This window comes from Euphorbia lathyris, chromosome 3 (genome assembly GCF_963576675.1).
Source record: "Euphorbia lathyris chromosome 3, ddEupLath1.1, whole genome shotgun sequence".
NCBI classification, from domain to species: Eukaryota; Viridiplantae; Streptophyta; class Magnoliopsida; order Malpighiales; family Euphorbiaceae; genus Euphorbia; species Euphorbia lathyris.
Window position 1 is genome coordinate 79,262,480 of NC_088912.1, and position 72,089 is coordinate 79,334,568.

The 72,089-nt window shown below is 36.0% G+C and overlaps 1 protein-coding gene across 3 annotated transcripts; it reads left to right on the top strand.

The window, feature by feature from the left end:
* Window positions 1-18,302: 18,302 nt before the first annotated feature.
* On the top strand, window positions 18,303-21,892 carry LOC136223475 (auxin-responsive protein IAA26-like). Of its 3 annotated transcripts, XM_066011500.1 has the most exons (7): window positions 18,304-18,808; window positions 18,892-19,156; window positions 19,235-19,346; window positions 20,124-20,404; window positions 21,034-21,187; window positions 21,395-21,459; window positions 21,556-21,892. In XM_066011500.1, the coding sequence occupies exons 2-7, from the start codon at window positions 18,925-18,927 to the stop codon at window positions 21,588-21,590; spliced, it is 879 nt and encodes a 292-aa protein (XP_065867572.1). In that variant the 5' UTR covers window positions 18,304-18,808; window positions 18,892-18,924; the 3' UTR covers window positions 21,591-21,892. The 3 variants fall into 3 exon arrangements, with proteins under 3 accessions (XP_065867570.1, XP_065867572.1, XP_065867571.1); XM_066011498.1 differs by having other exon boundaries at window positions 18,303-18,808; window positions 18,892-19,346; XM_066011499.1 differs by having other exon boundaries at window positions 18,892-19,346; window positions 21,037-21,187.
* Window positions 21,893-72,089: the final 50,197 nt, after the last annotated feature.

A 72,089-nucleotide genomic window follows, 5' to 3' on the forward strand; every position in this document is an offset into this window, starting at 1 on the left:
GACGAACCATGCGGAAGCTGGTGGGCCTGTAACGACCCGATCCGGAGAGGGTAGGGCTAAGGTAGAAGGCCTGAGCAAGGAGCTGTCCTAAGGGATGGCGATGAGGGGCAGGAATGAACTGAATCCCACATCGGAAATGGAGAGGGAGTGATCGAGATTTATTAGTAAGATGATAATCCAATACATAAAGACGCGTTTTAAAGCCATGAGGCCCAAGGTGTTGGATTTAGGCCAGAGCAGACAATATCTACGTAGTATTGAGCAGGGTGTTACATGGTTACCCTTAAATGTAGCAATCTTATTTCCCACTTTGTATTTTGTTTTATTTTATTTCTTTTTTATTCTTTTTCTGTTTTTATATTTTGATTTCATTTTATTTTTTCAACTATGTGGTATAAATATAACGTATGCTATTTAATTGAATAAAATGAAAAATAAAAATCAATCCCAACAGTAACAATTTTGGTCAAATTGTGTGGAGTACTTTTTTTCTTTTCTTATTGATAACTTATTACGTGAACTTGATCACGTGTCCTAACCGATGGTTCAATCCGACATCGTTGAAGACCTGCAAAACAAGATAGAGGTCAAATGGGACTGGAATTTGGCAAACCAGCTCTGATGTCTAAGTTAGTTTTGTGATTGGATCAGATTGAAGATTGAAAATTATTTTTTAGGGTAAAAAAGTAAAAATAAATAAGTATAAGGATCAAAAGTAAAATTAATCTAGGGATAACAAAGTATAAATAGATTAGTACAGGGATCAAAACAAAAATAAAAAATATTTTTTGCGAAATTTGTTTGAAAAATATATAAGTACAAGGATTAAAAGTGAGATTAATCTAATGATAAAAAAAGTAAAATAAAAAAATATATGGACCAAAATAAAAGGTAAAACAGAGAGTAAAGTAGAATTTTATAAGGATAGTAGAAGTTCAACTTAGGAAGAGAGGGGAAAGAGAATAGAAACCCTTAGGGGGGTTTGAATAATAAGATTAGAAGAGTTAGACGTAACCCCAAAACTAAAAATGGGTAAAGGAAATTATTGAATTAATAAAACAAACACCAACAAAGAGAATGAAACTTTTTATTTCCCTTATCATTTCCTGAAAGTCCCAAAACAAACGGCCCTTATAGCGTCCGCTTATGGCTAATGGGATGAAAGTATCTTTTAAGCCCACCAACATGATTAAATAGACATATAGGATCACACACATGTAAAGTTTGATTAGAATGCACATTCATGGTTGCTTGAAATATATATAATAGTTATATATATTCAAGCATAAATATATCAACGATGAATCAGGCTTGAGTGAATTGAAATTTAATTAGATTAAAATCCAATGATCGGCCCAAGTCTCGTGATTTATGCCTATAAGGGTATAATACGATAAGAAATTATGTCTCAATTGATTGAGATATAAATCAGATAATAAGTATTTATGAAATCAGATATTATAAATAAATGAAATTATATTTCAATTAGTTGAAATATAAATTAGATTATGATATTTATAATAGTAGATATTATAAATGTGTAAAACATTTTAAGGTTAACAATATAGTTTGATTTAATCTAATCTATCACAATTAAAATCTATACAGGTATGTAATTATAATATTAGATACTATAATATAATATATAAATTTAATTAATTATTATTAGATATTATCTTATCAAGAAATATTGATAATAACCTAATTAATTAAGGAGGTTTTGAATTAATTAGGATCAATTAGATTAAATTCCTAATTGGTTAAAAACAATTAATAAGAAATTAAAATAGTTAATATGAACTTCTCTGTTTTTCCCCCTTTGGAGGGGTTTTCCTCCTTTTGAGAGGTTCGATCTAGGGTTTGGTTCTTGCTCGATGGATGATCAACTTCGTAATATGTCGATTGTTGAAGATGGATTCGAGTCCTCCTCTCTTGACTCGGAGGCTCATCAGACGAATTTCTGTTTGTGCCTGGTAGGTACGCTGGTGTCTAATAAGCCGTTCAATTTTCTTGTTTTTAAGCATCGCATTGCCAGTCTTTGGCAACCTGGGCAAGGATTAACGGTTACGGAATTGGGCATAAATTGATTTTGTTCCGGTTCTTCCATGAATACGATTTGCGCTGGGATGAACGGTGGCCCTTGGTCATTCGACAATCAGCTTCTGATTCTTCACGAATTGAAACCCGAAGAAAACACCTCCGATGTTCTTTTAGCTTTTGTTGATTTTTGGGTTCAAGTACATGGATTGCCGTTGGGTTTCTTCTCGAAAACTGTTGGGATTGCACTAGGTAATTTCATTGGGGTCTTTATTAGTTATGATCCAAAGAATGTATGGACTGCTGATAGATCTTTTCTGAGAATTCGTGTGAAGGTCGATATTCATGAGTCATTACGTAAGGAGAAGAAAATTCGACGGCCTGGGGTGAGTGGATTGTCTGCAAATTCAAGTATGAAAGACTTCCCTCCTTTTGCTTCATTTGTGGTTTGATAGGCCATATTGACAGGAAGTGTCAGTTATTCTATCAGTTAAAGGAAGAGGATATTGTGAGAAATTCAGATGCTTCTCTTAGGGCAGTTCCTAGACGTTTCACGAATTTGGGAGGGGACCGTTGGTTGAAGGAAGAGGCTGGGGGGTCAAGTGCTTCAGAGGGTGGTAGAAAGGGTGATATTGGAATCTTGAATGCTGAGTTTATCCCCTCTAATTTGCAGGTTTTATCTAATAATCTGGGGGCTAGTATTTTTTCTTCAGAAAGGCAGGCGATCATTGTTCAGACTGAGGGGGTTGAGGAGGGAATTGAGATTTCTGATGAAAGGAAGCGTAGGCGGAGTGATTCGAACTCAGTGATTCTGGGGTACGAGAGGGGTTCGGGCCCTTCTAGGCAAATGGATATTGATGGTAAGAAGGAAACTTCTGCGGGTTTTAAACAATTTGTTAGTAAATCAATGGGTACCGATCCAAAAAACGGAAAAGATGCAGACCTGGGTTCTCGGGTCTGCGAAGACCTATGAGAATTATGAGTTGGAACTACCGTGGGCTAGGGAATGCCAGGGTAGTTCCTGTTCTTTGTGAGTTGGTTAAGGCTCACAGACCGGACGTAATCTTCTTATGTGAGACGTTAGTCTGTCAAGTTTGTATTGAACATATAAGGGTTAGGCTGAGTTTTGAAGGTTGTTTTTCTGTAAATTGTACTGGGCGTAGTGGGGGTCTCTGTGTGTTTTGGAAGAAGAAAGATTTATGTTCCTTATTAAGTTTTTCGAATAATTTCATTGATTTGGTGGTAAACGATACTGAGATGGGAAGTTGGAGGCTTACCGGTTTTTATGGTTATCCGGAAAGAGGTCGCAGAAGGGATTCTTGGGCATTACTGACAGGGTTAATGTCTGCTTCCTCTCTTCCGTGGGCCATCATTGGAGACTTTAATGATCTCTTTTCTAATGACGAGAAACGGGGTCTTTTGGACCATCCTGCTTGGTGTTTGCAAGGTTTTCGTTCTACTGTTTCTGCTTCTGGTCTTTTGGACCTCCCCTTAGCTGGCTATCCTTTTACCTGGATCCGTAATAGAGGAAAACCAAATGAAATTCAAGAAAAACTTGATAAGGCTCTTGTTTCATCAGATTGGATGGCTAAATTCCCATCGGGTTCATCTTTTAATACTTTTGCTCCCATTTCTGATCATTCCCCTATTGTTTTATAGACTGTTAACGAGGAAATGAGAGCGTGGTCTCGGAAATTTATGTTTGAAAACAAGTGGCTCCGGGAGCCGGACCTTCTGGCTTTAATGACATCTGAGTGGAGCTTGTCTTCTCATCTTAGTCTGGTGGATCGTTTAAAACACCTTGCTTCTGTATTGTCTAAGTGGGGGAGGTTGTTGAATGTGGATTATCGAAGGGTTGTCGCTGCATGCAAACATCGGCTTGAGCAATTAAGGGAGAGCTCTTCGGCTGATGATTCTTTAGAATTCAACTTGTTAAAAGACAATCTAATTGGGCTGTTAGTTAGGGAGGAGGATCATTGGAAACAAAGGTCCAAAACCTTTTGGTTGCAAGAGGGGGACTCAAATTCCAAGTTCTTCCACAATTTTGCAAATGGTCGTCGAAAACAGAATTTTATTTCAAAATTGCAAGACTCTTCTGGGGTTTGGGTGTCTTCTACTGCTGATATTTGTTCTGTGGCTGGGGATTATTTTTCAGATATTTTTTCAAGCGGGCAGACCACTTTCCAGCCGGTTGTGGATCTTCTGCAGCCTAAAGTGTCGGATGCGGATAATGCTTTGCTCACTGCGGGTTTTACTAAGGAAGAATTCAAAAGGGCGCTATTCCAGATGCATCCGGATAAGTCCCCTAGTCCGGACGGTTTTAATCCAGGTTTTTACCAACGGCTTTGGAACATTTTGGGGGACTCCATTTTTATTGCTGGACAGGAGTGGCTCAGACAGGGTGCTTTCCCGAGTGGTCTCAATGATTCTATTATTACTTTGATCCCGAAGTGTCTAAACCCTTCTACTATGAAAGATTTAAGGCCCATAGCATTGTGCAATGTTCTCTATAAAATCATCAGTAAAGTTTTGGCAAATAGACTCAAGTCCGTTCTTCCTTTGGTTATTTCAGATACGCAATCCGCTTTCTTACAAGGTCGAGCTATTACTGATAACGTCCTTGTCGCTTTTGAGATCATTCATAGCATGAAAAGGAATGTGAATAAGAAATTTGGAGATGTGGCTCTCAAAGTGGATATCAGCAAGGCGTATGATCGTGTGGATTGGTGTTATCTCAAAGCTATCATGTTACAGTTGGGTTTCTCGTCTGTCTGGGTGGAGATGATGATGCTCTGTGTCACTACTATTAAATATTCTGTGAAGGTTAATAATTGTTTAACTGATACAGTGATTCCTCATAGGGGTTTACGACAAGGGGACCCTCTTTCTCCTTACCTTTTCCTGCTGTGTGTAGAAGGTCTTTCCGCTTTGATCTATGATGCCGAAGCTAAGGGGTTTGCTTCATGGGAATAGGGTGTGTCGTGGTGCACCATCTATCTCTCATTTACTCTTTGCCGACGACGCATTTCTATTTTTCCGTGCTAATTTAGGGGAGAGTCGGATGTTGGGGAATATTTTGAAAACTTATGAGCTCGCCTCGGGGCAGGCCATCAATCTTGATAAATTCGGGGTAATGTTTAGCCGGAATGTGGATTCCATGTTGGCGGACGGTATCTCGGCCATTTTGGGAGTGTTTTCTCCATTGTCTTCTAGTAGGTATTTGGGGCTTCCTTCCTTGGTGGGGCGCAATATAAGGTCAATATTTGCTCACTTGAAGGACCGGGTTTGGCAAAAAATTCAACTTTGGCGGGGTAAGGCCATATCTAAAGCAGGTAAGGCCACTTTAATTCGGTCGGTGGGACAGACAATCCCGGTTTATTTTATGGGAGTCTTCTAATTACCTTCTTCTACCGCCGAGGAAATTCAAAGGATGTTGAACTCCTTCTGGTGGGGTAATAAACGGAATGGTGAGCGTTCTATCAATTGGACGTCTTGGGAAAGGTTGTGTTTTCCAAAATTATTCGGAGGTCTAAATTTTCGTGATTTTACCGCTTTCAATCTTGCAATGTTGGGGAAACAAGGTTGGCGTTTTATGACTAATGCCAATTCTCTTGCTAGTAGAGTTTTCAAAGCTAAATACTACCCTCGGGGGGATTTTATTACTGCTCGTCTTGGGCACTCACCTAGTTTCATTTGGCGGAGCATTTGGCATTCCCAATTATTGCTTAAAGATGGTTATCGGTGGAAAATTGGTGATGGTACATCTATTAACGTGTGGACGGAACCGTGGCTTCGAGAGATTGGAAACCATTGGGTAAAAACTCCAATTAATTCTGCTTTAGCTGATTTGAAAGTGTCTGATCTTATTCTCCCTGGGAGGTCAGGTTGGAATTATGATAAAGTGGAAAGTATTTTTAATCATAGGGATGTTCGAGAAATTTGTCGTCTACCTGTTAACTTGTGGGGTGGAGCTGATTCGATTATTTGGAATGGAAGCAAATCCGGACGTTACACGGTCAAAAGTGCTTACAGATTTGTGTCCGAGGTTATGGCTCCTAATGGCGACAATTTTATTCTGGGTAATTGGAGATGAATTTGGAATGCTGGGATCCCGTTTAAAGTGCGGTACTTTATTTGGCAGGCGGTTCGTAATGTTTTGCCTGTACGTACGAATTTAATCCTCAAGGGGGTTCCGATGCCTGACCGTTGTTTATTTTGTGGGGGGGACATCGAAGATAGTTGGCATATTTTTGTTGAATGCCCCTATACGCGTCTGATCTGGGGGGCTGTTGGTTTTAACAGTTTAGTGATTCGTTTAGCAGGCGAGGCGGAAAGTCTAGGTGAGTTGATTTTTTCTGTGCTTGCAGGTGTCGAGGCGGATCAGGGTGATATGTTCTTGATGTTGGTTTGGTCTGTTTGGAGACCGAGGAACGGTATGGTATGGAGAAGCGAAGTGTTCTCGGTTGAACGGATCTTCCTTCTAGCTAGAGAAACCTTGTCTGATTGGAAGAAGGCTAGACTTCTCAAATCCCAGAATTTTTCCTATTCGTCTGCAGGTCAGTCCTCTTCTACTTGTTCCTTGTGGCGTGTTCCACCGTCCGGGGAGCTCAAATGTAATGTTGATGCGGCTCTTTTCCATGATACGGGTCAGTTTGGTATTAGTGCTGTTATCCGTGACGATTGTGGGAATTTGGTGGCTGTTAGAACTAACCATTTTGCAGGTGTTCCGTCTATCCCGGAGTGTGAAGCTTTTGCTGTCCTTGACACTTTGGGTTGGTTGTAGTCTGCTGGTTACACAAAGGTTACTATTGAATCTAATGCTAAGACTGTTATCGATGCTATTCTTTCGTCCGACGGTGATGTGAATGAGTTCGGGGACCTGGTGGGGTCAATGTCAGTCGATCCTTTCATCTAATGATTCTTACAAAGTCTCATTTGTTAAAAGGCAAGCTAACGAGATTGCTCATGCGATGGCTCGGGAGTCTCGTTTTTTCACTTGTTCTTATGTTTCTTATTCTTTGCCTAGTTCTTTGATTGATGTATTGAATCATTTTTGCCCTTTGGTGGCTCATTAATAATATTGTTGTTCAAAAAAAAAATTAAAATAGTTTTAATTTCGTAACCTAAATATAAATAGAAAATAATAAGATTATCTCCTAACTTTTATTTAGGAGAAAATGACAACTCTAGCCACCATCTTCAAAAACGAAGAATTGAGAATAAAAGTGGTTCAATTCAAGTGAGAATTGAAAGTGCTAGAACATGTGCTTTTCTAACAAGAGACTTTTGGGTGCCGTTTGGTTCACATAATGGAATAGAATAGGTTTTTCCAATGAATAAAATAGGAAAGAATAGAATAGATATTCTTTAGAAATAAATATCTAGTGTTGTTGTTCAAATGACAACTTTACCCTTCAAGTGTAATTTTCTATTTATTTTCAAATTTTAATTATTATGATAAATTATTCAAATATTTGATATATATTATTGAAGGAAAACGATAAAATGCGAAAAAACGTGAAAAACGGTTAAAACGTGAAAAATACAAAAAACGGTTAAAACGTGAAAAACGAAAAAAAAAACAGTTATCATAATTTTTACCGTAGCTATTCACATTTTTCATGTTTCACTTTTCTAATTGTCTACCTTTTCCATGTTTCACATTTTTATCGTTTATATGTTTTAACTGTTTGCACTTCTTCTTTTTTTTTTTTTTTTGCGTTTTTCCTGTTTTCTAATTTTTCACATTTTCTCATTTTTACCATTCTTCAAGTTTTCCAAATTTTTATGTTTTTTCCATTTTTTTACCGTTTTTTGGTGTGAAATGTGGAATAAATTATCAATAGATATGATACGGTTAATTTGGGAATCAAAGAAAATATGAATGATAGAATAGATATTCCTAGGTTTAATTTAGGAATCCTTATTCCACCAATTGTGGAATACAAATTCAATAGAATAGTTATTCCATGGAAAAAATTGAACCAAATAGTGGAATAGGAATTCTATAGGAATAGATATTCTATTCCTCCTTAATTCCGTGAACCAAACGGCACCTTGGTGTTTGTGATGATAGAGATGGTTCACCTTATAGTTCCTAATCTCAGATCAGATTGTATTCTTTTTCTATTTTCAATCTAAATGAGAAAGGTAAACAAGTTCTTTCTATTCTTTATTACATGCTTGGATCTTTAGGATGTTTATGTGTTGTTTTGAAAGAAAAAAAAATATATCATGTTTTTCATCATATTAAAACTCATCATCTTAGATCACTGTCTCTGCACCTCCTTAAACAGGCCGAGTCCTAACTCTGCAAGCATCAACGAGGCAGTTTCTCGGGTAAATTTCATGAATGGTGTACAACCTTTGCCTCATTTCACACTTTGGTGTACAACTTTCATTTTGTCACACTAATATATACGACCTTACAGGTGACCTCACACTATGGTGTACAGCAGGTAAAAATGATTGGTCAACGCAAAGTCAATGTGCCACATCAGCGGTTTGACCGGTCAAAAAGTCAAAAATTGACCCACCATATATGCAATTACTTTTATACCCTTTTCTTTTCCACTAATTAAAAACTCCTACTTTCTTCTTCCTCCAACTTCTCTCTAACTCCTCTCTCTCTCTCCTTTTAATTTTCTACTGCTCCTTTTATTGGCCCATGGTGGATGATGGTTCATAGACAGATTCTTCATGCGTCCTCCTCATAACAAAGGTGCCTAAAAATGCAACAGAATACGTCCTCCTCACAGCAGCTATGAAAATTATCAATGGCACAACTTCAAACGCAAAATTATAACAAGATCTGGAACTAAAACAAAATGGATAATTTAATAATGATTACCAATTTTCATAATGCAAGTTGAACATGTGTTAAATGATGGGTTATCTAATGATTACATGATTCAATTTGGGGGTTTTTGGATGTGGGTTTAGTTTAGAGTGAGAAAGGGAGTGAAGAATTTGAGGAAGAGAAACTGATAACAACCCAAATTATTCTTGAATAAGGAATAAGGGAAAATTAATAGAAATAATGGCAAACCATTATTCCTTCTAAAAGAGATATTTATGCATGATTAATATGGAATTAATAACAATTATTGCAGGATTAATGCATGGGTGAATATGCAAATAATGGAGAAAATGAAGGAGTTTTTAGCATTATGCCATACCATGTGGACCATGGCGAGATACGCTCGATGAGAGCGAGTAGTGGAGACCCGCCATAGCTCTCAAGGAAAGCGTACATACGCCTTGACGGATCTAAGAATACCAAAAGGCACCTCTATTACCATCCATGAATGGGAATAAATACAATTAAATGGCAATTAATAGCCATTAAAGGGGAATAAAGGCTTGACTGTTCGAATACCTCAACTCTGAGGGTTTGAATGATAAATGCTGGGATTAATAGAGAATTGATAGCAATCAAAGATGAGTAATGACACGACTCCTCACATGCTTCCCCATTAATGCTGAAGGTTACAGAAACCTATATAAATACCCCAACTTCCTAGTATCAAAGGTACACTTATTGATTCTCTAATTTTGTGCTTAAAGTTTATTCTGAGAAATATTACTGACTTTGGCATCGGAGTGTTCCCGGCCGATCCCAATGGCGCCTCATAGGGAAGTGCTCCGATCAAGGATTTTTCCCAAGTTATCAATTGGTGCGGTGAGCGTGGATCTCTAACAAACAGAAGATCACGAAATTAGGTGGATCTTAGCATTGAAACTGAGGATTGAATACAAATTGAATTTGAGATTTTTCTGAAATTGGGAAGATGGTTAGTAAATCACCTTGTGCCTGCTTGTAACACCTGGGTACTAATTAGCAAATTAATAAATTAAGCTAGGGTAAGTAAATCACCTATTAAAACATGATGACAATGCTAAGATAATATGCGATAGGATTGGTGAATAATGGTTTCCGACAACCATGGAATCTTATGGTGGTATTTGAAGAAAGAGCTGTAAAGCTCAACAATTAAGCTTGGCTGTTGGGTTTTTTTTTCTTGGTTGCAGTTTTTTTCCAGAGGTTTTCTTTTGTAATCCTGATTAATTGAAAATTGATCTTGCTGTTTGGTTTTTTTCTTGGTTGCAGCTTTTGAGGCATTCAATAAAAAAACAACCTAAAGAAAAAACATAGTTTAGAGCAGTAGGAAACTATGGAGAAAGGTTCTTTGGCTGGATTGGTACAAAGAAACAGCTTTCATACCTGTTGATTAGAATTTATTAAAAAAAAAAATTGTTACAGCAACCATAGAAGAGAAGAAAATTTGAGGAGAGAGTGTGTATTTTAATGGAGGAAAAAATAGTTTGGGATTAGATATGAAGGAAGGAGAGAGGAGAGAGGAGAGAGAATGCACTTTAATGGTTATAGGAGGGAAATCATTTAAGGATATTTTAGTAATTTTATAAATAGTGACCCCACTTTTTTAAATTAGCTGGATAAAAAAAGCTGACATGGCAGGTTGGCCCAACATTGACCGGTCATTTTTACCTGTTGTACACCATAGTGAGAGGTCACATGTAAGTTCGTATATATTAGTGTGACAAAATGAAGGTTGTACACCAAAGTGTGAAATGAGGCAAAAGTTGTACACCATTGATGAAATTTACCCGCAGTTTCTCCTATTGTCCAACCTTTGGCGCATGTTGTTGAAGCTACATGTATCAATCTATGAATTCGTGAAACTATATGGACTTTAAAAGAAATTAACCCTAATTTATAAACCACAAAAATAATGAAGCATTAATTTTTATTTTCTCCATATCTTCATCTTATATTATGCATTAAGTCAAAAGATAATTATTGATTATCAAAGGAACAATAAAAAAAAATATCTGTACATTGTAGTTGGTCTACAAATATACACAAGCATGCCTACATAGTGAATTTTATTTTCTTGAGGATTATGACATTTTCATGATTTTGATATCACAAACTCATATAAATAACACGTGTGGCAAAAATGATCCTAACGTGTGGCAAAGACATGTTTTTGTTTGACCATGGTTTGGTTTCAATTTGTTTCTTTAATTATGAAAGTCATTGTCCTTGTTGTTGTGAAATTAAACTCTTTTTAATTTTAATTACATTAACCACATATCCATCCACACGTGAGAAGTGGTAGTTAGTCCCACTTTTCAAAATACAAGAAAAATAAATACCAACTACCCTAATAATATGGTCTGCAAATATCCAATTCTAAAGTATCTTATTATTTAAAAATAAACCCTTATTTCTTCAAAAAAAAAAAAAAACTTATAAGCCCTGCTTTTTTATATATTACCTCCGGTTTCACATATATATTTTGTTGAAGATTTTCATCAAACACATTGATTAGACTATTTAAAATAATTCTCTCTTAAATTTTTACTTTTTTTTTTTATCTTTTTAATTTGAGGGAGGTAAAAAGCCAAACAACTAAACTCGAGTTATTCTAGGAAGACACGAGCCATAAGTGTCAGAAAATAAAATATCCTGAATGTCTGCAGGAGGTTCATCACACTCGTGAAGACCCAAGGACAATCATTCTGCGTAGTTTGCCATACAATCAGCTGTCTTGTTCCCCTTGCGAAAAACATAGACCAACCTAACCTTCCAAGCTTGTCTAAGTAACACGCGATACTTTTCAATGAGCCAGTAAAATCTATGACGACTAACATCCTCTTCCTGTAACATCTGTATGACGCTTAAGGAGTCCAGCTCAAAAATAATCCGTCGATAGTCACTCCTCCACGTAATCATCAATCTGAAGTACACGCTGCCAACTTAACTTCTAGCAAACAATTGTTTAATCTCCCCCATAACTCTGCCAAGAAAGCAATGCAACAGTCGATATTAATTGCATAACCACCAACCCATCCGCCAGATTCATTCCGAATAACATCACCAACAGCCGCAGGGTCAGGATTACCCTTGCTCGCCCCATCGCTATTTACCTTTATCCATCCTATCTCGGGGGTTGCTAACTTTGTGACACCAAAATTCTCTTTCATGTCTTGATTTAAATTATTTACATTAATTACTAACTTTCTCTTTTATCATAAATAAAAGCAAATTGAATTTTTTTTATTAAAAATGTATTGATAATATAAAATGTTATATAAACAAATATCAAATTAATAATATTAAAACGATATAATTTAGGAGGAATGGGTTTTAAGAACCTGCATGTTTTTAATTTAGCACTGTTAGGGAAGCAAGGGTGGAAATTGATTAGCAACCCAAATACTTTAGTAAGTCGAATGTTCAAAGCAAAATATTTTCCAAATGAGGACTTGCTATTCTCCAAATTAGGCAATAATCCTAGTATGGTTTGGATAAGTATTTGGAGTGGCCTGAGTATCCTTAAGCAAGGGTTGAGATGGAGAGTGGGAAATGGTGAAAGTATTAGAGTTTGGGAAGACCCATGGGTACAACAATTAGATGAATTTCGTATCAATTCCTATGTTATTCCAGGGTTGAATGACTTGAGAGTAGCGGATTTGCTGGAAGAGGGTGGGAGGGACTGGGACATGAATAAGTTGCAAGGATATTTTAGTGAATCTGAAGTTGCTGCTATCTGTGATATCATTCTGCCAATCAGCCCCAGAGATGATGTGAGGGTGTGGCAATGGTCCCAGAATGGACTTTATAATGTTAGATCTTGGTACCTATCAGGAATGAATAGGGAGTCTAATGGAGTGGAACATGGGGGATGGAAGAAACCATGGAATCTGAGAATTCTGCCAAAATTGAAGTTGTTTATATGGCATGTGTGTTCAAATTGTTTGCCCACTCGGGTCAGACTGATCCAACGAAGAGTACCATTATCACTTGAGTGCCTAGTTTGTGTGGAGGAGGATGAATCTGAGCGGCATTTATTCACAGTTTGTTTTTTGGCAGGTGAGTTTTGGCGAATTGCTGGTCTATCGGTGCCACAAGTTGGCAATATGTCTTTCTCACAATGGTTGTTGCAGGAGCTAAATACTGCATCACTAGAGAGATTAGTAAGACTTTGCTACGGATTAAAAGCGATTTGGGACCATCGGAACAGAGTGCTATGGCGAGAAGAATGGTGGTCGACGGATATCAGTTGGCGGGTTGTCCTGGATGAAACCAGAGATTGGAATGCTTATGTAGCCTTGTCGTCTGTGGGATCATTCAAATGCAATATAGATGGAATTTCCGGATGAAAGATGTAGCGGGCTAGTAGCAGTCATAAGGGACGAGTTAGGCCGGTTTCTATTCGGGAGCAGTTGTTTAATTAAGGCAGTCAAGGAACCAAAGGTTATAGAAGCACTTGCGGTACGTACATGTTTAAGTTGGCTCACCGGCCAAAATTTTACACAAGTTGTTTTTGAATCGGACTCCAAATTAGTTGTTGAAGAAATTAATTCATACCAACAAGATAATACAGAGTTTGGTTCGATTATTCTAGACTACAGGACCATCATCAACTCGCACCCTGGTTTTAAAGTTTGTTTTATTCCTCGTTTAGCGAATAGGGCCGCACATTTAGTGGCAAGGCGAGCCTATTCCGATGCTAGCGATTGTTTTTTCAGTGTAATGCCTCCATGGCTTGAGAACATTATTCGTGAGGACGCTAATCCTATTATTTAATGAAGTTACAGTTTTGGTCCAAAAAAACGATATAATATTTAACACATAAAGGAATATTACTTTTTTTTTTGTTAAGTTTATAGTTTTCCAAAACCGTAAGTTACTGAAAAAAGTAATTTATATATATATATATATATATATATATAAAAGAATAATTCTTATAGAAAACGATAAACATTAAGAGTATATTTGGTTCAATTGTTAGCTAATTAGCTCATTTTGTTAGCCGTTCGTTGTTATAATTAATTATTTTGTTAACTGTTTATTATTAGCTGATTAATTTCTAGTATTTGGTAAAATTATTAATATGGAATTTTTAAATTAATCCACGAATAAATTATAAAAATGAAAACTGCAATACACAAATTAATAAAAACAACCTAAATAACTACATAAAAATTAAAATTAACAAAGCAAAACTTTGTCCTTTCGAAATAAAATTAAAAAAGAAATTTGTTTTGTTGACATAAGAAGAATAATTTTATTAAAATTAAATAAAAATGAACAACTATTCATAAAAAATTTCAAAAATGAGTTTTTCAGAAAAAGTTTCAAAATGTTACTGTTTTTACTAAAAAAAACTTTTTTTTTGTTTTATACAACTAATCAAAAACTATATTTCATGCGGTTTATAGTGAAATGTCCAAAGCTTATCTGAATAACTCAAACAAATACCCTCTTAAATATAACAATACCACGTGGTGCTGTAGAGGCCCAAACCAACTCTTAGAGATGGAGGTTATGTGGTATGTCCCTAGCAAAATAAAGCAATACGACTATGTATCACGAAGCTTGATTTGAGAAGTCTCACTAGACTTAGTCAGGGATCCAGTCATAGTCATGTCCAATCTTAAGAATCGCGGGCCTAGTAGGCTTACGGGATATCATGCACTGATCTCTGGACATAATTCTTCCTATAAACAAGAGACACATGGCCCACCCCACCCCACTCGATGATCTATAATCATCTTCTACAACTCAATATCAGTATAAATGGAGTAAGCTCGACTCAAGATAGGCGTGTTCATTCATTCTATTAACCTTGCATTACAACTGTAATTTACTGATTGTGATCATCATCTAGTCCTTTCGTAAACTATCTTAGGCATCGAAGCAGGTTCGTCGTAAAACGATCCCCTTTTGACATTGCTTCTATGTAGTTTCAAGTTGACGTGTGGGCTCTCAGGATTCTACCACATCAAATTGGTACGGCGAGCATTGACTAACACAATGATAACTCATTTGAATAGTTCCATTGAAATTCCTTCCACCATTATACTCTTTACGATTGAGATCCAGAAAAAAAACTAAAGAGGAGGCGTGCAAAATTCATCGGGTCAATGACGACCCAATTCTAAAAATGGTGGAAGAAGATGAAGTCCTGGAGCCCCAACAACAAAGGCTCTTGGGCATAATCTCTCAATGTTTGGTAGAAAACTTTGATACTGTCAATGAGGTCATCAGCATCATGATGCAAAAGCACGCCATTCAAAAGGCTGAAGTGAAAGAAAAACTTGTGATAACGAAAGAAACCTTCAAGTATATGAGCAAACCTGAGATTACCAATTGCTTGACTAGACACCACACTATCCAAAGCTACTATCATTGACAAGACGGATCTCCGAAAAGCCAAATAAAAGATATGGGCACGCAATCTAGGGGAAAGGATTATCCCTGGTACGACACCACTAGTGCCGAATTCCCCCTCCGTGCAAAATAAGGGATGTTGATTAATCCCCTATAAGATCAATCTGGGCGAGAGAAGGAAGACGACCCTCCCCGAATAGGAGGACACCAGACTCCATTCATGGAAGGATCTGTCATCAGCTAGTTAAATCCCGATCGGTCAGCCAAGAGAGAGTAGCCAAAACCTGAACTCGGAAATGATGGGTGCTAAAAAAAAGGGACCTCCCAATTAAAGATGAGGCCACAGAGGCTAGACTCGAGGGAATGCAAAAAGAGCTCAACAAGCTCAAAAGCATCATTATCGAGGTGGGGATTGATGTCCAACATCTCAACGTCACAAAGGTAGAAATATCTATGTGTAAAAAGATCATGAACGAGGGGTTTAAATACCCACTGCTGAAAGAGTATAATGGGACAACAGACCCTACTACTTACATCAAGAATTTCAGGGGAGCCATGGATACTACCACACAACTGACATTGTGATGTGCTGCCTTTTCATCAACTACCCTAAAGCGTGATGCCTCCTATTGGTATGAGTCCCTAAGCATCGAGATAATCATCAACTTTAAGTAGATGTCTAAACTCTTCGCTGACCACTTTGTAACATCCATCCCTGAAAGCAAGACCATACAAGATCTCAACTACCTTGTAACGACCCAGTCCAGAGTGGGTGATGCTGTGGTAGAAGGCCTGAGCAAGGAGCGACCCTAAGGGATGACGATAGGGGCAGGAATGAACTGAATCCATCATCGGAAATAGAGAGTGAGTGATTGGGGCTTATTAGTAAGATATGAATCCAATACATGCAGACGCGTTTTTTAAACCGTGAGGCCCAAGGTGTTGGATTTGGGCCAGAGCGGGCAATATCTACATGGTATTGGATCAGGGTGTTACAATTGGTATCAGAGCCGACTCTCCATGTACGATGTGTGGTTCGGGGACGAACCGGGTGAAAGCTGGTGGGCCTCGACCCGATCTAGAGTGGGTGACGCCGTGGTAGAAGGCATGAGCAATGAGTGACCCTAAGGGATGGCGATGGGGGCAGGAGTGAATTGAATCCCACATCGGAAATGGAGAGAGAGTGATTGGACCTTATTAGTAAAATGTGAATCAAATACATGTAGACGCGTTTTAAAGCCGTGAGGCCCAATGTGTTGGATTTAGGCCAGAGCGGACAATATCTACATGGTATTGGACCAGGGTGTTACAGTAAATTGGGATCCTCCTATCAACACGAAACACGTGGACCACTCCGCTTCACAATTCATAATCGTCTTCTATAGCTCAATATCAATATAAATAGAGTAAGCTCAGTTCAAGATATATACATTTTTCGTTCTATTAAGTTTGTATTATAGTTTTAATTTACTAATTGTGATCTTCCATAAATTAATTTAGGTATCGGAGCAAGTTCTCCGTATAATAACTCTTTTAACCTTATTTATGTGGAGTTACACTAAATAATCCAAAGAAGGAAAATGAAGAGACAAATTAAGATGAAAATACATGATGTAGAAATGAGAAGCAGGAGTTGTTTAGGCAAAACACGCAAGGGGTAGTATGGCCATAGAAAGGAAAGTTCGGTTGGGTTGGTGAGCCACTTGTTGTATTAATGTAATAATAGAATTTCTTGTAAGAAATAAATACATTAAACAGACCAAAACAAAAAAGAAATAAAAAGGAACAAAAGAGGGCCTCCTTTTTCTATATCTACTGGTCTGGTGGTAGGATCAGAGTTTAAGTTGAAGAGAGTTGTGTCAGGTTAATCCAAATCCCTATCTTAACAATCCAACGGCTATAAATGCGTTTCCAAATCTATCATTTGATAGGAACAAGCTCCTAATTTTGTTTCCAAGGCTCAAAAAAATATTACAGCAGACAAGATCATGGGATCTGCATGTTTTTATTGCACAACACCCCCTGCTAATCTGGATCATGCAATATCCCCTCTCTCTCTCTCTCTCTCTCTAAAATAATAATAATAATTTAACCCCACAAAGACATATCATTTTCTTGACCTTGCAAAAAAGGTAAATACATTATACATTGCCTCTTAAAGTCTTAATTCACCATAAAGTTTCCATCTTTTCTCCTTTTCTAATCTAGATTAAACTACTTAATTAATTACTTAATTAACTAACCCTTCCTTTTTCAAGTCTACGTTTGATTAAAAAAATTAAGTCTTAGATAAATTATCGATTTTTTTTCCAATATCGAACTGAATTATATTGTAGACATATCTAAAAAGTTTCAAATTTTCATTTGAATACCGTTAAACCCGGTTGAATATTCAAATAAAAAGATTTAAAACCACTTTTTCTTTACTATGAAACCAAATTATATGGTTGACTTTTATTAAATAAAATTATGAAATTTTTTAAATCTCCAAATTAAATCCAGCCCATCTCGCCAGTATTGGTAGAAGTCATGACTATATGCAAAGTAGGACGTGTAAAAATAACGAGCAACTGATAATCAAACCGATAATTGAACCGAACTTTTAATTTGATTCAATTATGCTTAATTTGATATTCGGTTATCAGTTCAATTATTCTATAAGAAGTATTGATTTAACTGAAACTGAACCGAACCAAAGTTTTTCAGTTTTATAATCTTTAATATATTTCTATCATTTGGTTGGTAACCGAACTAAACCGGAATTGATTGGTTTCACAATATTCAATTATTAATTCTTTTTGGTTCGATTCATTTAGTAACCGAATTATACTAAGCAAAAGTGTAACTAAATCAACTCAAAACAAGGAGATTTTAATTAATTTGCTTGGGGTTTGGTGGGATTGTCATTTGTTTGCTAATAAAGGTTAAAACTTTGCTAATTACTAGTACTAGGAGTAATAGTGACACTTTCTCTCACTAGTCTTTTTCTGTTTGAATTTATCTCTCTAGGGAGGCTCTAATAAAGGGGGATGTTCCCTCTTGTAATACATTTGGCAGTAGTTTTAGGGAGAGAGAGAAGAAAAAGAAAGTATCTTGGTTTAAGGAGGTCAGCAAACAGCACGCTTTTGCTTCCACAGCTAAACAACCCAACGTTTATTTAGAGGTCTCCCTTCTCTTTCTCTTGCGTGCACTTTCATCTTTTATATCTCTCTGTTATTTCACTTCTCCATTTATTTGCTTTTCTTTTCTCTCTCAAAGTGTCTCCTCCTAATCCCTATTGCCAAAAGCAAAGTGAACCCACTTAAGCGTGCTAAGAAAACAATATAAAACTACTTATCTTTTGCCCTTCTCAGTGCCTACAACACCTTCTTCCTTATCTTTCTCCTTGTGGGGTTGGTGTAATTATTTTCTCCCCTCACTCTCTGCTGGGTTTAAGGAATTTTTAGTCTCTCTCTGTCCCCTTTATAAAATTACTCCTCCTCCCTCTTTCTATGTTCAACATCTTAAGCTTTTTAAACTCTACTTGAGGATGCCAGCAGTGAATTAAAGGATTCCCATCTCATAAAGGTATGTCTATGATCATTTCCCCCAATTTTTGACGTGAGAAACCCTGTAAAGTTCTGACCTTTGGTTGTTTTTTCAATACCCAGATAAAATTTGGTTGTTCTGGTTTGGTTTCTTGCATGGAGGGAAGTTCAAAATCTCCGGAGGTGTGTCCTCAGTTGTTGGATTTGATACCGAGGGAAAGAGAGTTTGTAGCTAAAAGAGGCGAGGAAAGTGAAAAAACGACGTCGGATGAGAAGAAGCTAGAACTAAGGCTTGGACTGCCAGGGCATGAATCAAATAATGGAGATGAGTCTCATCTAATTACTACTCTACAGTACTTCCATTGGTATAATCAACAACAAGGAAAAGGTACAGTTAGTAGTCCATTTCTTAAGTTTAAAACAAACAATATAGCAACAACATCACAACAGACCCTACCTGTTATAGCAAAGGAATCATCCTCCCCCTGTTGCACTAAAGTGGTAGTAGACCTGCACCAGCCTGCAGAAAAGAAGGTGTTTTCACCGCCTACAGCTGTGCCCAACACCTCTCAGAAAAGGTACTTTTTTTTTTAATTTTAATTTTTCTATCTTTTTGACAGAGGATATTCACTCACATGTTCACCTTGTTAGATGGTGTCTGTGCTTGTGTTGTGTGGTCCATCATTATAATGTTGTTTGTTTCTCTGTTGTAATGTGTTTTCCCCTTTGGTGTTAATTCTTATTTTTGTGCTTTTGGTCCCTCTTCTCTCTTTTCTATGTCATCTTAATCCTTGGGGAGGGAGAGAATATTGGAGGGAAAGTGTTAATTTCATTCACACACCCTTGAAATTCTCACTCCCCCATTCTTATTTACTATCATCAAATACACCCTTTTCTTGTTTTGATTTTTTGTGTGTGACTTTTAGCTAGAATTTGTCCCTTGTCTCCTTCACCCCTCTTGCATTGTACTTGGCATATTTTAAGATATATTTATTCCTTTTCTTGACTTGTGAGCCCTTGTATTTTTCCTTCCTGATTCTTGCTACATGAAACTTATTTTGTCAAAAATATGTTATCGTGCTGGCTTATCATGTTATAATCGTGTTATGTATTATAATTTATTCTCGGACTTTAATATTACCTTAATTTCGGTCTTAACTATGAATTTGAGCTTTTAATTCAATTGATTTCTTGACAGATTCACAGTAATTTCATGTGATTATATATAATAAATTTGTGTCAAATAGATCGTGTTAAATGGATTGTTTTCGTGTTATCGTGTTAAATGAATTTCTAGCTTCTATTAAAGGCAAGTTCAAGCATAATTTAGTGTGATTTGATTTGTTTGGAAGCAGGACAGCGCCTGGTCCAGTAGTGGGATGGCCTCCAATTAGATCGTTCAGGAAAAATCTAGCAAGCAGCAGCTCATCAAAGTCAGCTATTGACTCACAAAATGAAAGTCCAAAGAAGAAAGTTGCTAGTGAAACAGCGGTTGAAACCACATGCAAGAGAGGGATGTTTGTGAAGATTAATATGGATGGTGTTCCTATTGGAAGGAAAGTGGATCTTAAAGCTTATGATAGCTATGAGAAACTTTCTTCTGCTGTTGATGAACTCTTTAGAGACCTCCTTGCAGGTTTTTACCTTTCCTTTTTACCCTCTATATGTTTTTTTTTTTTAATCTTAATGCATCATTATTTTAGTGGCTTCCTGATAAATAGTGTTGATTTGATATTCTTGTCATTTAGTAACTTTGTTTGGATTCACAAAGGTAATTCCCACTTTATGTTATCCATATAACCAAGGATATGTTCTCAATCTATTCAAATTGATGCCTATACTATTCTTTTTTCTAATATCCCCTTGTAGTTAGTTTATATCATGTAAATAACTTCCTTTCCCATTATTCGATGTGAGATTTAATTCATTTCTGTCTCATCCTTATCCTTTAAGAACGCCACTCTCTTAGGATCAACCGTCTTTTTTCCATACCAATTAAAATTGATTTGAGAGAGAGCGGTCACATAAAGGGTACCCGATGAGTCTAAACGTTAACATATTCAACATACCATGAAAGAGGGGGAAACAAATTATGTTATCCCAATTTTTATCCCCTTACCCTTCTTTTATTCAATTTATAACATGTGACATAGTTATTTTTCTATGTTGCACGGAAACTCTTCTTCAGTAGCGTTTATATGATCATAATATTATGTGTTGATTTGAGTGGTTGTTGGTAATAAAATTTGGGTGTATTATGTGTAGTAGCTCAAAGAGATATGACAAGTGGAGGAATAATGAGGAAGGAAGAGGAAGAAGGGAAAGCAATAACAGGAGTACTAGATGGAAGTGGAGAATATACTCTTGTTTATGAAGATAATGAAGGAGACAGGATGCTTGTTGGGGATGTCCCTTGGCAGTAACTATCTTTATCACTCTCATTATTATTATTCTATCCCCATTTTTATATTCCATTCCATTAGTAATGCTTCCTCATTATTAATTAATCAGATGCTTATGTGTGTCGTTTTGTACTGTATTAGAATCTTAATCACGTCATTCAAACTTTGATTAGAGTACAAAACAATACTATTAATTAACAAGTTTTCTTAATTGCTACTTGTAGCATGTTCGTGTCAACTGTGAAGAGGCTTCGTGTGTTGAAGAGTTCTGAAGTTTCTGCATTGACCTGTGAGTTTTTGTTTTTGTTTAATGAATTCATTAATTAATGTTTAACTAACTAAGTGTCAATTTGCTAATTGTATTATAATTGTTAAATTGTTTCAGTTGGAAATAATAACAAGAATGACAAGTGTTGCTGATGAAGATGAATTTTGCTGTGAAGATTGATGATGCTGATTTGAAGATTGATTGAAAGAGAGGAATTTATGATTATGTTGGTATTATTTTCTAGTTTGGTTTTGTATGAAAACTGAATAGTAGTATAGTATATATGGTTTTCACCCCTCAATTAACCATTATCCTTTAATGCAATGTGCAACAGTGATTAATAACTGTGTTTTTGAGATTATTATTGTAAAGGTGTTTAATTTTGGAATGTTGACAACCAAACCTGCAATGTGCTGTTGGATGACATTATTAATCGAGTTCAATTTTGGTGGAAGACGGTTTTGATCATTGAGTTAAATTTTCCAGTTTTACCTCACTGTGAAATTTAAAATCGTATTTTATTTTATGTCTCTGAATCTGCGATGTAAGCTTGGTAGATTGAATAGATAAAATCAACAAACTGTTGGAGAATGGTCAATGTATGCTGTCTTTTTCCGATACTTAAGTCAGTGAAGTAAGAACGATTGTGTTCTTTGTGCTTCTTTTATATTGACTATTTACAAGGATGAGTAAATGGTACCTTATAGCTTGGGTAGGTCTGCATGTGTCGGTGCTTGATTAACCCACATATTCATACACTTTTATGTTTGTCTCTGCTTTTTATAAGTTACGACGTATTGTAGGGATTTGAAGCGTATGTTTTAAATCAGCTCATGCGGTTAAAACATGTGTCTCTTACTGTTATGCTTTTCTCCCCAGGCTTTTTAGTGGTCCACGTGCCTGGCTGCTTTAGCTCCTTTAGCTGGTGTGATATCACATGTATTCTCTTTTAGAGTTCTTTATGTGAAGCTCTTCAGGGTTTCGTTTTTTGGACGTCCACTTTCTGCCACCTGAAACTGCTTTCTTTTTTCCAAGGAGCTTTCCACCTCTTGTCATTTCGGTAGAAGTAATTATTACATATTTACCATCTTTCGAGAATACCGCAGGGATATGTTATAATTATTAACCTGTGGTCTCTTAACTTTCCCTCAGTTTGCGCCTATAAACTGTTGAAGATCTCCTCTACTTTTTCTTAAGTTGTCTCCTGTTGTCTGCCGCTCTAAATTCTTGCAGTTCTTTCTCTCCATTTTTTTTTGGTAGGAAAGGAAAGGAAAAAAAAACAAAAAACAAAACAACTCAACCCGGGATCAGCCTAGGAAAACTGACCCCCACCACATCCTCCAAGATCAAAGAAGAAATGAAGCCCGGTGGAGAAGAAAAGGTAGAAAGACCCAACAAACCAGAGTGCCCTTCCATTGCAAGACGGTCCACGACGCGGTTCTGCTCCCTATAAATATGAACAAACTTAATAGACTCAAAGGAGGACCCAATCTTTTTAATGCCTTTAATAATATTCAAGCTATTCCGGCAAACCAACTTGCCCTCAGAAATCATTTTAACCGCTTCTTGGTTATCTGACTCAACCAGAAGCTTCTTCACCCCTAGATCCTTAGCCAGCTTCAGGCCAGAGAGAATCCCCCAAAGCTATGCAGAAAAGGAAGAACCAATACCTAAATTCTGAGAGAAGCCAGAAACCCACCTTCCTCCATCGTCTCTAAGGACCCCTCCTGCAGCAATTCTCCCGTCTCTCAGACAAGAACCATTAGTGTTGAGCTTAACCACACCTTCACTCGGCCTACACCAGCCTAAAAGATTGATCTCCTTCCTCTGAACCACCCTAGCTAAGGGGTCCTCACCAAAACTCTCAACCCAGGTACTAATCTTCTTAGAAAAGAAATCAAGGACATTTGGCATAGAAACCACTCCTCCTCCAAAGATCTCCTCGTTCCGCCACCTCCAAATCTGATGGCACACCGCCACAAAAAGAAGAACACCTTGATTCCCAAGCAGAAGAATCCCATTAATACCATCAAAAAACCAATTATTTTCAGAATGAGCTAAAAAGGAAGGAAGCACATCCCTAGGAAGAATTCTTCTCCAAACCTCTAAACTTTTCTCACAATCCTTGAGAGCATGACACAGCGTCTCCTCAAACCCTCTGCATCTGCCACAGGCTCCAGAATCCACCAGGTGCCTCCTTTTTCTATCCGAGTTAGTAAGCAACCTATTCCTAGCCCCAAGCCACAGGAAGCTCCTAATGCGGTATGGTACTTTCAAGCCCCAAATCGTCTTCCACACCCCTGGGGAAGAAGAATCCAAACCCTGATAGAATGCCTGAAAAGCAGATTTACACGAATAGACCCCATTGTTTGTCAGCGCCCAACAGTAACTATCATGATCCTCAATTTGATTACTAATGTGAACCCCTCTAATAGAAAGGAGCGATTCCAGACTGAGGTATGAATCAAATTTATCCCAAATCCACTCACCCTCAGAATCCACAACATCAGCAATCCTCCAGTCCTGAACGTCCAACGGAGGCAAGGAAGTACAAACCTCCAATAAAGGCTTCTTACCTACCCAAATATCCTATAGGAATTACAGGTTTTGCTGGTAAATTTAGCCTATAGGAATTCTCAATAAGTTTATCCTCTTTGTTTTTAACTTTCGAATCTTTATCTTCCTTTGTATTATGACTCCTAAATCTTCTAACTTCCGAAAGCGTCATCTTCGAAAGTGTCTCAAAACCCTAATGAGGAAGGGAAGGGAACAAATGAAAAAGTTAAACAGGTGAATATAAATGTTTATTCCCAAACTCTCTACTCTAACTGTTTATTCTCAAACTCTCTACTCCAACGGCTAAGAATCCGATGAAAATAGTAGCTAGTAGTTGCTTATCTAGAACTAGAAAAGTCTTTGGTTAAGGGAGGAGGAGCATTTACCATTTTTTAATTAACCTTACTTTAAATTTATGGACCAAATTAATATTTTAATATACAATATTTATTATTTTATATTAATAAGTATAATATATTTATTTTTATTCAATTTTCTATTTCCTATTGCAAATTAAAAACTAGCAATTGTCTTTCTCACTAAGCTTTCAAAATAAATTTATTTTATAACATATAAAAATTAAAAAATTAGCTTGCTATTTGTTTTATTTTTATTGGCAACAACTACAACTGAATAATGGAAGTCAAAAATTCCAATTCATACATAATTTAAAAATAATCAGGCTGTGTAGAACTCAATTTTGTCTTCTAAAATTCAAATTTTAGGTCGGTTATAATTCAGAAAAATTTATTAAAATTCAAGAAATTCAACAATTTCAAAAAAGAAGAAAAATGAGAAAAACATTAATGAAAATGGGAAGAATAATTGGTTGTAAAGCTATTGGGCTTTTATTCTGTAGGATTTGTATTGGAACAAGTGTTACTATTCAAACTTCAAAAACTACTTTTTTTTCTGACTTTGGTTAGGGAGAAAGTGAATCATTTTTACAACTTTTGCTTCAAAATTGGTAATCAATGCCTTAAAAATGCCTTTGTGATGTTGATTTGTTCATAGCTCTCTTAATCACAACATGCCTTTACTTAGACACAATCTGTCATTGATTTTTTCACCCTTGATCTTGGGATTGTGGGGTGGAGATTAATTTGTCTGGACTTGATGTGTAAGATGTTCAATTCAATGTACCCATTGGAACTTTAAAGAAAAGGGAAGATTGGCTAAGATGTTGAAATGGGATAAATCTATATTTGGGCATGTTTTGAAGGGTCATTTTCATTGAGAGCTGCCTAACTTCTTACCCAAATTAACTAAGCATGGTCTTCCATATTCTATGAGATTTTTTTTTTGGGGGGAAAGGTAATCAAATCGTCCTAATTCTTAACGTTAACGTTTGTGAAACGCACTCTTAAAAAAAACAGGGCCTTTTGGACCGCCTAGGCTCGAAATCGAGAATCCGTCCCAATTTTTTGCTATTAGTCCCTATGGACGACTTTTTAGCCTATAGATGATTTTTAGCCGCATGGGCTCCTCCAAAGACGCCTAGACCGTCTAAGCGACGATGAAAAAAGCGTTTTATTATTATTAATTTTATATATATATATATATATATAGTTCACTTTTGAACATTGTTCCATGATTATTCATGAATTGTGCTTATTATTTTTCAATATTTTAGTGTAATTGTGTTCTCTAATCGTTTACTTGTTTTCCTGATATGGTTTAAGACTTTAATGACATTGTTTCATAGCTTTTGGTGAATTATATTATTTGTAAAAAGGCAAAAAGCATTATTACGCCCTTGATTTTTCATTTTTTGGTTCGTTAAGCCATTGATCTTTTATTTCGATACATTAAGCCCCTGATCTTTTATTTTTGGTCTCATTAAGCCATTGATGACAAAATTAGTAAGGTGTGAACATAAAATTCAGTTAACAGACTGTTATTCATTATATCTCCATTCGAAATTTGTATTTTTTAACTGTTTAGAAGCAGTTTTAGATGTGTAATGTGTCTATAGAAAAACTGTACAAACCTTAATTGAAACTGTAAAAAATATTTTTTTTAATAATTTCAAATATAGATGAAGTTAATAACGTATTTTTAACAGAATTTTATGTTCATAACTTACTAATTTGGTCATCAAGGGCTTAATGAGACAAAAAAATAAATGATCAGGGGCTTAATGTATCCAAATAAAAGATCAAAGGCTTAATGAACCAAAAAATGAAAGATCAGGGGTCTAATAGTGCTTTTTGCCTTGTAAAAATTATATTTTGTTTATTTGAGTTGTTTCAGTGATATTGTTATTGAAATTTTAATGTTTGCACATTTTTTATAACATATATTACAAATTTATGTGTTTTTCTAGATTAAATAATTTCATATTATTATTATTATTATTATTAGATAGTAATTAGGGAACGAATTACAGTGATCCGGGCAGCCTTCGGGGGTTCTCGTGGCTTTCGGATATCGTCTCTGCGCGGGGAGCGGTCCCTGTGAACACTCCGACGATCAAGACAGTTAGATGTTCGAGATGATTACTAAAGGAAAATAATCGAAGAGCTTAGAGGGTACCCGATTGAGTAGTGAGTGAAAATGTGTCTTTACCTTTCCTATGTTGGGGGTACTTATAGTGAGTTGTGGTGGTCTTATGGGCCTCCTTAGGCCTTTCTTCTAATGGGCCTGGGCCCAATGAGCCCTGTGATGATATTCCGAATCAGATAGTATAATACATATTTTAATTTAATTTATATAACAATTTGTTGATTAAAAAATAAAAAAGTACAAATCCGATTAATCTCCGATTAATTCCGGATTAATCTTATAAGGTCATGTCCACCCGACTAACATCTAACGTTTTTACAACCTTGCAATTTAGCCATGGGTAACGAAACTTGATGTTAAATTGATGCCATTGTTGAGACTATAAAATGATGATATTTTATATGTTGGAGTTAAATTGAGACTTACCTAAAAATCTTGAGACTATTTTGATACTTTATCCTTTTTTTCTACCGGCATCTTTGTCATTACGTGGTTGTTGTGAGGTTATATATTTTTATTTTTTTAAAGTAAAAATAATCAGGTTCATTGATAATAAAAGTTTAGTATATATCATCAATAAAAGTAGGTGGCCACCCACTGAAAATGATTAGAAAGAGAGCATGCAGCCTGAATAAGAGAAATGGATCTCGAGTTCACGAATCGTCTAATAAAAGATATTTGAAAATATCGTATAATAGCTAATAAGGACAAGTCTTCTATTACAAACACATTGAGAAGACGAGAAAACACACACTAAAATCATACATGAATCGACCATAGTCATGCCTCAAGACACCCAAATTCAAAATGGAAAGATTTGACAAAACTTAAAACATCAAAATGACATTTCAACCATGAATTAGGTTGAGGCTCATAAAATAGGAACAAGATCTTATGGAACAAAAATTGATATTGTTCTTATTGAAAAAGATAATACAATGTGTATTCTATATATAGAAATCAAAAGCTAAAGTAGGAGTAAACTTCTTGGAAACATTGAGTGAATTTCATGAGTATTTTGGTAAAGCTTGAATAACTGAAATGCTAACTTCCTCTATTGTTTCACATGCGAAAACTGAAGCCAGAATGCGTGTGCTAGCACGAAGAACAAAACTTGCTTCTTCCAATATATGGCTGGCGGAATTCTGTATAAAAGAATGGAGGCTAGCGTCCATCTTTTCATTATATTATGTTAAGGTTGGGAAAATAATCTAATAAATTTTCTTTATATAGTTAGGGTTAAATATAATAACCTAATTATTATTATTATTTAATCTCTATTGGTTTTATAATTAAATGAAAAACCAATAACGAGTTGATACCAACAAGAACAGTCACATGGTGGAGAGTTTGCATTGATTGATGCAAATTAAATGATACAACAAGGAAATATCACTTCCCATTGCCCTTTATAGATCAAATGCTTGAGAGATTGTCGGGTTATGCCTTCTATTGTTTTATTGATGGTTACTCGGGGTACAACCAAATTGCTATTCACCTTTTAGATCAAGAGAAAACAATATTCACTTGCCCCTTCGATACTTATGCATATAGAGAATATCTTTCGGCTTATGTAATGCATCAACCATATTTCAAAGGCGCATGATGGAAATCTTCCAAGATACAATTAGAAGAACAATAGAGATATTTATGGATGATTTCTCAATTTATGGAACAACCTTCAAAGATTGTTTGAACAACTTAGAAGTTGTTCTCAAACATTGCAAAGAAAATTAGGAGAAATGTCATTTCATGGTGAAAGGAGGAATAGTACTTAGGAACAAGATCTATAACTAAGAACTTGAGGTTGACTGAGGCAAAGTGGAAGTGATTAAAAAGCTGTCTCTTCCCTCTTCTGTGAAGGAAATCCAGAGTTTCCTTGGCCATGGCGATTTTATATAAGGTTTGTCAAGGATTTCTCATAATTTGCATTTACATTATCTGGCCTTCTCCACATTGAATTTGAGTTCAGGATTGATGAAAAATGTGTTCACGCCTTTCAACAATTGAAAGCCAAATTGATTGAAGCACCGATCCTCATTGCTACCAATTGGGAATTATCTTTTCAATGATGTGCGATGCGAGGGATACTTGCCTTGGGACTGTTTTCGAACAAAGGATTGATAAACATTTCAAACCTATTTAGTATGCAAGTAAAAAGAATTATTAGCTCTTGTTTATGCTTTTGACAAGTTTAGATCTTACATTGTTCTTTCCAAAGTGGTTGTTTTTACAGATCATTTGGTGTTGAAGTATTTGCTCTCCGAGCAAGATGCCAAGCCATGCTTGATATAGTGGATCTTGTTTCTTCAATGTTTCTTAAAGAATTTGATCTGGAGTTCAAGGACAAAAAGGGAGTTGGACCACTTATCAAAATTGGAGGATAACAATTAGAGAGAACATTCAAACATTGTAGAATCATTTCCAGACGAGCAATTGTATATATACAATCCAACTAAATTCTAACCCTTGGTTTGCTGACATTTCAAATTATCTTACACGCTAAATTATTCCTTATCCTTTATCTTACAACCAAAGGAATAATTTTTTTTGCGGATGTGAAATATTATTTATAGGAAGAGCAATATTTGTTCAAACTTTGTGCAAATCAAATGATAACAACAAAGAGGTTGTTTGGTACTGCCTACAACTGAGTAACATATTTTGGGCCCTTATTGCTTCTCTTCCGTTTTCTTTCTCCCAACAAGGCCAATTCAACATCTTCCTCTAAATGGGCCGAGTTTGGGTCCAACTGCTGCTGCTCAAAATCCTCTTACGGTGTGGTGGGTAGAGTAGGATGTAAGCTATAAGCTTTCCTTTAGAGGATTCTGATTATCAATCTCATACCCCACAATTAGCATTACTACCACTATCCTTTCACAACCACCGCTCGCCACCACCACCCCCACCCCCACCTGTCTCTGATCAGCCGCATGCCCCACTCCACACCTTCAGTTCACTGTCCTATAATGTAAACTGTTTAGGACAACGAGCATCATTATGATCAAGAAGGCCACAAGGGAAGCATAGAATCTCGTATTTTGTTGTAAATTTATATAAGATCTATGATTGAGTCTATTCCATGACATATTTCAATTGCACCAAACATCATAATGCACTTTATCTTCTTTCAATGCTTTAACGGACTTCCGACATCAAGCTATTCCCAAGGCCGTGAATGGTGATGTCCTTGCCTGGTCTCCACAGGCCTACCATACATGCTTCATAACTGGGAATTTGATATCCGGGTGAGTGAGTACACGGCCAACAAGACAAAACTCTCATTCCAAGAGGTGAGCACAAGATAAAGTTACAAGAGCATCTCCAACAGCCTCTTAAATTGACTCTTAAGTTAAAATTTGAGGAGGGAGAATAAAAAATCAGCTCCAACAGCCTCTTAGTGGCTCTTCAAATCACTAAGAGTCTCACCATCCTCTCTATTAATAGAGAGCATCTCTCCACCTCTTAGTGCTTCCTAACTTCATTTTTTATTAATAATTTATTATTGGTATGTCTCTCTCCTCACACTATTGGTAATATAACAATAAATAATCATCTTAATAATAAAATAATAGATAAGGAGTGAATATAAGGAGTATTGTTGGAGATGATATATCTTAACCACTTTTAAATCACTAAGAGTCAATTATTTATATTATTTTTAGAGAGTGCACTAAAAGTCTGTTGGAGATGCTCCAAGGGGCTAAAATTTTAAGAGGGTTGCTGGCCGGGTTGGAGAGGCCATTTGAGCACTAAAACGGAAAAAGGAAAGATAAAAACTTCTCATACCTGAGAAAAGACGACTCTCTCAACTCATTGTGATAAAATCTCTAATCAATAAGGCTTTGTTTGATGATAACCTTATTGTTGATCCTTAAAAAAAAAATATGAATTTTTTTTTCTTACAATGGCAAAAAGTATTTGCTTTTCAAGCTTGTTAGATAACAAGGGAATAAAATACACAATGGCTATTTATGAAATTCTCATTATCTATAATTTTGTAAATAATTAGTACTAATTTCTATATAATGGCTACTTCCTTCTGTAGATTGTGAGTAGCAAAGACCTTGAAAAAAAATGAAAATAAAAAACCACAACTGCAAATACTAATTAATTTACATTCAAAACCAAAGTAATTAATAAAAATTTAAAAATTACAATATATAATTCATAAAAAAAAGAGTTACAATATATATCGCTGACATATTCTAATTCTTAGAATACTTCTTTCACAATCTCTCCAAAACATATTTATTCATATATAATCTAATTAATTAGAAAAAAATATATAATCTAATCAATAATATCTTAAAGAAAAATATATAGGGTAGCAATTACAAGAATCTGCAAAAGATAGCTAATGTTTAATTCAGAAAAACTCAATAAAAATGATATTTCTTGATCTAAAACTCCTCTAAGAGATCTCTAAAAATGAAAAAGAATGTACAAAAGAGAAGAGATCTCCAAGAATAAGTACTTACGATTAGAATAAGCAATAAATATATAGTTTCTGGTGTTTGCCTGGCTTCACCCTGGGTGCCATATATACATATATATATAAGACAACTCAAACTCAAACTCGAACTCAAACGCGCCGCCGTAAGGTCAGCCAGACATGGAGGTGGAACCACCAAGTTTGGCAGAGGTTTAGAGGAGAAAACCCCTTAAGAACAACCATTGAAACTGAGGTTTTCACAACTCTTTTTTCAGGACGTGAGGGAGAGGGTATATGGTGGAGGGCTTCTTTTTTATTTCTAATAAATAAATAAGAAACTATAATTACAATAAGGCCATTATTTTATTTGATATGTTAAAATCTTTCTAACAACAAATAATTGCATGTTGAATATATGAACTGCTATGTACACAAACAACATAATTAGTTTTTTTTTTTTTTTTTTGGTAAATTCCAAAAAAAAACCTGTGGTTTGATATTCTTCCAAAAAAACCCTTGTGGTTTGTTAATACAAAAAAAGGACTGTGGTTTGCGCCGTTATCCCAAAAACGGAAAATGGCTTAACGGTGTTAAAATGCTGACGTGACATAAGAGTAAAGTTGGAAATTCGAATTTTTTTATTTTTTTATCCCTCTCTCTCTCCTCTTCTTCTTCTTCTCCCCTCCTCCTCCTCCTTCTTCTTCCTCCTTCTTCTTCTACCTTTTTTTTTTCTTTTTTTTTAAGTTTCGAAAATTTCCAAAATCAAGAAATCTGAAAATTTCCAAAATCTGGATTTCCAGATTTCAGAAATTTTCAGATTTCTTCGGAAATCGGAAATTAAAAAAAAGAATAGAAGAAAAAAAGAACGAAGAAGGAGGAAGAAGAAGAAGGAAGAAGAGAAGAGAAGAGAAGAGAGGTAGAAGAAGGAGGAGAGAAGAAGAAGTAGGAGGAAGAAGAAGAAGGAGGAGGAGGAGAGAGAGAGAGGAAAAAAATAAAATAAAAAATCGAATTTCCAACTTTACTCCTGTGCCACGTCAGCATTTTAACACCGTTAAGCCATTCTCCGTTTTTCGGGTAACGGCGCAAACCATAGTCATTTTTTTTGTATTAACAAACTATAAGGGTTTTTTTGAAAGAACATCAAACCACATCAGTTTTTTTTTTGGAATTTACCCCTTTTTTTTAAAGATAAAATATACAGTGCAATTTAGTTTGAGTATATTAAGCAATAGTAAGTTTAAAAAAAAAATAAAATAATGAAGAAATGTAGAAAAAAAAACATTGAATTTTGTGTTTCCAACAAGTGGATTATTGTTGCATTTTCTTTAAGACATCTAAATGGTTACTTAATTTTGGAACTTATTAGAAGCTTCTTTTGTTAGGAATTAATGTTAATTGTTTTCTTTTAAGGCAATAATATGTGTTTTGTAACATTAATTTAGGGAAAGTAAAAGAAGGTGCTAAATATACTTAGCGGAGTGCAAAAGAAATAAACTTAAGCAGAGTGCTAAAATGGAAACAAGACCTTCCAACCGTTGAGAGTGTAAATCATTACTAAGTTGGAAAGGACTCTTAATAGAAAGAAATAACATCTTGGATAACTATTGTTGCAAATACATTATTGGTTTGTAAATATATTATTATTATTATTTAGGTAAATAATTTATTAGTTATCTAGTTTTTACTTAACACACTGATTAGTCCTTATATTTTCAAAAACAAATTATAAAGTTAATAACTTTTACCAATATTAACATAAAACAGTGATTCTATTGTTGTAAATACATAATTGGTTTGTTTGAGTTAATTTTATACTTATATATATATATATATATTTATTTATTTTAAATCGAACTCGTTCAAATTTTTTTGCTAAATCGAAATTGTTCAACTTTTTTTTACGTATATATACATGTTATCATCTGAGTGATCCAGAATTAATTTTTCCATACCACCATAAAACTGTCCCTATCATATATTCATTAAGTTGGATTTTGTAATTAAATACAAACTCAATAAGCCAATAATCGCCTTCAATCTTAATTTGTCGGAAATTAGATGCCTAAACAATCCATTGTAGGGGTGGTTTCGGCATCCGAGAGGGCCGAAACCATCCACGGTACGTGTGTTTCAGCGGCCATGGGGAGGAGGGGTTGGGTCCTTCTAGGCCCACTCATGTCTCCGTCTCTCGATAAGTCATAGGTGGGGTTCAAAACAGGGTGGCATGGAGACAAAGAATGGTTTTTTCGTCTCTATTCCCAAATATTTCGAGGAACTTCTGTTTCCGAATGGCTCCAAAAACTTGATGCACGTAAAATGCATGACGATCTTATAGAGCAAGTGTACCATACCACAACAAGTAATAAAGTTTCTAAAAACAAATTGGTCCCACAAGAACTAGTATTTAATTACTAAATCTACTAGAACTCTATATCATCTAAGCAATTAATAAAATAGAGTTTGAGTTTTAAACTATGAAAAAAATAACTGTTGAAATAAAAATACACGACCTAAAATAACTGATTTGTTAATTATGAGTAGGAACTAGGATTTTGAATTCCTTAACTAACTCTTATGAATCTCTAAGATAAGCAAAACACTATGTTTGAATGAATTAACATAAAACAGTGATTCTCCTAGATAAAAAGGTAACTCTGGTCAGGAATTACTACTTCTACTTTAAGTATACTTAAGTTGATGCTTGGTTACGCAAAATCTCTAATTATATTCATAGGCATTAATCTCCATGAAAACCAAGGCTATGTCGTAACCTAGACCATGGAGCTGCACTACCGGGTTAGGGTATATGAATAACTAAACAAGTTTAGTTGAATCGTTTATTTGATTAGGTTTCACAATCCAACTAAGTTACTCAATTACTTTGTTAGGTTTCTTGAGTAAAGATAAAGAAATGGTTTAGTTAATGTTTTGCTAATAATATAATGTAAATACTCAATAGAGATTCATGCTCGTTAAGCTAAGTTCACTTTCATCCTAGCTATGATGAGTTAGTTCATGGATAAATTAAAGCATGAAGATATGCTGAAGATGAAAGGAAAAGAATTCATGTTATAATAGTAGTGTTTGCACCAAAAATAAAGTTTTCTTGTTGCATACCCTGATTTACACTTTTCATGGGACAAACTTTTCTTTTTAGGAAACCTTTTTCTGGAAGAACATTTTAGAAAACTTTTTCTTAAAAGGTCTGTTTAGGAAATTTTTCATTTCAGGAAACTTTTCATGTTTTCCTAGTACATCGTTCACTTAGAATTTCCTAGAGTGAACCTCAGTTTCTCTCAGGGGAAACATCTAAAATAGTGTATCTCAGGGGAAACCAACTTCCTATATAGTGTACCTCGTGGGAAACCAATTTCCTATATAGTGTACCTCATGGGAAACCATTGTGTACCTTGGGGGAAACTATAGTTCACCTTAGGGGAAACCATAGTGTACCTTAGGGGAAACCAACTTCCTAGAGTGGACATCAGGGAGACTTAAAATAAACTTAGAGGAACCAAAGAGCCAGTTAATATTTTAACGTGTTATTTGTGAGCCAATTAAAAAGCAGGAAAGTCAGAAAGTGTACATATCAATCTATCGTGAAAGTCAAAGTGGAGGTTACTGAATATGGTGGAGAACGTGACTTAGTGGAAAGAAGCAGGAAGTTACCTCCAACGTCTATAAAAGAAGAAAACACGATGACAACTTCCCAACTCAACAAACCCAAACAAAAACTCTAGCAAATTACCTCTAGACTTCAGCTTTTTACAATTCTTAGTTATTCTCTTAGATTTAATTTTCATTCAAGTTCAAGTTCATTCAAGCTTCCAGTACATTTTTATTTTTATTTGTTGTTCAATCATTTTCTGTAAGGTCGGTATCGTTTTGATAATCGAATCTTTAGGAATTTTCGATCTCTTTAATTCTTACAGTCGTTTGATATTTAGAAGTTAGAAAGCGCACTCAATTTCATTCCATAGTTTGATAATACTATAATTATCTGGCACGCCCGTAATTTCCCACAAAAGAGCGAAACAAGTAGTAATACTTGAAATCTCTGAAGTTGAATGGAAGAAGATGAAGATAGGAAGAAAACTAGGAAATTCAATTACTAACATGAAAAACATAAAATCCGATGAATAACAAAAAACAATTATCCAAGCTTGTAAGGTTCGAATTTTGGAGGAAAGGACTAATTTGACTTTATCCAAATTTGAGATGAGTTGTCATTGTGGTGAGAGGACCGATTTGAAAAACATGGCATGTGGAAATAGGCAAGGAAAATCGCGTTTAAGAGTATGGTCTAACATAGAAAATAGTTTAATGTTCATGTCAGCATTCTAAATAATATTTCTTCCTCGTATAGGGTCTGAAAACACATATTTAGTTCTTGCACCATTCTTTGTGGTTGGATTCGTGTTCTCAATTTCACTGCATCGTGAAGTCATCCTAGAGTATAATTTGCTACGAAAGCGCTCGAATATTTAGGACTTAGAATCTCATGATTTTTCTTATAATTTGCTCATTCGTCTCACTAACAGTTGGAATAGAATTACTTTCTATGAGAGTATGAGGAACTTCAGATATTGGGGGAATGACAAAGACCTTAGTTGTTGGTTTTAAGGTAATATTTCTCATCACTCCCTTGTATGTACCTGACAAAATCACGATGATTTCTCAGTTCCACATTCACATCACCAACGATTACGTAAGTGTAAAATAACTCTTGAAGACCTAGATGGCTTCGTGGAAGATCTGATTGAGAGCTACTTTCGTATTCTTGCAAGATTGAGATAGAGGTTGGCTGGGTCCCCACAGGGGACATTCCGACACTCAAGTTAGTTCCAATCTACAATAAAGAGAGGAAGGAAATTGTAAATAATATTTCACAAAGGGTAAAAGTATGTAATGTGTACCTTTTCAGGGAGTAACACCTTTTATATAAAAGTGAGGAGTAGGGATGACAATGGGTAAGGGAACCCGCAAACCCCGATACTACCTGATCCTAAGAAATTACCCAAACCTTGTGTAAAATGGTTTGAGACGGATATGAAATCCAAAAAATTACTCGTGATAGATATGGGATTACCCATCCGGATATATCAAAATGAAAATATCATTATACGAAAACGAACTATATATTTTTAGTGTGTTTTAATTTCTTGAGTATTTGAATAATTTCGAATGTTTGAATTTAGAATGTTTCTTAAATTTATGGATGATTTATTAAAATTATGTTTTGTTAAGTTTATAATTTATTTATTTTATGTCTTCATTCTTAACGGATAAGGGTTTCCACGGGTACTCGTGAATTAAATGAGAATATATATGAGATTCAAAAAATATATCTGTTAGGGTAATGAGACGAGACAAATAATTAAAAAAAATAAACAGATAATGGTATGACGTTGACATTATGCACAGGTACCCTACTTGTTGTCATTCTTAATATGGTGTCTTATTCTGAATAGGTTAAACTTACTCTAATATGTATAAAACAGAATAGTTAAAGAGACAGAATTCTGTAGAGATAATTGCACATTCTCAACGCTCCTAATTAAAATAGGATTGAGATATCGTAATTAGGAATAATGGACGAATCTAAATATCTAACAAAGAGGTAGGAAGTATCTGATTAATGACTATTTAAATCAAATCTTTTAATATGATTATGAATTGGAAATATTCACATTCATTACTATCGCCTACTTTCGCAAGCTCTTTGCTTAGTTTAGACTTTGATACCAAATGTCATGGGGCTAAGTCTGAGTCAGGCCAAAACCCTGTGCGGCACCAAGACTTCTCCAAGTCTCGGTCATCCAATTCCTTCGGAAGGAGTCTATCCCCTTTAAGCGTCTTATCAATGCATCTATCTGCATTTCGTACTCCTTGTGGTTAAACCTTACCCTATAAAGGACACACACTATGGGCTAACTCCGGAGCCCATAGTGTCCATAGAGTTCCATCCTATGGAGACATTCGCCTCCCTTCACGATGGTTGAATTACCGACTCTCCTAGTTCCCAGTGGACTATGGTGGATCGCTTAAGTCAGTGCCGACTACTGACCTAGGGGATGGCGAAGATCCAACCACAGGGTAGTCCATATCCCCTATAGTGTTGCTTATACCCATGGTTTTAAAAACCGGCCCGGACATCAAACCGGTGGGACAAAGGGTTCAGGGGTCAATGGGTTCAACCGGTTGGCCCGAACCGGTTGAACCGGACGACGTCATAAATAATATATATATTATATATATATAAAATAAAATTCTAATAAATTAAACATGACAATCCATACACCAAAATATATCAAATTAGTTTAATACAATATTCAAGACTAAAATTAAATGAAATCCCAAATCAACATTACAATAATTCAATAAAAAAGACACTTATCAAATCACTCATTTCTTTCATAATTCATCCAATCTTCATCATCAACGTTAATTTCAATATCATCATCATCATTATCTTCATCCGGTATCACCGGCTCATCTCCATTCACTAAATTAACAAAATCAATATAACAAAATCAAGATAAAACTTACTTAGAAATAATAGCTTATATTTAATATTTAAAAGCAAACCTTCAAAAGGAATAGAAACCGGTTCTTCATTAACGTTGGGATATTCATCAATCATATTTTCCAATTCATCAATGTTAAGTTCTCCTTCTTGTTCTTCTTCCACTATCCAAAACTCGGTTTTGTCAATTGACTCATAATCAACCGGATCATATGACCTCTTCTCGATTATGGACCTAACAACATTAATAATTTAAATGAATGAATATTACAAAGTTATAATAATTTCTATTAATAATGGGTTGAAGCACACATACCTATTTTGCAAACGCAAATTGTAATGCACATACACCAAGTCATTTAGTCTCTGCTCTAATCGATTTCTCTTTTTGGTGTGTATTCGTTCAAATACACTCCAATTACGTTCACATCCAGACGAAAAAGCAGTTTGACTAAGAATTCTCATTGCAAACTTCTGCAAGCTTGGGACATCATAAGCAAAACACCTCCACCATTCATCTAAAATAAATAAGTGATTAAATAACAAACAATATAAATATTAACATAACATAAAAAAATAACAAGTATTAAATAAGAATAAGGATCAAGTAAATAATAATTTTAACTATACGTACCAGGCCTCATAGTCTTGCAACTTTCAAGAGCCATATCCCGAGAAAAACATTTTTTCCTAGTTTGATAAATGATATTCTCTTGAACCACTTTTTGCTTGTTGTAGAGGCTTTGATTGTCAACCATCTCCAAAAATGATTTCATAATTTCAGGCTTTTGACACATATTTTTTTTGTCATACTGAAAAGCCGGATTAAGCCAATACGCAGCAGCATGAATACTATGGCATAACATTTTGTCCCAATGATTTTTTATAACTGTGGTGTAAGGCTTGTACAACTGCTTCTTCCCTTTGAATAATTCTTTTATGCCAATACGAGCCCTATGCATACCTTCATACACATACCCTATTGCCGGTTTTTCATCAGAATCACAAATTCGCAGAAGGCGTATCAAAGGTGTCATCACTCTAACAAGAATCAAACTATTGTTCCAAAATCTTTCATCCAAAACAATTTGCTTAACATCTTTACCTTTTGGCATCTTAAGAAATTTTTTGAAGTCATCACATACCACTAATGCCTACAAGTGATTCTTATGATCATGTAAGCTCTTCAATGCAATAAATGTTGTAGCAAAACGGGTAGCTCCAGGACGAACTATCTCTGACCAATCAGCTCTTTTTCTAAGCCAATTCAATGTCCATTTATGATTGTAGACAAAAACAGTGATCTTTGAAGCTAAAGTAGCAATATCTTTTACCTTTGGCATCTCAGCAATATCTTTAATCACCAAATTCAAACAATGAACAGCACATGGAGACCACTTAATAGTAGAATACCTCTCCGAGAGTTTCCTTCCTGCAGCTTTATAATTTGCACCATTGTCTGTCACCATATGCACCACATTCTATGGACCAACAATCTCAACAATCTCTCCAAAAAGATTACACAAGGTGTCTGCATCTGTGATAATATCTGAAGCATCAACCGACTTGATGAAAGAAATGCCTTCTGGACAATACACTAAAAAATTAATCAGTGGTCTTTGTCTCGTATCAGTCCATCCATCACTCATAATTGTGCATCCATACTCGGTCCAATGTTCACGAAGAGAATCAATAAGCAACCTAACCTGTGTTCTTGCATCTTTCAATAAAGTGACACGCAAGGCATGATATGTAGGAGCTTTGTATCCATGGCCTATACTTGCTACTTTGTCCAAAGCAGCCTAAAAAAATGGTGAATTCACTGCATTCATTGGGATGCAAGCATCATAAAACCATAATGCAATTGCCATATCTGTGTCGTGCCACCTTTCTTTGCTTTGCATACATGCCTTGATAGAAGGTTGTGTGGCATCTTGCTTTCCAGCTTTGAAATAAGTGCTAATATCTGAAGCTTTTCTCTTTTTGGAGGATGCAGAACACAAATCTTTTGATGCTACTGGAGTTGGTGAATTCTGCTCTCTTACCTCTTCCATACTAATCAAGCCCTTCTTTTCTTTTGCTTTCTGCGCATTTTCTTTCATAGAACTTTCTATTAAGAACTTGACATCCGCAGGAACTTTATGGCACGGTTCAACATTGCCTTGAATGTTTGAAAGATGTAGTTTCATCCTGTTAATACCACCCCCAGCTATTTTCTTTAGACAGAAACAACATATCAGAGCCTTTTTACCCTCATTGTTAGTGCCTTCGCTACAATATCTCCATCCTATATCCGCCTGTCTCCTAATGTTTGGCCCGACTGGATCAATTCTATCAATAGACTGTTCTTCAGTGTTTGTGTTTGGTGTTGATCCAGTGGTTTCAATTTCTATAAAAAAATTGATAACATTGACAAACTAAACAAAAACAAAAATCAAGCCCTCACGAGCATACACATTACAGAAACAAAAAGCAACAAGAGACAACCAAGCAACAAGAGAGATAACCTTGAACAGAGTCAGAACAAACAAATAAAGAACATAAATCAATGACATATTTAAGAACTTAGAGAGAATGAACTGTTGGAGATTTAAGGGAAATAGGAAAATGGCCTTTTAGTCATTTGCCACTACTCTTGCTACTTTATGTATCCCACATGGGAAACTTGTGAGGAAGTTGAAAGGTTTAAATTGGGTTGGGCTTTATGTGTTATTAAATTGTGTTAAGTGGGTTTTACAAAATAAACCACACGCGCGCGCTCGCTCGTTCGTTCGTTCGCGCGACGCCCGCCCGTCCCGACTGGACTGGGCCTGAATTTTATTTTTGGCCTTTTAATATTTTAAACCTTTTGATTATTTCTAAAGAAGTTACAAGTCTATCTCCACTATCCCTATTCTTACTCAACACTACGTTTTTCTCTCCACAACGTTGCCCACTACAACGTTCAGTTTTTCAACTTCAATAAAAAGAGTTTCTGGAAATATAGTTTTCACACACAATTACGATTTTTATCACCAATCAATATTTCTTCTCTGGGCATTCAAAACTTGCTGTTCCAAAGCTTCGCCCTAGAGTGCACTAGGACGGCGCTTGCTGTGTTAACCTTGGTTGACGATCGGACTTTCAGATTGCACCAGAGTCTGCCGTAATCGTTTTCAACGCAGTGGTTCTGTCCACGACACAGCGTTCACATTCCGATAAGTTATTCTGTTCCTCTTTTGTACTTACAATTTGAAAACGATTATTTCTGTCCGTCATCATGTCTGCTCTAATCTCGAAAAATATTCCCGATCTCTCAAAATTAGAGCCATTAGACGGTCTCAATTACAAAAGATGGTCTCAGAAAATGCTTATATTTTTTGAACAATTAGACCTTGATGATGTTGTTCTTTCTGATCCCCCTGTCGACCCAAACGGTCCTGCTATGTCCCTTATTGTTCAGCAATACGATAACCAGTCTGCTAAATACGAAAAAGATAACAAAATAGTCAGAGGACATCTCCTAAATCATATGTCGAACCCACTGTTCGATATATTTGTGAACAAAAGGTCTGCGAAAGAAATTTGGGTCTCATTAAAAGATAAGTATGGGTCTGATGATGCTGGAAAAAGAAAGTATGTTATTGGCAGGTGGCTACACTATCAGATGGTTGATCAAAAACCGATCATTGATCAGATTCACGAATATGAGAATCTGGTTGCTGAGGTTCTCAGTGAGGGAATGAATATGTGCGACATGCTTCAAGCCAACGTTCTGCTGGAGAAGTTTCCTCCTTCCTGGAGTGACTTCAGAAACCACCTGAAGCACAAAAAGAAAGATTTCAGCCTTCAGGAGCTTGTTAGTCATATGTGAACTGAAGAAGCAAACAGAATTAAAGATAAGCAGCTTTCCTCTATTTCTGTTTCTATTAATGCTAATGTGGTTGAATCTGCTGTGATTCCAAAAGACAGATCAAAAGGCAATGCAACTAAGTCCCAGAAAGGCTTCAACCAGAATAAGTCCTTCAAACATGGAAAGGTCCAAAAGCGAAAGATTGAATGCTTTGTGTGTGGAAAACCCGGGCACAGAGCATTTCAATGTTACCAAAGGAAGAACCAGCAGAATTCAAATCAGAATGCAAACTCAAAGCCTACCGGACAATCCAATTTGGTGGAGAACGGTGAAATCATTGCTGCTGTGGTGGTAGAATCGAATCTGGTGGAAAACAAAACTGACTGGGTGCTGGACACTGGAGCTACCAGACATTTCTGTTCTAACCGGGAGCTGTTTCATCATTTTGAAGATGCTGCTGATGGAGAGTGCGTCTACATGGGTAACACCGCAACTGCTGGTGTTGTTGGTAAAGGAACAGTCTTACTTAAATTAACTTCTGGAAAAAGTTTGTCTTTGAATAATGTTTTGTATGTGCCTTCACTGCGTAGGAACCTTATCTCTGGTAGTTTATTGAATAAGGCTGGTCTAAAAATTACTTTTGAGGCTGATAAAGTGATTCTTACTAAGAATGGGACCTTTGTAGGGAAAGGGTACCTAGGTGATGGACTCTTTATCATGAACACTGTTGATGTTAACTCTGTTGGAATTAATGCAAGTTCTTCTGTTTCGGCTTATTTATGTGAGTCTTTGGATGTTTGGCATGGTAGATTAGGACATGTGAATTATGCTTCTATTAAAAGGTTAAAAAATATGCATGTTATTGAAATTGTTAATTCTGAGCACGAAAGAAAATGTTCTATTTGTGTAGAAGCTAAATTTGCCAAAAAGCCTTTTCTATCTGTTACTAAGAGAAGTACTGAATTGCTTGAATTAATTCATTCTGATCTAGCTGACTTTAAGAATTCCATTAGTAGAGGTGGTAAAAGATGGTATATGACCTTTGTTGATGACTTCTCTAGATACACCAAAGTATATCTTTTAAGATCAAAAGATGAGGCTGAAAGTATGTTTCTAAAATATAAAATGGAAGTAGAAAATCAGTTAGATAGAAAAATAAAAAGGCTTAGATCTGATAGAGGTGGAGAATATGGAACTAATTTCCTTAAAACCTTTTGTGAAGAAAATGGCATTATACATGAGACTAGTGCGCCATATACACCACAACAAAATGGTGTAGCTGAAAGGAAAAATAGAACGCTTAAGGAAATGATGAATGCCATGTTGATTAGCTCTGGTATGTCTGATAATATGTGGGGGGAGGCTGTTTTGTCTGCATGCTATATTTTAAATAGAGTTCCTCATAAAAAATTGGACAAAACTCCTTATGAGCTTTGGAAGGGGTTTTCGCCTAATTTAAATTTCTTGAGAATATGGGGTTGTCTTGCTAAAGTCGCTTTCCCGTCTTTTAGAAAACCCAACATAGGGCCAAAAACCTTTGATTGTGTTTTTATTGGATATGCTTCTAATAGTGCTGCCTTTAGATTTATGACACTAAATGACTATACCATATGTGAATCTAGAGATGCAGAATTCTTTGAAAATAATTTTCCTTTGAAGAAAAATCTTTTATGTGATAATGTTGGTCCCTCTAATTCTATGCCTGCTAGTGATTCTCCAGCTTCTAGTTCTTTGAACAAACATGATGAATGTGAACATGAACCTAGAAGAAGTAAAAGAAGAAAAATAGCTAATAGTTTTGGACCCGACTTTGTTTCCTCCTTTCTGCTAGAAAATTCAGATAGAATAGATGATGCTTTTATGTCTGCCTATCTAATAGAAGAAGATCCTAAGACATATAGCGAGGCCATGACCTCTGTAGATGCTAATTTTTGGAAAGAGGCTATAAAAAATGAATTAGACTCTATTATGGTCAATCACACTTGGGATCTAGTCTCCTTGCCTAAAGGGTCCAAAACTATAAAACTTAAATGGATCTTCAAAAGGAAAAGAAGACCTGATGGATCCATTGAAAAGTTCAAAGCTAGATTAGTTGCCGTGGGCTATAGTCAAAAGAAAGGAATTGATTATTTTGATACTTACTCTCCTGTTACTAAAATTTCTACTATTAGAATCTTAATTGCAATTGCAGCAATACATAATTTGGTGGTACATCAGATGGATGTAAAAACAGCTTTTCTAAATGGTGATTTAGAAGAAGAAATCTATGTGCAACAGCCTGAGGGAAATGTTGTACCCGGTCAGGAAGATAAGGTATGCAAACTGAGGAAGTCATTGTACGGCCTGAAACAGGCACCCAAACAATGGTATGAAAAGTTTAACTCCACTTTACTTTCTGATGGGTACGTAGTTAATGGATCAGATACATGCGTTTATTCTAAATCATTTGGATCAAATTATGTGATTGTATGTCTTTATGTGGATGATATGCTTATCTTAGGCACTAATTTAGAAGCAGTAAATAACACCAAAGCCTTCTTATCATCACAATTTGACATGAAAGACATGGGAAAAGCTGATGTAATTCTTGGTGTCAAAATTACAAAAACTGTAAATGGCTTTTCTTTAGGACAATCACATTATGTTGAGAAGTTATTGAAAAAGTTTGATAGCTTTGATGTAGTGCCAGCTAGAACACCCTATGATCCTAGCATATGTCTTACTAAAAATAAAGGACATAGTGTCTCACAAGAAGAATATGCTAAGATTATTGGGAGTGTTATGTTCTTAGTGACTCATACTAGACCTGACATTGCATATGCTGTAAATAGATTGAGTAGATATACTCACAATCCAAATGATGAACATTGGAATGCACTTCGTCGTTTACTTAAATACTTGAGAGGTACTATGAACTTTAATTTGCATTTTAATAAATTTCCTGCTGTTTTAGAAGGATATAGTGATGCAAACTGGTCATCCAAAAATGATTTGGTGTGTTCCACTAATGGTTATGTTTTCGTTTTGGGTGGTGGTGCCGTCTCTTGGAGATCATGTAAACAAACCTGTATTGCACGCTCAACCATGGAATCAGAATTTATAGCACTAGAACTAGCTAGTCAAGAAGCAGATTGGTTGAGAAGTTTATTGGCAGATATCCCATTGTGGGGGAGATCTAATGCACCTATCTCACTTCATTGTGATTCACAGGCAGCCATGGGTACTGCAAAAAACAGTGTCTACAACGGAAAGAAAAGACACATTCGCATTAGACATAGTGCATTAAGACAACTCTTGAAACATGGGGTAATTGCCTTAGATTTTGTGAGATCAGAGAAGAATCTAGCTGATCCGTTCACCAAAGGGTTACCTAGAAGAATGGTTCTAGAAACGTCGAGGGGAATGGGCCTAAAGCCCACTGATTAAAGAAAATATGGTGGATACCATACGTGGTCAAACGAAACCATACTATCTTTTTATACACTATATTTTACCCATTCCTATGACTAGTGATAGTGTGTGTATAATCCATAGCCCATGGTGTGGTGGTTCATTTATATGAACTTGATGGATGCTCCTTTTGAGGTTGAGTTATGAGAAACTCTTAATGATCTCTTATGGAGATCACCTACATGTGTGTGAGGGTGGACCGCCTTCTATGAAAGACTTTGGGCTGTCTTTCTAGAGCACTCATGAGATCCAAGGTGCGCGCATGGCCATTAAAAGCGCTATTGTTTTTATCGCGGAACAGCAAAATTTTTTTTAAAGGTTTTCTTAACGTGTTATGAGGGTCTCAGTTACAGTTGTAGAAGTTCAAGAGCAATTCACTTCTAAAACTATAACATGTTGCCTCACAACACTATGTATCAATTCAATCGAAAGATATTGATGCTTAAGTTTTTAAAATCTGTAACTTTATGCCCAGAAAAGATTTATTTTCAAACTGTTTTACTAAAGAGCCATTTGTGGGGGATTGTTGGAGATTTAAGGGAAATAGGAAAATGGCCTTTTAGTCATTTGCCACTACTCTTGCTACTTTATGTATCCCACATGGGAAACTTGTGAGGAAGTTGAAAGGTTTAAATTGGGTTGGGCTTTATGTGTTATTAAATTGTGTTAAGTGGGTTTTACAAAATAAACCACACGCGCGCGCTCGCTCGTTCGTTCGCGCGACGTCCGCCCGTCCCGACTGGACTGGGCCCGAATTTTATTTTTGGCCTTTTAATATTTTAAACCTTTTGACTATTTCTAAAGAAGTTACAAGTCTATCTCCACTATCCCTATTCTTACTCAACACTACGTTTTTCTCTCCACAACGTTGCCCACTACAACGTTCAGTTTTTCAACTTCAATAAAAAGAGTTTCTGGAAATATAGTTTTCACACACAATTACGATTTTTATCACCAATCAATATTTCTTCTCTGAGCATTCAAAACTTGCTGTTCCAAAGCTTCGCCCTAGAGTGCACTAGGACGGCGCTTGCTGTGTTAACCTTGGTTGACGATCGGACTTCCAGATTGCACCAGAGTCTGCCGTAATCGTTTTCAACGCAGTGGTTCTGTCCACGACACAGCGTTTGCATTCCGATAAGTTATTCCTCTTTTGTACTTACAATTTGAAAACGATTATTTCTGTCCGTCATCATGTCTGCTCTAATCTCGAAAAATATTCCCGATCTCTCAAAATTAGAGCCATTAGACGATCTCAATTACAAAAGATGGTCTCAGAAAATGCTTATACCAACCCAGCCTCTACTACCAGCGTACATTGATATGTCCCATTTATCACTCGATGCTAAAGTTTTCTTGCAGCTTTGCCAATGTTTGGGATTGAATATGTCTGTGATCAAACTCCCTTACACACATATATGACCTTGTTTTAATAATAACTATCAAATCTCTAATTACATGAATCATTTTGTAGCTTTTCCTTTTCATTAGAAGTCATGCAAACCAATTTATATCAACTTCATTCCAATTATAGGAAGGAGATGGTGCTAATTATCACCATTACATGGAGATCTAAGCAAAAGAAATAGCAATAATGATTATGATAATGGGATGTGATGAATGGCATATATGTATAGAATAAATAAGTTAAAGTCAATGTATCCCACAAAGCAAAAGAAAATGGGTCCACAATGGGCATGGATGGATTGTTTTGTCGTATGAAAATAGAAAAAGAAATAGATGGTTGCAAATCTTTCTTGGAATTCGAGTAACACTAAACCACCAATCATCACAAATTGGACATTGCCATAATCAGAATAAACTTTCAAGGACATCTTTATTTAGACATTCTTCATTCTTTCTTTCAATTTCCTTCCTCAATCATTCTATTTATATCATTCAAATAATTTGGATAACCAACCCTGATTAATTTTAAAAATAACGAGTTCAATCCAAAAGGATTAGGATTATATAGAAAAAGGGCTATACTATTATTTATAATTTGTTACTAACTTTTTTTTAGAAAGGGAAGATTTACTCCAAATATATAGAAAATAATAAAATTTTATTCCTAATATTTCCAAAAAAAAAAAAATGAGCAAAAAATTTGAACAAATTAGTTTGACTATTATTTAACGATCATATAGGATCTTCCAAATATTAATTATTTCTAAAATGTTTATTGTATTACCAGTGTTAAAAAAACAAGGCCATCTAAACCGCCTAAGCGCTCAAAATCGAGATTTCATTTCATTTCCTCTTATTAGTCCCTCTAGGCGTTTTTTGGCCACCTAGGCGATTTTTAACCTTTTGGACTACGCATGAACACCGACTAGACTGTTTAGACGCCGCCTAAGTGACGATGAATAAAAACGTATTTTATTTTTATTGTAATTCACTTTTGAAAATTGTCGTATGGTTATTCGTGAATTATGTTGCTTATTTTCAGATATTTGTGTATAATTGTATTATCTATTTGTTTGCATGACATGGTTTAAGACTTTAAGGACATTACTTTATAGCTTTAGTTGAATTACATTGATAACTTGTGAAAAAAATCCTTGATCGGAGCACTTCCATGTGAGGCGCCGTTGGGATCGGCCGGGGACACTTCGATGCCAAAGTCAGTAATATTTCTGAGAATAAACTGTAAGCACAAAAATAGAGAATCAGTAAGTGTACCTTTGATCCTAGGAAGCTGAGGTATTTATATAGGTTTCTGTAACCTTCAGCATTAATGGGGAAGCAGGTGAAGAGTCATGTCATTACTCATCTTTAATTGCTATCAATTCTCCATTAATCCCAGCATTTAGCATCGAAACGCTCAGAGTTGAGGTATTCGAACAGTCAAATCTTTATTCCCCTTTAATGGCTATTAATTGCCATTTAATTGTATTTATTCCCATTCATGGATGGTAATAAAGGCGCCTTTTCGTATTCTTTGATCCGTCAAGGCGCATGTACGCTCTCATTGAGAGCTATGGCGGGTCTCCACTACTCGCTCTCATCGGGCGTATCTCGTTATGGCGTATCTCGCCATGGTCCACGTGATGTGGCATAATGCTAGAAACTCCTTCATTTTCTTTATTATTTATATATTCACCCCTGCATTAATCCTGCAATAATTGTCATTAATTCCATATTAATCATGCATAAATATCTCTTTTAGAAGGAATAATGGTTTGCCATTATTTCTATTAATTTTCCCTTATTCCTTATTCAAGAATAATTTGGGTTGTTATCAGAAGCCCCCCTAAAGGTATAAAAAGCTCTTTAGGGCTGTCTAAAGGGTGTTTTATTTTTCTATCTTGGAGGAAAGTGGACCCGCCCTAGATGGGATCATATATGGATATGATGCGCTTTTGGGGTTTTTTCTTCTTCATGGATAGGTGGTCAGCTGTATCCATTGTTAGCCTCTAGGGGCTTCTTGAGAGTTATATTTCCTTTAGAAAGGAATAACCCGCCCTTTATGGGACCATTTGTTCCTACCGCATAGGATTATGATTCGCCTTAGGGACTTCTTTTCTTCAGTTCTGCCATATTGAGGAGAATGACCCGCCCTTAGGGATCAGTAAGAATGATCAGCCATTTATGGACTTTTGTGCATTTTGTGGGGGGTTTTGACACTCTAGGCACTTGCCTTTTTAGCATTTACTCATTTTCCAAAGTGTTTTTACTTTGCATTTGTGAAGACGAGACTTCATTGCTTTTGATGAAGACGAGGCTTCATTGCTTTGATGAAGACGAGGCTTCATTACTTGGATGGAGATGAGGCTTCATTACTTGGATGAAGACGAGGCTTCATTGTTTTGATGAAGACGAGGCTTCATTATTTGGATGAAGACGAGGCTTCATTATTTGGATGAAGACGAGGCTTCATTATTTGGAGATGAAGACGAGGCTTCATTGTTGGATGAAGACAAGGCTTCATTATTTGGATGAACCCTTTTCTTTCCAGAACTATTTTTTACTAATGCATTACATCTTTTAGCAAGTAACTTTTTAGAATCTGGTTTAGGATTTCTCCGATTGTTTAGGGTAGGTGGCCAGCCGTACCCCAATGTGTGAACCTTTGTGAAGGTTAGAAGCTTTTATTCCTGGTGAGGAAGTTAAGCTGCCTTAGGCGATCGATTTGCTTCCTATCTTTGAGGTGAATCGATCCGTCGCCAGGTCTTGAGACTCTTATTTGGGAAGAGTATTTGAGAGTGTAAAGTTCTCACGTCTGAGAAATGTTTTAACTCTGTCTCTGACGACGATTAATCGTTTCCTATCTTTGAGGTAGATCGATCCGCCGCTGAGATTATTGTTCTCCTATCTTTGAGGAGAAAGTTTAGGGTGTAATTTTCTCATGTTTGAGATAATTTTAACCCGCTTTTGATGGTGACCAATATTTTTCCTGTCTTTGAGGAGAGAGTTGAGCTCATTTGAAAGCTTTTGAGGGTCTGTGTTTCTTATCTTTGTGGAAAGGGGATCCGCCCGTGATGGGGATCAATTGTCCTATCTTTGAGGTAATTGATCCGCCTGTGGAACTTTTCATTCGCCAGCCACTAGGCGTATATCACCTCTTTGATTACATCCGCCTTTTTCAGCTTTGCTATTTTTTTCTATAGAATTTGGAAAGATATAGAACAAAACTAGGCAAATGAATATAAGAAGTATGGCAAGAAAGAATAAATTATAAAATATAGGATACTATAACAGTTTAATGCATATATAAGAATACGTAAAAATACTGATTTTTAGGCCTATGGTTCCGTCTTTTCTGAGCAACTAGAACTGCATCCTCAATGATGTTTAACTTATGAGTAATCACATCTGGGCTTACTCCTGTGAGGATCTCATTCTTCCATGCAAACACGCTTTCAGACTCAATGAGAACTTTTGTAACATTCTCCTTGATCTCAGGTTTTAATCCTTTGGCGATCCGCACCCGCTTTCCATCAGCAATAAGGAACATTTCCGTGTCGCTCAAAGTTGTAGTGACAAGTTCATCTTCCTCACCTTGGTCATCTTTGAATTGTGGGTGGATTGATAGCGACGCCGAGTAGGTCTCTTGAACCACCTTTTGGTTCCCGCTAATCATTATTCCTCCTTTGCTGGTGGGAATGTACATTGCCAGACGGCGGATGGAAATTAGGGCTGCAACCTCTGTGATGAACTGACGCCCAAGAATGATGTTATAAGCTAATTGTCCATCCGTAATAGAGAACTCCCGATCACCAATCCATGCTTGATCATCATCCGCCAGATTGCATTCCAAAGTTACCTGGCCCTTGGTCCGGATAGTGTGATCTGTCACTCCCATGATGTCAACAATAGTTGTTTCTTATTTGGATCGGATCAACCTTTAGTTTGGCGAATGCATCTCTAGTGATGACATTGCAAGAACTGCCCGTGTCTACCATTACTTGCTTCATTTCATCTCCCATCCTTCAATCGTCATTGTTACTACCAACGCATCTGTATGTGGAGAGATTACTGGACCTGTTTCTGCAAAAGAGGCAATTGTGGGATGTTTTATCCAGAGTGGATATTTTTGCTTTTTTCATGGGTGGCTGATACACTGGTCCATCTACTTGTCATTTTATTATTTGTTATTCTGGACAAATCTATCTAGTTTTCCAGCTCCCAGCAAGCTTCAAAATTTGGTGGCCATTTCTTCTATGGAACCTGCAATACGTCTTGGCGTTCCTTCAAACGGTTACATGCTCCCCTTCTTTGGGTTCGGGATATGTAATGTCCCATTTATATTGACTCTTCTCCTTTGTATTATGGCAAGTTGGAAGCTTTAAACATTCTGTCCGCCTCGTACCTCAGGATCCGCACTGTGAATGGCGAATTCATGTTAACTGGATGGCGTATCTTTCCGCATTGTTCTCTTGTCTATCTAGAGCATCATACACTCGCCTTTCAATCTCATCATCCGTGTGTTCAATGTTGAATCGTGGTGGTGAAACCAGCTCTTGATCTTGATCTTGATCATGTTGAGATTATGCTTGGAACTACGGTTTGACGCGGATGGATATTGTCACAACCGCTGGAGCCATTTTATCTAGCTTCGAATATCTTGTCTCCGCATCTTCAACAATGTGCTAACATAATAGATGGGGAACTGTTGACCTTCTTCTTCTTGAATAACCACGGTGCACATAGCTTTATCCATGACAGATAGATACAAATGTAGGTCTCCCCTTCAAATTGGTCTGCTCATCAAGGGTGGTTCTACTAGGAATTGTTTTGTACCTTGAAATGCTTGTTGACAATCTTCCTAGTACGATGATCCGCCCGTTCAACCTCTGGATCTTTCTCACCCTTTGTGGGGCTTTCATTTAAGCGCTCTTTTCACCTTTCTCCTCGTAGGGCTTTTATTTAGGCGCTCTTTTCGCCATTTGCCTCGTAGGGCTTTTACTTTATCTGGATTTTCTCTAACTCCTTTTTGGCTAATGATGTAGTCAAGGAATTTTTCTGAAGTGACTTCGAATGTACACCTCTTTGGGTTGAGCTTTACTTTTCATGCCAGTGTTTGGTGCTGGTTGTAGTATTAGCGATTCCCTTGTACTTGTGGGTTAGTACTAAAATGAACTCCAGAAGTGGGGCATATCCTGTCCATTATTAAAAGATTGTGGTAAGGCATAAAAGCTATATTCACTTACCTTGGGGATCAATGGCTTGATCCATAGAACTGACTTCATAGTGAAAGACTATTTGCATTGACCTTTGTTGGCAAATACCATGTACGATGCAATGTCTCTTTATGGAATTCTTAGTTCATCTTGGAATTAATTCAGTAATTCCTTTACGTTGGTCCCTGACTCTAGAATGAATTTAGTCAAAGGATAAAACCGAGTAAATATTATATGTCAAACAAATTAATAATAGAATTTTATTCATGCTTATGTTAATAATACCACATATAACGGTCATAACCATAAAGATTACTACTGCACATAAATATCATAATGAATTCTTAATAAATAACCATAATGAAAATGGTTTAAGAACAATGTCCTTTTGTATTTCAATGCGCATTAATATCCAAGATAGCATATTTATTTTAAACATCATAAAAGTTATGACATTCAATATTGGGTAAGATATAGTTACTTTTTACATGTAACTAATATTATGTTATCATGCATATAATGGCATTAAGAGATTATTAAGGTCTCGTTTGGATGAAATATAATTAAAGTAAGGGAAGTGGTGATTTAATAATATATTTATATATAAAATTAATCTTATATCCTTTCATTTGTATAAATAAAATAAAAGAGAAAGGGTAATTTCGAAAGAAAAATACATGTACCATGATTCTCCTCCAATTTGGGGTGTATGGAAAATTACTCAAAATTCATCCTCACACACCTTCATATACCATCATCCAAACAATCTCTAAGGAACACTTATGTATAGCCTAAGAACTTTGCATAAAATAATGTTCTCATTCGAAACTGACATGTGCACTCTTTTGTAGTTAGCTCAGGGTATGAAAGTTTCGTTTATCCAATTTGGTAATTCATCAGTCCATAATGGCTTTAATAGTTAGGGACAATTACATGATAATCACAAATAGATTCAATATGTTCAAGTCTCTTACGTTGGTAAAAGAAATTCTAACAATGTCAGATAAACAGTTTTTATTATGAATAAATACATCCTTGTAAAAAAGGGAATGAAATAACTGTTTGACAAAACAATATTAAAAAATATGAATTTCTGATATTAAAAGTACTATATATGAGAAAATCCATACATAGATGGTGAATTGTACAAGAAAAACCAAATATGATTTTTTTGTAATTTCTTTTAATAGTTATATGCATGTTCATCCAAAAGACTGATCAGACCTAAATCATCTGTAATTACACGAGCCTTTTATGATATCTTAATATTAAGTGATAAAATCACCTTGAATGGATGAATTTTTTTTTATAAAATTCCAAGATTACGGATCTTATACATGCATCTTGTACAAATTCAATGATAATGACATATTATACTCGTCATGCATAAAAATATAAGGCATATTGAGCATGCAAGATTTAATGAAAGATTTGTGTCTATTACTTTATCTTTCACAATTTATTAGATTTATCATAATAACATGTAATGATATTCATAGCACTTTATAAGAGTGAGGGATCTCAATTTTCTTTAATTAAAAATGGAATAAGAAATGGGGGGAAACTTATCTTTTTCATCATAAAGTTTCAGATTTAATGTAGAAAACTCTTTCCCACCAATATATGGAGAACTGTATCTTTGGATAGATTTGTTGTACTGATTGAGCCAAGGTTTGAGATTGTGATTTTTATTCCGTTGACTCTGATGTTTTGTTCTTTGTGAAACTCTATACAATCAAGATTTTGTGATCTTCTGTTTGTTAGAGATCCACGCTCACCGCACCAATTGATAACTTGTGAAAAAATCCTTGATCGGAGCACTTCCATGTGAGGCGCCATTGGGATCGGCCGGGGACACTCCGATGCCAAAGTCAGTAATATTTCTGAGAATAAACTGTAAGCACAAATATAGAGAATCAGTAAGTGTACCTTTGATCCTAAGAAGCTGGGGTATTTATATAGGTTTCTGTAACCTTCAGAAGTAATGGGGAAGAAGGTGAAGAGTCATGTCATTACTCATCTTTAATTGCTATCAATTCTCCATTAATCCCAGCATTTAGCATCGAAACCCTCAGAGTTGAGGTATTCGAACAGTCAAGTCTTTATTCCCCTTTAATGGCTATTAATTGTCATTTAATTGTATTTATTCTCATTCATGGATGGTAATAAAGGCGCCTTTTCGTATTCTTTGATCCGTGAAGGCGCATGTACGCTCTCATTGAGAGCTATGGCGGGTCTCCACTACTCGATCTCATCGGGCGTATCTCATTATGGCGTATCTCGCCATGGTCCACGTGATGTGGCATAATGCTAGAAACTCCTTCATTTTCTTCATTATTTATATATTCACCCCTGCATTAATCTTGCAATAATTGTCATTAATTCCATATTAATCATGCATAAATATCTCTTTTAGAAGGAATAATGGTTTGCCATTATTTCTATTAATTTTCCCTTATTCCTTATTCAAGAATAATTTGGGTTGTTATCATACATTACTAGTGAATATTATATTTTATTTGTTTGAGTTGTTCCAATAATATTGTTGTTGAAATATTGATGTTTGCATATTTGTAAAGATATATGTTACAAATATAAGTGTTTTTCTACATTAAATTATTTTATATTATTATTTTTTAGATAGTAATGAACTTAATTTTTGGAATGGGGTTTGGATGTGTCCTTCGCTGGCTGCACAACTTGGCCTATCTGCTAGTCAACAACGCTGTTGTTTTGATTTGGTGGAAGATTATTTGCATGGTAATAATTGGCATAATCTGCCCGGGTTACCTGTGGATGTGGAGAATAGATTGCGGAATATTAGGCGGGGTAGGGACAATGTTTATTTATGTGTTTGCAAGCCAGATGCGAGTGGGGTTCCAACTGTTAAGCTCATGTACGCTTGGCTTAGATCTCCTCTTACTCAACAGCCCTGGAGTCGTTTTTTTAAGGTGTCGGAGTGTTACTCCTGCACACTCGCTTATTGGATGGCGGGCTTATCTTGGATATTTGCCGACATATGATCAACTTTAGTTGCACGACTGTCAAGCTGTTTCTCGTTGCAGTTTGTGCTCGTTAGATACTGAAACATTGGACCACCTTTTTGTCTCGTGTCGGTTTTTCAAATTTATTTGGCATGGTGTTAGCTCATTGTTTGGAAGACGAATTAACACGACCTCGACTCTTAGGAATCTGGTTGATCATGTTGGTATTCAACGTTTCAGTTCTCAAATCGTTGATTTGTGGGCTGCAACAATTGTTAATATGATTTGAGTTATATGGCTTGCTCGTAATAGGTCCATTTTTGAGGATGAGAGGGCTGATACTTCGGTCACGCTGAGACAGATTTGGGGAGTTTTTCGTGAATCTGCTCACACTGTACAGGGCTCCATTTGGAATACGCTAGTTGAACTTCAAATCTCAAGTGAGCTCGGGATTGAAAAGCGTCTTGCTAAGGCTCCATGCATTACTCCGATTTTTTGGCAACCACCTCCAAGGGATTGGATGAAGATCAATACTGATGCGTCTGTCACGGGTGCTCCTGGTCCTATAGGTTGCGGAGGTATTTATCGCTCGCATACTGGCTTGTGCCTTGGTGTGTTTGCCTTTCCAATTGAAAGTTCCTTTGCTTATCTTGCTGAACTATCTGCTGCTATTTACGCCATTGACATGGCTATCAGCAAAGGTTGGCAGAAAATTTGGCTTGAAAGCGACTCAATGTATGTTGTGCAGATGTTCAAATCTAAATCTTGTTCGGTTCCTTGGTTGCTTAGACAAAAATGGTTCAATTGTTTAAATCAGATCGATTCTGTGGCTTTTGTGGTTTCTCATATTTTTCGTGAAGGAAATCATGTTGCGGACTTGCTTGCAAATTATGGGCGAACGGCAACAACATCGACTTGGTGGGATGTTGTTCCGGATTTTTGTGGATCAGTCTTTTTTCATGATCGTGTAGGACGTTGCATTTATCGCTTTTCCTAATTCGTTGGCTTCATTTTATTCTTTATTCTTTTTGTATTATGACTTTCATTTACTCTTTTAATAAATTTGGTTCGGGGCTTTTTTTGAATCTGTGGTGGGGGTGCCAGCATAGCTCGGATGTTTGCCGCTTACCCTTCCTCGCTAACCAATCTTTAATAATAAAAAAATCTTGATTAATCTTTAACTAATCCTTGAGGTTTTTGTCTGCTCGACTAACACCTATCAGGTTATAAACAACTTGTCCAAAAATCAACAACTAAGTTTGTAGCATAACTTAATCACAAAAAAAAAACAAAGTGTTTTGAATACTTATTCTGTTATTAGCACTGTTGTAAACAACCAAAATTCACGAAACAATGTCAGTTTATCAATAGATTTGTTAGAAAGCTTCAATGTGGTAGTTAAGTAATATATTAAACTACCAGCTCATTCAAATTTCACGTTAAGTATGAGTAAATTAATGTTTCAAGGATAAATATCACATATTCTATACGAGTTATCAGATTACCTCTTATAACGCGAATAACCTTTAATGTAATTTGCAGCGGAAGTACGGATCACCATAAACTATGTCAAGGTTAATTGGGAGAGAAAACGATTGATCCACGAACTAAGAGCGACTATAATTGTGAGAGAGAGGGAGAGAGGGGAGGCAACATAGGGTTAGAGAGAGAGAGGCGACCTTTACACCGTCTTTTCATTATTCCTCTATTTTAGGGTTAGACAACTTACTCTCTATTTATAGGGAAAGGCTAGGACATATCCTAGCCCATTTATCTCTCTTTTGGGTCTAGCAAATTCCATCTATGGGCGGGTCATTTAGTCGGCCCAAAAATGAATAATTTCAACATCTCTCACTCATACATAATGGAACATAATCCAAGTTCTTTCTCAATCTTATTTCATACTTTCAAATAATTTGTGTGACGGATATACACTCGAGAGCACTAGTATTATATACTCATTGGAGATATATAGCGTCTGGATGGGCATGTTTCAAAGTATGTGATTTGTATTCATTGGAGATATATGGCCTTTTCGTTTGAACATATATAATGACTGGCGGTACGCCTTATCCTATAGCCTATCTCACAACCATATGTAAAACTTTGATCTCAATTGAATTTTTTTATTTTCACAAATATGCATATATGCGTAAGTGTCCAAACAATGATAAACATAAACAATTAGATATGATAAAATGGAATTATTTCTCTCTTACTGTGTTCTTTCCATCATGATCCAATCTGCTTAAATGGTCAGGTTCTTTTACGGTTTGTATTATCTCATGGCCTTCAGAACTTCCTTCCAAGATAAGATAAATTAGATCATACTTTTAGAACAAGTTAAGGGTCATGAGGGTAATATAATCAAGAAATCATAGTTTCATGATGTGAGTCGCACATTAGGAAAACTTTCATTATACTTAGTGTTTTTTCCATCCCGTGGTCGCTAAGCACATGTGGTACCAAAAAAAGTGTTATGGTGTTCTATATTTTGTTTTAAAGGGAGATCATATTTTCTCCGAAAACACCATGCATAAGTCTTAGTTCAAATGTTCCAAAACATCTAACCTCACTCTTCAGCTTTGAAAATATAGTGATATGGTACTAAATCATTTCGGCTAAACATGCATAGTTTTGTGGAGGAGGGGGGAAGATGAGCCCTTTCATCTTCTTTGGGCAAAGAAAGGGTCATTTGCCGAAACCATAGATAAACTTCTGAAAGGGCGTTCAAGCGATATTCAGATAAGGTTGATGGTTGGTTGAAAACCTTGAGGTTAAATTTCCGAGGTTTGGCCACCTTTTCAATACTAGCATTTTTGTTAGGCATTTCAAAGGTCTCAACAATCTCATTGGAGATTTCTCGGATTTCATTAAGAGTGTTGGGGGTATTCTGGAGTGGTCTTCGAACTTTCTTAGTTTCGTGCTTTGAAGAAGAAGCCATTTCAAATGCAATAAAGAAACGAAAAAGCTTAAAAGGAAGAAAAAGAAAAGGCCAGAAACTTACAGTTCTCAGTAATGGCAGAAGATGCAGAAGATGGAGAAGACGAGCTTAGGAGTTGAAAAGATCAATTTATAGAATTTGATGATAAGATAGGCCAAACATTTATTTACTTTGGGATAAATAAAGTGTGTCTGTCATCACTAAAAGCCCTATAAAGAAGGCGGCTGATTAATAATTATGGGTGATGTCATTGATGTCAGACATGTCTTTTGACATTTTGATTGATGAAAACCTAAAAAATTCATAATTGCACTGCAGGGGGACATCTGATACAGTACTAAATCATTTGGGCTTCTAGAAGTCAGGCGCCAATATGATCTGAAGTATTCAAATGGGCCCAATTTCACCAAAGCCCATTACAACATCATTCTTGGCTGAAGCTTGGCTGAAGTCATGACATCGGCCACCTTACATCCGAAGATTATCTTTGGAAGCTGCATTTGGAAACACGTGGACTAATGAGCATATTGGATTCCAAATACATGTTGGGGTTTTAGTGTCCTATAGACAATTGTTCTAGGATACAAACTTAATGTAAATGAAGTGTTCTTTATATCATTTGTTTTAATAAGATATGGTTTCATAACTATATAAAGGCAATCCCTTTTAAGAACTAAATAAAGTCTAATAAAAAGGAGATCCGTAAGTTTGTTTAAAGTGATTATAAAGTGTTCATACAAGCATGAAGTGAGACGAAACTTTATAATAAACTAATAAACTTAAAACCACCCCAAGTCAAGTAATATGTTTAGGATTGCCATATCACTGCTGAGACTTGCATGTAACAATGTCTTCTGTCACGACAGAAAGCTGATCTCACAAGCTTCATATATGCAGATATCTGGACAGTTACGTGGATCCAATGAAAAGGAGTTCATTAGGATTGGGGACCCGACTTGAGATAACAGGATGGGTAGATTCATCCTTGTCACCTGTTTATCTCATTGGTATTAATAGGTATAAGTAATCCTCAGACTCAAAGGAATGTTAATTAGTAATTCTGGATTACGGAATGTGATGCTTTGATCCTGTTGTAACACGATCCTTAACAGAGATGCCTCTGGGGTGTGAACGACAGACGTTGGGTATCACAGGAAGTAATTGCAGGATAGTTATACATTGGATTGAGCATTTATCACTCCCGTTAAATGGGAGATATGTCCATGGATCGCTTGTGGAAGACTTGACTCTAAATCCTTGCAAGGTGATAGCTTAAGATTGAAATACAGATTTCTCTTAACCTATCTAATTGGAGTTGACTCGGCCTGTACAAGTAAAACGAACGTCTCACTATATGTGACTTGACATTATCCATAGTCATAAGATTCAGTTCAAGGATGTAGTTGATAAATGATCGAATTATACTATAACTAATACGGAAAGGTCAACGACAGAATCAACCTGTCTTCTTATAGCTCTGGGGAATGTTTCGGATTTGCCAATCACATTTTGGGTACTCATTCCGTTATGCAAAGATTAAATATAATTCTGTGAAAATTAATTTAATAGTTGCATACGGCTAGAAGCAATAAGAACCTAATGGGTCACACATAAGACTTGGAACCCAAAAGAGAAACAGATGTTAATTAATTGATGGAAGCCCAACTGAGCCCAATAAGGCCCAGTTAATGAGGGGGGCGATTTTATGTATATAAAATACATAAATAATTAATTTGATTTTATCAATTCTAATTAGAGTAGGATTATGAATTAAATTAATTAAAGGATAAATAAGTTAGGAGTGTTAATTAGATTATATTACTCCTATTAGTATCCTATAAGGTTACTAATATTATCTTTATATTTAAGATATAATTATAGATAATAAATAAAATTATATTCCGAATGAAATTCTTATTCAGTAACCTAATTCTATCTAACTAGGGTTTAGATACAAGAGGATATAAATACCCTCTTATATGTAATTTTCGAAATATACTAGGCAAGCCGGGAGAGAGAATTTCGACCCACACCATAAGGACGAGATTATCTACCGCTTCCTTCCGTTCAATTGATTTTCATCTCTTTCTCTTTATCCTTGATCTTGTGTTGATTAATTAGAGACAATCTATTTTGGTTGTTATAAACGGTTGAATTCTAACTTGATCTTCGATTGTTTTGTTTTGTGCTCGGGAACTCGAAGTAAGAGTTGTGGGCACTTCGTTTGCAACGGTAGATAGAACTTCTAAAAGGTATTTCTTTCTATCCCTCTTTATATAAAATAACGATTAACAGATCTTGGGTTTATGGAAATAGGTTAAAATTTTTATATTTCCGCTGCCATACGTTTTCCTTCAGTGGTATCAGAGACTGCGTTAAATCCGTTATTTCATATATGAAAATTTAGAAGTTTTTCAACCAGATTGAATAAATGTTTATAGTTAGGTTAATTAACAAAACTGTTTTGATTAATTAAGTTCTAAAGATAAATAAGTTTTAATTAATTGTTAATTAAAATAAATTGTGCATATGTTCCCTAATAATTTTGGTTGATAATTATTATAACAAAATCTATTAGTTTTATAGTTAGATTGATAAAAGTTAGTTTTATTGATTCTAAAGATAAAACCGGAAATCTATAATAGGTTATCTTACTTTCTGAAAATCGTTTTAAAACCGTTTTGAAACTGATATATATATATATAATTATTTAAAAAAAAAATTGGACAGCAGCTCGGGTCGCGCCTCACGGCGCAACCCGGCTGCTGTCGCACGGTTGCTGCCTCGCGGCAGCAACCGCACGACGTCTGGCTGCTGCTGTCGCTGTCGCTGCCACAAGGCAGCGGCTGGCCAGACGCGCTAGGGCTGCTACTATACGGCAGCAGCCGCGTTCTCGGGTCCGGCCCGAGACCCACTTAATTTTAAATCGTTTTAAAATTAGTTTTAAATATATTTATGTATATATATGTTTCAGAAATTAATAGTTTTCTGTTTTGATTATCGAATCAAAATTTATTTAAAAGTTTGTTTTACCTATTTGTAAATCAAAAGTATTAAATGAATTGAAATCAAAATAATTGGGACATGCATAATTAAAGTTTTGTATAGTTGTATTAATCTAAAAGGTTAATATAGAAGATACGAAACTGTTAGAATTAAAATCGGATGAAAGTTAATTTGATGTGTTAATGTGATTAACCTAAATATTACATATAGTACTTATGTAATCAACCAATTAAATTTATTTAATTGAGTCTATACATGTTTGGAGTTATGGACATATTTGGACCCTATTTTAGTCTTTTGGTATTTTTAAAATAGGGCTTGCGTGTCCTGCCTTTCTACTATCTATTGTAATTTCTCCTCTCATCTAATTCCCTTCAAGTTAATTGAAGTTTTCTTTAGTAGTATAGAAATTAATATGTAATTTCAAGGCGCCATAGAGAAGACGGAGGACCTAAAGAGAAATATGTAATAGTTAGTATTTCCCTAGGTTTGGCCTTTTATTCCGTCTCTGGCTCGACGGAATAATTTAGATAATATGTCCATAACACCAATGTATGTGTCTGATGTATGCTAAAGCAAATCAAGACTAAGTTAGATTATGAGACTTAAAATAAAAATCCCTCACTAATTAAAAGTTAAGTAAATAAGCAAGTTATTAAAATCGGTTGCCCCTCCCTAATATTATAATTCAGCCGGCAGTACTGGGGGCCTTTGGGTTGTTGAGTAAACTCAAGCTCGGGGTCTTATGGTAACACCTGAATTATTGAAAATAATCTTTTCATGAATATGGGGTAATACTTAAATTAGATTATGATAATTGGATGAGTAAACTCATGTTCTCATAAACTAATGGGCAATATGGTTGAGATTAATATGAATAACATATTAAGTTACTAATGTGGTTAGTAACCCAATAACCTAGGAATCACATCAAAGATGTGATTAATTACACGAATCTACCTAACAAATGAGACTAGCTTGTTGAGTAAACTCAAGGCGAAATCTCAGGAGTTAGGATCCTAGCTCACTAAAGGATTTGTGAAATTCTTCGAATTAATATGGAGAGCTATTAATTTGGCAAAATAGTGGGAGCAATCTAAAATAAACTAAAAGGCCTATAATTTTAGATTGATGTATTTTAAAGCAAATGAATAACATATGTTTACTCTCTCTCACTCTCAGGTTTAATTAAACACTCTTAAAATCATGACTAAAACCAATCTGCAAAACATTATTACCGATAACAAGTTGAACGGTTCAAACTTCACCGACTGGTTTTGTAACCTCAAAATTGTTTTGAAGTTCGATAAGATAGGGTATGTACTTGATACATCGATACCCCCTATCCCTGCTGATGATGCTCCCATCGAAGAAATTGATGCTTACCAGAAGCACAAAGCTGATGACGATCATGCAGGATGCATCATACTTGCATCGATGACATCGAAATTGCAAAGGCAACATGAGGAAATGGATGCCTATTCCATCATCATGCACCTAAAGGAACTGTTTGGGAAACAGACTAGGTGCGAACGCTACGAAATATCCAAGTTGCTATATCGTTGCAGGATGCAAGAGGGCACATCTGTGATGACACATTGTGTCAAGATGATTGGTTATATTACCAAGCTTTCTAGTATTGGATTCGCGATGGATAACGAACTAAGCATAGACTTAATTCTTCAATCCCTCCCAGAGAGTTATTCATAGTTCATCATGAACTACTAGATGAATGACTTGCAAACCTCTCTCGAAGAGCTTGCAAATATGCTCAAGTCAGTTGAGCCCAATATGAAGAAAGGCAAGGCAATACCGACTCTTGTCATAGAGGGATCAAAGAAGAGGAAGGGGAATTTCCCCAATCCTAAATATCCCAAGAAGGGCAAGGGAGCCATGCCCACTAGAGCTAAGGGAAAGGAAGTGAAGAAGCCCAAAGGAGAGTGCCACTTCTGTGGTAAAGACGGGCATTGGAGAAGGAACTCTAAGGAGTACCTAGCCTCCCTCAAGAAGGGAAAGGGCGGTGCTTCAACATCTGGTATGTTTTATATTGAAATAAATACAGTTTCACAGTCTGAATCTTGGGTACTTGATACCGGATGTGGATCTCATATTTGTACAAATATGCAGGAACTAAATCGGACTAAGGAACTGAAGAAAGGAAGCATAAACTTGCGAGTAGGAAATGGAGCAAGAGTTGCCGCCCTCGCCATTGGAGATTATGCTTTAAGTTTGCCCTCTGGGCTTGTAATAGAATTAGGGAACTGTTTGTATGTTCCAGAGATGTCTCGTAACATTATTTCTATTAGCCGTCTTGTTGACGACGGTTTTCATATTTCAATAAAAGACAAACATTGCGATTTTTATAGAGATGAGATTTTCTATTTTTCAGGAATATCACAAAATGGGATTTATGTGCTAGATGATAAAATTTATGTTTTCGCAATTGATACCAAAAGACATAAGCTAGATAATTCAACTTACTTGTGGCATTGTCGTTTAGGCCATATAAACAAAAGACGCATGTTTAAGCTACATCAAGATGGGCTTATAAATTCAATTGATCCTGAATCATTGGAAACATGCGAAGCATGTTTAAAAGGTAAGATGACAAAGCCACCCTTTAGCAATAAAGGTGAGCGTGTATCAGACACTCTAGGATTAATACATTCCGATGTATGCGGTCCTATGTCCGTCCAAGCAAGAGGAGGATTCAGATACTTCATAAGCTTCATAGACGACCATACCCGATATGGTTATTAGGAAAGAAAATAAAGATACTTCGATCCGATCGAGGTGGCGAATATCTTTCAGATGATTTTCTAAATTATCTAACTGAATGTGGGATATGCTCACAATGGACACCTCCCTATACACCACAACACAATGGTGTATCCGAGAGGAGGAACCGTACCTTACTAGATATGGTAAGATCCATGATGAGCATAACATTACTTCCAAAGACATTCTGGGGCTATGCCTTAGAAACTGCCCTCTTCACCCTAAATCGAGTACCAACTAAATCCGCTAGTTCCACACCATATGAATTGTTCATTGGTAGGAAACCCGTGTTCTCATTCATGAGAGTATGGGGTTGTTCAGCTTTTGTCAAACGCATAGCGTCAGACAAACTAGATTCTAAATCTGATAAGTGTTTCTTCATTGGATACCCTAAGGAAACTATGGGATATTACTTCTATCATCCAGATGATCAGAAAGTAATAGTATCCAAGCACGCAACCTTCTTAGAGAAAGAGTTTCTCGAAGAAACAGAAAAGGGAAGCATGATTGAACTTGATGAAGTTCAAGAACAAGAAACACCGACTGAAACAACAGAGGCGGTTGTGGAACCCGAAGCAGTCCCATTAGATGAGACTCAAGTGCCACCAATTCGTAGATCACAAAGAGTTCGTGAACTCCCAATTAGATATGGTTTTCTAGTGGGAGATGATGATGAGGTTCCCGTGTTAGACGATGAACCCGAAAACTACGAAGAGGCTCTTACCAGTCCAGATTCTAAAGCATGGATCGAAGCCATGGATTCTGAGATGGATTCCATGTACACCAACCAAGTGTGGACTTTGGTTGATCCACCCGAAGGGATAAAACCCATTGGGTGCAGGTGGATCTTCAAAAAGAAGACTGACATGGATGGAAACGTTAGCACCTATAAAGCTAGGTTAGTAGCGAAAGTATACCGTCAGAAGTAAGGAATTGATTATGACGAAACTTTCTCTCCTGTGGCTATGTCCAAATCAATCAGAATAATGCTTGCTATTGCCGCTCACTACGATTACGAGATTTGGCAAATGGATGTGAAAACAGCTTTCCTAAATGGAAACCTGCTTGAGGATGTATATATGATGCAACCTGAAGGTTTCATATCAAAGGATGCAAACAAGGTTTGCAAACTACAGAGATCCATTTATGGACTCAAGCAAGCATCAAGAAGCTGGAACAAGCGTTTTGACGAAACCATAAAACAATTTGGTTTCGAACAAAATTGCGAAGAAGCTTGCATTTACAAGAAAGCAAGTGGGAGCTCAGTAGCATTTCTGATATTATATGTGGACGATATATTATTAATGGGAAATGACATAGTTCTACTACAGTCGGTAAAAGTATGGTTATCAGGTAACTTCTCCATGAAAGACCTTGGTGAAGCAGCTTATATACTTGGTATAAAGATCTACAGAGATAGATCAAGAAGACTGTTTGGTCTTTCACAGGCTACATACATCGAAAAAGTGCTAAAGTGGTTTAGCATGCTTGAATCGAAACGAGGTAACTTACCCAAGAAACATGGAGTAAAGTTAAACAATCATCAATGTCCTAAAACCGAAGATGATAAGAAGCGCATGGATGTAGTCCCGTACGCCAGCGCAATCGGTTCGATTATGTATGCTATGCTATGCACTAGACCTGACGTAGCATTCGCGTTAAGTATAACGAGTCGTTATCAAGGTAATCGGGAGATGAGCACTGGAATGCCGTCAAAAACATTCTTAAGTACTTGAGAAGGACTAAAGACATGTTCCTAGTGTACGGAGAAGGGGATTTGAAAATAGAAGGATTTTCAGATGCCAGTCATCTCACAGATGAGAACGATTTTAAATCCCAATCAGGATACCTGTTTATCTTGAATGGGGGCGCGGTCAGCTGGAAGAGTTCCAAGCAAGGAAGCGTAGCTTTCTCTACGACCGAGTCAGAGTATATCGCTGCTGCGGAAGCAGCAACGGAAGCGGTTTGGATTAAGGGGGTGTTTGGTTCAAACTTCGGAATCGGAATTGGAATCGGAATCGGAATGTTACGGAATCAGAATCGGAATGACTATTTATTTATTTTGTTTGGTTTAATTCGGAATCGGAATCCGATTACTTTTAAGAATGTTTGGTTCAAATTCCGAAATTGGAATCAAAATCAAAATCGAAATTGGACAAAATCAAAATTTTTAAATTTTAATATATAAATAAAATAGACGAACCAAAAAAAATATATAAATAAAATATGAAAACTATTAATAATAAACTAACCAAAAAAATTAATTATAAAAATATACTATATATTATTATATACAGAAATCATTTGAAGAATCAATGTATTATATTATAAATATACTATATTATATATACATATAGGTAGTTATTTTTTGGGTAGTTACAAAAATCGTGATAAATGGGTTAATAGATAAAAAAATGGTACATCATGGATTCATTACGTGATAAATTAATAAGATGGAGAGGAATCAAGTTGATTGAGGGGGTTGAAGGGAGGAATCACTTATTCCTATATTTTGGGGAATGGAATCCCATTCCCATTTAAATATTAGCTAATCAAACATTAACAAAGGCAAAAGATTATGTCCATTCCCATTCCATACTTTCATTACCTCCAACCAAACACCCCCTAAGAAGTTCATTACTGAACTTGGTGTGGTGTCTGACATTGTAAATCCCATTACACTGTACTGTGATAACAATGGAGCCATTGCGCAAGCAAAGGAACCACGGTCTCATAATGCATCCAAGCATTACCTGAAGCGATACCACATTGTAAGAGAAATTGTGGCAAGAGGAGATGTGAAAATAGAAAGAGTACCTACTGAGGACAACGTTGCAGATCCGTTGACAAAGCACTTAACCCAGAAAGTACATGATCGTCATCTAACTTCTACTGGGATAAGTTGTAGAAACAATTGGCTTTAGTCCAAGTGGGAGTATGTTGGGGTTTTAGTGTCCTATAGACAATTGTTCTAGGATACAAACTTAATGTAAATGAAGTGTTCTTTAATATCATTTGTTTTAATAAGATATGGTTTCATAACTATATAAAGGCAATCCCTTTTAAGAACTAAATAAAGTCTAATAAAAGGAGATCCGTAAGTTTGTTTAAAGTGATTATAAAGTGTTCATACAAGCATGAAGTGAGACGAAACTTTATAATAAACTAATAAAATTAAAACCACCCCAAGTCAAGTAATATGTTTAGGATTGACATATCACTGCTGAGACTTGCATGTAACAATGTCTTCTGTCGTGACAGAAAGCTGATCTCACAAGCTTCATATATGCAGATATCTGGACAGTTACATGGATCCAATGAAAAGGAGTTCATTAGGATTGGGGACCCGACTTGAGATAACAGGATGAGTAGATTCATCCTTGTCACCTGTTTATCCCATTGGTATTAATAGGTATAAGTAATCCTCAGACTCAAAGGAATGTTAATTAGTAATTCTGGATTACGGAATGTGACGCTTTGATCCTGTTGTAACACGATCCTTAATAGAGATGACTCTGGGGTGTGAACGGCAGACGTTGGGTATCACAGGAAGTAATTGCAGGATAGTTATACATTGGATTGAGCATTTATCACTCCCAATAAATGGGAGATATGTCCATGGATCGCTTGTGGAAGACTTGACTCTAAATCCTTGCAAGGTGATAGCTTAAGATTGAAATACAGATTTCTCTTAACCTATCTAATTGGAGTTGACTCGGCCTGTACAAGTAAAATGAACGTCTCGCTATATGTGACTTGACATTATCCATAGTCATAAGAATTCAGTTCAAGGATGTAGTTGATAAAGGATCGAATTATACTGTAACTAATACGGAAAGGTCAACGACAGAATCAACCTGTCTTCTTATAGCTCTGGGGGAATGTTTCGGATTTGCCAATCACATTTTGCGTACTCATTCAGTTATGCAAAAATTAAATATAATTCTGTGGAAATTAATTTAATAATTGCATACGGCTAGAAGCAATAAGAAACAGATGTTAATTAATTGATGGAAGCCCAACTGAGCCCAATAAGGCCCAGTTAATGAGGGGGGCGATTTTATGTATATAAAATACATAAATAATTAATTTGATTTTATCAATTTTAATTAGATTAGGATTATGAATTAAATTAATTAAAGGATAAATAAGTTAGGAGTTTTAATTAGATTATATTACTCCTATTATTATCCTATAAGGTTACTAATATTATCTTTATATTTAAGATATAATTATAGATAATAAATAAAATTATATTCCGAATGAAATTCTTATTCAGTAACCTAATTCTATCTAACTAGGGTTTAGATACAAGAGGATATAAATACCCCCTTATATGCAATTTTCGAAATATACTAGGCAAGCCGGGAGAGAGAATTTCGACCCACACCACAAGGACGGGATTATCTACCGCTTCCTTTCGTTCAATTGATTTTCATCTCTTTCTCTTTATCATTGATCTTGTGTTGATTAATTAGAGACAATCTATTTTGGTTGTTATAAACGGTTGAATTCTAACTTGATCTTCGATTGTTTTGTTTTGTGCTCGGGAACTCGAAGTAAGAGTTGTGGGCACTTCGTTTGCAACGGTAGATAGAACTTCTAAAAGGTATTTCTTTCTATCCCTCTTTATATGAAATAACGATTAACGGATCTTGGGTTTATGGAAATAGGTTAAAATTTTTATATTTCCGCTGCCATACGTTAGCCTATTTTCCTTCAATACATGCTCCCCATATTCAGAAATATTGTGGCATGGAAAGATAGGGTCCGAAGATCTATCAAGTGTTGTCACGTGTCCAGGTACACTTTAATTTATCTATAAATAGCAGAGACATTCCACAAGCTCAGGTATCTTACTTCAACTATTCTATACTTCGCGCTTTGTTACTTGTTGGCTAAGTATTATCCCTAATATCTTCTAACTTTAGCATTGGAGAGGGTTAACTAGAACTCCAGCTCCATTTTCTGACATCTTTTGTGATCTTAGGTCATCAGAGACTCATCAGAGACGAAGTTTATAAGAAGCATGATATCATTTGGTCCAGTGAGTGTGGAGGTTCCCCGTGAAATATGATTCAACTTTATAATTCAATTGTTAACCCTGCAAATCAATCTTTGGAGAAATCTGCAGTTCAACTTGTAATTCAGTCTAATCAATGGGTTGCTGACTTTCCTATTACTTCAATTGCTCCTTATCGTGGATTAGTGGATTATCGAAATAATCCAGTTTCACCTTTGATGGTTACACCATTGTTGGACCAACATATTGATGCATGTTTAGGATCTTTGGAACCTAAACAACGTTCTTTTCTAGATGGTTTAACAAGGAAATTAATCTACAACATAGGTTTATTCAAGAATCAATGGACATGGATGAAGGCTTGGAGTGAAGAATGCCGGAAACAACAGACATGGATACTCAATTAAGTGTTGAAATCATGACTCAGCCGATGCCATGAGGATTCAAGTATCAATAATATTTTATTTATCTTTCTTAAATTATGAGATTTTTTCTCATTTGATTTTTAATTAGTATGCTCTAATATCGGGCCATAGAATACGTCGTCATTTTCACTTTTCACCCCCCTTAATTGTTCTATTCCAAAATTATCCTCATTACTGTTGATTTTTTTAAAATAATCTTAGTTATCGTCTCCAAAATTTGCAAAAAAAAAAATCATTCTAAGGGCTCATTTTGTTTACCTGTTTATGTTTGTTATTTGCTGTTATGGTTGGCTGTTTGCTATTGCTGATAGGTAGTAAATGTTAGTTGATTTTTTGGATAAAAACAGTTATTTCGAAATTTTACCAAACACTTGTTATCTCCTATTTAGGATTAAAAGATAAAAAGTAGTTCCGGAAAATAGAAACAAACGTGCACTGAAAAAGATATCTCATCTCCTCCCCTCTTATCATCTCCTCCCCTCTTATCATCGTTCATATTTATTTTTATTTTTATTTTTACCGATGTTATATTATAGTACTCTTGAGAATTTCTGAATTCACTATATATTTATCTCACTTTTACCAAATTGATATATATGTGTGTCAAATATTGATATTTTATATATTTGGTTAGCTTTGTAATTTATTTTTTTTATATTATTTTAATTATTTATGAAATAGTTTTTCTATTTTCTTGTTTTTTTAGAATAAACACAGCTTTTATATAGAAACAGAACTCAGATCCTTACATAATGCAGAAACAAGAAAACTAGGAACATCTAAAAAATGATAAAAATTAGCATAGGAATGAGCATTGTGGGCCAATAAATGAGCTGTTTCATTCGCTAATCTTGGGACAAAAGCCACGGTACAATCCGCGCGAGAAACTAGGCGTTCCTTAATATCATCCAGAACGCCTCCGACTTCAGTAATATTTCGCTCTCTTCTCTGTAACCCTTCCACCGCATTCTTCGCATCTACTTCAAAATCCACGTTGTTGTACCCGAGATCAAGAACCTAATCAATTGCACACCGCAGCGCCATCGCCTCTACTAACTCAGCAGTAGCAGCACCCTGCTGAAAAGTGCACATACCCCTTATAAAGTTCCCTCGATGATCTCGAATAATCGCCCCAGATCCCACTGCTACTACCAACGATGAAACATCAGCGTCTGAATTATAGACGACCAGAGCTTAGAGCCTTCCACCCCATACGATCTGCACCATTCCGCCTTATTTGTGGATTCTGCCTTCCTTCAACTGCTACATGTGCCTGCTTCCACTCTCCCCAAAATCGTAGTGCTTCCTCTACTGCAGAAGATGGAGATTTCCTAATGCCATTCCAAACCATGGCATTTCTTTGATTCCAGATAGCCCAAAGTACCATAGCAGTCCGACAACATCATTCATCCCCTTCATTCACACAACAGTACAGAAACCACTCCTCAACCCACTCGAACTCCTCCCCTGGCGCTTTAATACCCGCAACAAACCAATAATCACGAGCAAATTCAGACCCATTAAATAGATGCCACCCGTGCTCAATATCAGTACCACACATCAGACAATGTATAGGAATTGTTATCCGTCTATCCGCTAATCGCATTCGCGTGGGTAATAATTTTTGCACAGAACTTCCATAAAAATATTTTGACTTTTGGAGGAATTTCTAATGCCCATAATCTTTTCCAGCCATTACCATGACTAGCCCCCTCCAGATGCCAAGCCAACAACTTATACCCAGATTTAATGGAGTACAAACCATTCTTTGTAAAATGCCACAGTAATCTGTCAGTACCACCACCGAGAGGAACAATCATGTTCAGAATCCTTTCCGCATCCGCTGGAGAGAACCAATCCCAAATTCTCTACTGATTCCACATCCGGGAGATAGGAATGAATAAGTCAGCCACCTTAGCAGTCTACGTATCGTCTCTACTGACTGAAGAGACGCATCTGGCTCTATCATCCACCACTCAAGGGTCTTTCCATACCGATATCATCTCCCCACTTCCAATCCTCTATCGAAATTTCACGATTCAGAACCTCTATCGAACTCCATACGCTCCTCCAAATAAAACTAGGATTAGTGCCTAATTTGGACGAAAGGAAAGATCCATTCGGAAAATATTTAGCTTTGAAGATCCTACTTACCAACGTATGAGGTTTATCCAGAAATTTCCAACCCTGCTTTCCTAAAAGTGCCGAGTTATATTCTCTCAGAGTCCTATATCCCAATCCACCTTCCTTCTTAGATAGGCACAACCTATCCCAGCTACGCCAATGAATTTTTCGTTCCCCATTCTCCTTCATACCCCACCAAAAAGAATTCATCATTCTCTCCAATTCAACACTTATGGATTTGGGAAGTAAAAAGGTGCTCATATAGAACGTTGGCAATGCTTGAGCCACCGCTTTCAGTAACACATTCTTCCTTACTGCAGATAGAAAATGAAATGTCCAGTTTCTGAACCGCTTCAATAGTCTATCTTTAAGGAATCCAAAGATCTATTTTTTTGACTTACCAATTAATGAAGGCAAACCCAAATACTTTCCAGTATCCAACTTCCCTGATATTCCCAGTAAATTGCAACAAGCTCCTCTAACTTGCTCCTTAACGTTTGCATTAAAAAACACTCCCGATTTCGCACAATTAATAGCCTATCCAGAACATTGCTCATAGGTTTTCAAGATCTTCATAAGTTTCGTGCACTCTTGCTCAGTTGCACTACAGAAAAGGAAACTGTCATCAGCAAAAAAATAGATGGGACACACTTGGTGCCCCATGACAAATTTTACACCCTGTTAACTCTCCCTCAGCTTCTGCCTGTGCACTTAATCTTGATAAAACCTCAGCACACATGATGAATAAATATGTGGATAACAGATCCCCCTGTCTCAGACCCCTTTCAGGGGCAACGAGTCCAATTAATTCTCCATTAACTGCCACTGAGAAAGAGACCGTAGTTACACACAACATTATCCACTTCACCCACCTCTCATGAAAGCCCATACGTTCCATAACTCTTCTCAAGAAACCCTAATCCACCCTGTCGTATGCTTTACTTATGTCAATTTTCACTGCCACTTCACCCTTAACACCCCTTTATTTACGTTTCATATAATGTAGCATTTCAAATGCAATCTGTACACTGTCAAGTAGGGACCTGCCTGGCACAAATGCAGATTGAGTCTGTGAAATCGCCTCCGGTAAAATGCCCTTCATTCTATGAGCCAATACCTTAGCAATTAGCTTATACAGCACATTACATAAGGAAATATGGTGAAGATCTGCCATCCGCTTTGGGTTTTCACATTTAGGAATCAAAGTTATAACAGTATCATTAGGGAACTCACACCTTTCCAACCAACATGTACATGCATTAAACACATCATCACCAATATCTCCCCAAAAATGCTGGAAGAAACTCGGGTTAAAACCATCCGGACCCGGTGATTTATCCGGATGCATTTGCATTATAGTGACTTTGAACTCATCCACCGTGAAAGTTCGGATTAATTCCTCATTCATCCTATCCGATACTAAAATTGGAACCACCTCGA

Excerpts from the sequence above, each read along its gene's own strand:
- LOC136223475 (XM_066011498.1), top strand. The coding sequence starts at position 18,925 with ATGGAGGGAAGTTCAAAATCTCCGGAGGTGTGTCCTCAGTTGTTGGAT. Across the intron at positions 19,347-20,123 it reads CCCAACACCTCTCAGAAAAG|GACAGCGCCTGGTCCAGTAG; the intron begins GTACTTTTTTTT and ends GTTTGGAAGCAG. Across the intron at positions 20,405-21,033 it reads CTTTAGAGACCTCCTTGCAG|TAGCTCAAAGAGATATGACA; the intron begins GTTTTTACCTTT and ends TATTATGTGTAG.